The sequence below is a fragment of the Adelges cooleyi genome, unplaced genomic scaffold (assembly GCF_023614345.1).
Source record: "Adelges cooleyi isolate 19-005CV unplaced genomic scaffold, UGA_ACOO_1.1 ACOO_flye_CR_arks_rails_tigmint_CR_PRNA_121, whole genome shotgun sequence".
Taxonomy (NCBI): domain Eukaryota; kingdom Metazoa; phylum Arthropoda; class Insecta; order Hemiptera; family Adelgidae; genus Adelges; species Adelges cooleyi.
Genome location: NW_026095775.1, coordinates 19,297 through 91,385, shown reverse-complemented (window position 1 = coordinate 91,385; position 72,089 = coordinate 19,297). Strand labels below are relative to the sequence as shown.

Genomic DNA, 72,089 nt, shown 5'->3' with positions numbered 1-72,089 from the left:
AAGTTAAAAAATATGATACTTACAAACCATTTTGTTTTAGAATTTGAAATTTTTTCCACTATTAATATATATTGGTATAACGTTAGCTTAATTATTAGCAAAAACTGTGTGAAATTTTTACCCTTTTTATTTTCAACAGACAAGTTTTTAGTGAAATGATAGAACGGTTACTAAGCTTTTAAGTAATTTTTCTGGAGACGGTAGGCGTTAAATATAGTTAAAGGTTTATTTAAGCCTTTAAACAATCATTGGTTGTTAACATAAAAAAAAAAATTATTTAACAACGGTTCATGTCAATTGCAGTGCAATTGAATAATTATTCTTAGCGACAACCTGTGTATAATATTCCAGTGAAAATATAAAATATATTATATGGACTGACTTTCAACACACTTTTTATTTACAGTTTAAGACCTAAATATTTGTTTTAATTCAGCTGTTAGAAACGGATCATGTATGCCTCAATATTTTATAAATATTAATATTAAGTCAATCACTTATTTAGTTATTTAAGTATAATTAAATTTTATGTATCCTAAAACAGACAAAAGAAACCGTTTTATTTCATTTAGAATAAATACAATTTTTTTTTTTACAGAAGGTTGATGTTAATATTATATGTATTAAATTGTGTCTTAGCAATCTAGCCAGAGAGCAGGTAGAATTATTTGTTAAACATTATTAGGATAAGTGCAATAGCGAAGTACTTTTTTAAGCATTCAATCAAACGGCTATTTTCATTTATAAAATCTTTTAGTCTTATTATGCAGTCCATTCATTGAATTATTATTACAATTTGCGCAACGAGTATACGAAATTAATTTTTATAAAGCTAAGAGGCGTGTCAGGTAAAATAACATATTATAATTTGTTGTCCCAGTACCATCCATATTTTAGTCCAATCGAACCAAATTATTTTAAGTGTTGTTATAGTATTATAAGGGTATTATTACAAATTGATGACTCAAAACGGCAACTACACCAGTCACGTTGGTTAAGGACGCTGTCCAACGCTTTTACTTCATTTCCATAGTTGTATCCAAAAAGATACAATGCTTTGCCAGTAAAACTACTTAACATTTTATAAAAATAATAAAAAATTAGATATAAATTTTAATTGTTTAGTTTCAATAGGCGTTTATTATTTTATCGAGGTGCTTTTTAAACTTATTGTCTTTTTAAGAAAATATGTGCTAAAAATACTTTTTCTTAATTAATACAAATACACATAGTTTAAAATTTATTATTAAATCTTAACTTATTAAATCATCAATATAACTTTCGAAAATAATATGATGTTTATTCATTTTCCACAATTTATAGATCCAGCAAATGAAGTTCTTGGTCTAATTTGACTTTAGGTCTGCTGCCCACGAGTGCGTTATACCCTAAAATAAAAATTAAGTAATGTTTTATACTTTGTTGTTGTTCGATTTTGGGAAGAAAAAGGTAAACAAATTGAAGAATTCAAGAATTTAACGTAACAGACATCGAAGAAATCGAAGATGTTGTGAGTATATTAAGTGCGGTCTGGTGAGTTGTGTTCAAAATAAAAAAATATTTCCAAAATTAGTGGCTATTAGAGAGGAATATAAGTATGAAGCGAAGGAATTAATAGAACAGGCACATTAAAACTCCTAGAACTTATAACGCAATCATATAAATCCCAATTTTTAAATTTTCTAGGACCATCAAAAGAAAATGTTTTATCAAATCACTACAATTGGTGAAAAAACGCGGTTATCGTAGTGTCTTTTTAATTAAGAGATACAAAGATGTTACAACTGTTTGTAACAGCAAATTAGAAGTAACATTTCAAAGAACATTTTTTAATCAAAAAAACAAATTTGAATAAATATGGATTTATCTGGTTAATGTAGCAAGCCCTTTAATTTAACTCGAGACGGAAATAATTGTTAGAAAGGTAATTCCTTACCAAATTTGTTATGTTTTATAACATCGCAATTAGGTTTGTCCAAAAACATGTTTTTATGAGAAAAAAACAGTTTCTCAATCTATAGTTATAACGTAGAGTGCTGGCTAAGCACAGCATATTTTAAAATAATATATTTTCAAAACCGTCTAATAAATTTTTACTTTTGATTTGCATAAACATATATTTTTAAAACTTATATAATATATTTAATAACTATACTACGTTATAATACCTCACAGTAAAAATACTGTTCATGAAATACATAAATTTTCTAGTGTAATCATTATTATTTAAAAAAATTTTAGCCAACAACCACCTCAAGTGCGTAAAAAAAAATGAATTATAATGTCATAATTGCATATCTATGTTTGTATGATGTATTAATTAATATTAACTTATTTTTTTTTTTATTATTAACTTTTCAAAATAATATATTGTTTATTTATTTTATATCATTTACTTATCTAGTAAATGAAGTTCTTGGTCTTTGACTTTAGGTCTGCTGCCCACGAGCCTGTTATACCCTAAAAAAAAGTAAAAATGATGTAATGTTTTATATTATTCTGTTCAATTTCATTTAGTGAAGTATAAAAGAATTTAATTTTTTGAATTTATGTATTAGGCAACGCAAAAAAAATTATTTGTCGATTTACTACAAAGGGAGGGAAAATCGTGGCTTTTGTAATGTCTTTGTAAGTAATAGTTACATAGATGTTACAACTGCAACTGTAACACCAACTAATGAATAACATTTCAATGAGCAATTTCAAATAAATTTAAAAAAAATGGATTTATCTGGTTGATGTATTGGGCCGAGACGGAAATAATTGTTTGAAAGATAATTCCTTACCAAATCTGGTTTGTTTTATAATATCGCATTCCGGTGGGACCAAAAACATGTCTTCATGAGAAAAGAACGGATTCTCAAAAACTATCTCGTGATAGATGTTTTTGTATTTTACTAAATCATTCACGTATCTCCCGATCTTATCGGCGACCATTTTTAAAGCGTTTATGGCATTGTTGCAATCTTCTTCGGAGACTACGCTAATGAATTCATTTTCATTCGATACTCTCAGGTTGTTAAGCAGCATAGGATTGGAGTAACGCCTAAAGATTTGACCCATCCATTCCGGTGCGACCAACTGTATTTTTGCTTTGTCATTATATTTGACCAATTTATCCAGTTCTAGTGCGGTTAATTTTAAATGATCCAAAACCTTTTCCGGATAAAGACCTAAACGTATGAAACCGACGAATGTGTTCAATATGGAATCTCCCAAATCGATTATACTCTTTTCAAACAACTCGACCCTAGTGGTGATGTCTTTGAATTTTTCGTCACCCGTGTAAAACATAAGTTTGAATAAAGACACGTACGAACCGATGGCTGACAACACAGGATGTGCCGTGGCTGCCAACACTTGCTGTTGGAACGACTTAAGACAATCCACGTCGAAAGTCCGCTGTGCCATCGAAAACAATATTGTTATGTCGGGATACGTGTCGTCTTCTAATTTCGTCAGTAATGCGACGTTCCGCAGTAATTCCAAATTGTCGGGTTCGCTTTCTTTTAGCCAGTCCACTTGGGCGAAATCATTTTCGGCTTGAAACAACAGGTCGTAGAATAACATTTGTTTCGGATGGTACCGCATGTACGTTTGTCTGTTCAAAATCGGCTTTATCAAATACTGCATCTCCAAAACGCTATCGTGATAATCGTTCATGTGTTTTTCGATTACCTTGGGTGTATTTTGGTAGCTATCGTTCAAATAAAACCATTTCGGTAACAATTTGTTGAGTTGATCGGAACCCTGGCTTGTTTTACTCGAATCGCGCGTAATAATGGTCGGATAGTAGTATGGGAAAGGCAACCAAAGGCAATTGACGCGAATGCTGTCAAGTAAATATCCGAATATTTTTTATTGGCTTTCTTAAATTCTCCTTTATAAATATTCACCTTCTTCGTTGGTAGGTCCGATATTATTTCTCGCTCCGGCCCGTCGTACGTTCGTACCAATAATGTATTTGAAACGTTGTTCAAGTATAAATTGAATGCCATCATGTCCTTCGGTCGTCTGAGCGATTGGTGGTTTTCCGTCATCAGGTCATCGAGAATAGCCAAAACGGTTTGGCCTTGAGCTCGTAACGCTTCACCACACTTTTTAAGCTCTTCTAAGTTCAACAAATCCTCTTTGTAATTTACGAATTTCGTGTCCAAATTAATTGCATGTAATTTGAAAGTGAAAAACATGTATCTGGAATAAAAGCAGTGTTTCGTGCTTTCCGTTTTAACAAATGAGTCCAGAATAACAAGCAGTATCAAGCTCTTGTATAATATCATCGTGTACTATATTATTATTAAGCACTGAAAAATACACGTTATAGCTCGGAACACCTACAATTGTGAAATGTGTAGCTATACTGTCCGTAAGCAGACTGTCAAGAAACTGTTTTTTAGAAATATTATTTGTTTTGCACGGACAATTTTAGATGTCATCGAAAACACATATTAAAGCTAGAGAAACAATTTTAGACAGACAATATTTTATGCATTTTTTTTTTAGTGTTTAAAAACATGCATGGATCTTTTGCATTTTCATTATATCAGAACTTCGGTATTTAAATTTAAAGCTAGATTAAAATGCTTTTATTTTAGAATCTATTGTAATGGTTTACACGGGACTTTCAGTTAGGAAAAAGTCCCATAACCGTTTTGTCTCCTGATTTTTTATCAAAGTTTTATCATTATATTTTTTAAGAGTACACAAGCGTGTGTAGTCCATTAAGACCTACAAGATTCGATCAAATAAAAATAAAAATATGGGCTATATGATAATATTCCTATTCGTTATCATGGCTCATAGTATAATATATTTCATTTGCTTGCTCGGTACAGCACTCATAAAAAACCTTCTACTATTGCAAAATAAATGGGATATTTAAACAGATTTACAGTAGAAGTATTATAACATTTCAACAAATTATATTAAACAACGCTGGACTCAAGGTCTAACATAACTTGGTAGATTTTTTACAAACTCTAAAAGTCAATACACTTTTGAAAAATTACGAATTACTTATACAAATAAAGTAGTCCCTCATAATGTGACCTTTACCAGAGAGTACCTAAAATTAAAAAAATGGTAATTAGTCTTTCATTCATCTACATTGTGATACATATACATATGCATTGCACAACTAACAAATTTCTGCAGTGTTTTTACAATAATAAACCATTCAACACAGTTAGGGATTAATAAATAATTATATATTTGTTTATAGTGTGACACAAAATAAAGAATATAATTTAAAGACAGTTTTGTTGTGTGAACCGTTTTATTAAAGCTTTGTGTTTAGAACTAAAAAACTAAACTAAGGGTTGGAATTACAGTGTGGTTGTGACCTTGTTCATTCTTTACAACGATTTCTATTTCATGAAAGAAAGAAATGTATCGAGTATGCAAATTTAGGAAAAATTATACTCGATAATTATGAAGACTTCGGTAAAAGGAAAAAAACGTCACGAAACTAAAACTATAATTTAAGTGAGAGTAAAACGTTTGAAGTTGATACTTTCTTTGTTTTATTTTAGACAAATTGAGTAACGAACTTGACAGAAGACTTATTGCTTATAATATTTATTTTTCTCAGTTTAAATTCTTGGTAACTTCAATACTGACATTGATTCATCATATAGTTGTAACCGTTTTACAATAATTTTTGTCATTAAAGATATTGTTTTTACTATTAAATATACAAATATTATTTTGTTAGCTTATGACGCAAAAATAGTTAAATGTATTAATATTACTGTAAACGCTGAACTTTTACAAAACGATTTAAATAGTTTCTACTACTGGTGTATATCAAATGATGTTTCCCTACAAGTAGTACAAATAGAATAGTACTACAAATAGAACAATAAGTTTATCAGGTAACACAACAGAGTTATCAACAAACTTTTTCCATCACTAACTGTAGCTGAGGACTCAGAATAAGCGTTATTAAATCTTCAGACACACAATTATTTTCCTAATATTAATGACAGCAATATTAAACGAAGAATAATTATAAAGAACAATACGAAAAATAATAAACGTGATGTTTCTGTAAACAGTAGTTCTTCACTAGAATCAGATAATAGTTCTAACACCGATAATAAACAATCTGATTACCAACCAGTAGGTAGTAGTATAATAAGATATGCAAACGCTATTGATCATAATCCACAACATTAATTATCTAAATATTTCGTGGAACCATGTACAAGTAATCTTAATAAATCTTCTGATTTTTTCTCAAAAAGTAATAAACTCATTCCGAGTAAACAAACGGATAAAGAAATCTTAAAACTTAAAATAGAACCAGGGTGTTATAAACTAAGTCGAATAAATGAGTATATAAAAATCATGATTAAAAAACCCCATCCAAATATTGTATTTAGCATATTTCCAAAAATTAATACATTTAAATCGTGTGTTTACCGTTCTAAAACAATCGATTCCACTATTAATAATAGTTTAAGATATGTTTTAGGATCTGATAAAGTACAATAAGAACCTAATAAATTACACGAATCTCAAAAAACTGTTAATATTAATATGATTAATTCAATAAAAGTATTATGTAGTATTGCTCAAGGAACATTTGATGGTAAGAAAACCCTCACACTCAGTCTATGAGTTTTACTCTACAGAAGTACATGGATTAAAAATTGTTGAAGCACCTAGCAACATAATATATTATTCATTAATAACAAATGAAATAAATAATATAATGGTAAAGTTGGTTGATTAGGATCAAAGACCGCTAAAGAATTTAGGTAAACAAATTACACCAGTTTTACATATCAGGCGGTACGGTTCATTATATGGGGTTGAAATTTTTTAATTTACAAAACACAATATTAGGTATAAAGCAACCGTCACATAAAAAATCTATCATTCCCAAAACGAAATCTGACCGAGCATTAAAGAGAAAAATAGAAATAAATCTTACGTCAAAGTATAAAAATATTTTAAGACAACTTGAATTTAAATTAAAAAGTAATCGAAATGCCTGAAAATGATATTTTAGATGTTGATATATTGTGTCATATTACAGCATGTATACCACTAAAATATTTGTTAAGGCTTTTTTGAACATCATAGAAAAATTGTATTAAATTCACGAATAGAAGTCATATTAAGTAGATCAAATAGTGGTTTAAATGCACTATTAAAAAAAAAAGTCGGGCAGTACTGATTTGAACTTACTATCTACAGATTAGCATCGAAGCGTTTATTTGAAAGTGATTTTATTACTTTTAGTTTTAATAATTCCAGTCGAGCTGTGACTTCCTTGGTCCAACTATGGTTTGATCCCACTTTACATCAACACCATTGTACTGAGTTGTTTATATACATAAATATGTAGTTACTCAGAAATAGGCCTCCTCAAACTTGAACCAAATAATTCTAACAGGAAAACATCTTTAAGTTTACAAAATGTGTATACTGCTGGGCAAAGATGTACAACTAAATTGTCTATGTGTAAATTCTACCTAAAGTTTTAGTGGTAATTAAATATCAAACGTGTTTATCATAAGTATTTTATAAAACCCTAGAGCGTAAAACTCATGTTTAAACTGTAATAATATAAAAATTGTTTGAAATAAAACTAAAGAATACATATACTAAGATTTCCGTACTCATGACTTGTCCCATATTATATTCATTCCCATAAATGTGGTAAGATAAAACAAATAAATAAATACAAATGCATTTATTTTAGCATAACGGTATATTTTCAATTTATTAAACTGTAAATATTATTTTTATAAAGAATGACAAAGGAAAATAAATGGAAAATCTGTTGTTAGCATATCAATACTTAAATGATTATCCAAATATACAATAATCTAATACTAAAATTCCCGTATACATTTTACCTTTAAATGTTAATCAGAATGCCGGAAATCTGAGACAAAATTGTTTATTTTTTTGTCAAAATCTTTCAATTCATGCAATTGTATTTTTTTTCTTTATTCATCGGTTGGCATTAACATATGTGTTCCAAAATCATTGAAAGCCCATCGTAACCGATCTAAACCGAGTTTTTCATAATCGTCTTGGATGACCGATTCGTAATACGAACCAATTTCGGTACTGATGTAAACGTACAAGTCGTCGGAGTATTTTGTCTTATCTTTCAATTTATCATATTTAACGGACAGTGATTGAAATGTCATGAGCGGTTTTTCTATTATACACGCCTCATGCCTAGTAAAAATGTTTAATTCACCGATAACATCATGAATAATTGTATACGCATTTTTGCATTCCTCGCTATTAATAGTTTCATTTTCATTTACTAACTCTGAAGGGATATTTATGTCTCTTAATTTATTTACGTTACATCTAAAAGTTTTTAGAATTCCAATATTTTTATTAGTGTATTCCAATATGATTGGCTTTGGAAGTCTAGCCATTAGGACTAAACCGTTTATCATATAGTTTAACATTTTGATGATACCCGACGATTCATTAATCGAATTGTAAAGCGTTCTAAGGCATGAAGCAAATTTTACCTTCTCCAATTTCACACTATGTTGATGACAGCTATTCAGGAACTCGTTTATAGTTGACTGCAGATATTTCAACCGTTGGAGGTATCTGCATACTAACATACGACTGTAATGATCTATTTTCATTTCGTAGTTATTTTCGTTGACCTCCTCCTCTATTATCTGGTTGACAGTGAGTAGATCTTTTTTCTTGTATTTTATTTGTATTCCTTCCATGGCCTTCCAGCTGTCTTGCACACGGATTTCGTTTAAACGGGTGATAGCTCTTCTCGTTCGTTTCTCTTTTGATTTGACGCACTCTGAGGGTATTGGCGAAAATATCAAAACCCCATAAAATACTGTTATCATGAATTTACAAACCATTTTCCCTACCAAATTGCAGATATTATCTTTTAGAACAAAAATTTTATTATTTTCGCTATGAAAATGCTATCGAATTGAAATTCATATACGTTTGATTTATAAAACACAAATGCAATGTATGTGGTTTGAACCACAAACCGAAAAATAAGTCAATAAAAAAACATGTTCTGGCAAACTATTTTGCCATAACAATGATTATACAGTCAAATCTTTATGGGACACCCATAAAAATTTGACGAATAAAATAAATTTTGTTCTAGTAATAAACAAACAATGACATTATTTAACGTACCAAAAAAAAAAAATAGAAAACAAGTAGCAAATGTTTATTACCAAAAGATCAAAATTTGTACACTGATTCGCGTTGACGCACAAAAGAACATTTAACGTAACGGTGAACGGACACGTGGGTTCCAATAGTATAATCGCTGCCACCAAAATGAGGTATTTGGGTGATGTTGTAAAAAAAAAAACCAGCATGAAAAGATATTATAAAAAAAATAAAATTTTACTTGCTAATGTTCAAATAGCATCGAAATAAACGGAACATAAAGAACAGTTACCGTATAGCCTATGTCTTAACAAGACAATGGTAGGCGATTATTAAAAAAATCTTAAAATCTTAAGGGTACACCAATGAACTAAACACTTGGAACGCGCATTGTGTATGATTTAAGTATTAAAAAATGGAGGCTACCATTTTGAGTCTGGTAATGTTATAATCTTGATAATTAAATTGAGAATTAACTCATTTGGTGCATTCATTTTTTAATCTGTAAAAATTATTATGCATACATATGAAGGAAGTAGTAATCTACTTGAATAAACTTTAGCCTCAAAAATATTTCTATTCAAAACAGGGTACACAGAGGGAAAACAAATTAACAAAAATGTCGAATTTTTACATGACTGTATAATCTTATTAAGACAAACGGTTAGATACAAATAAAAAATTAGCCACAATATGTTATTGCGACATAACATAATCAAGACACACCTTATATTTTTTAGATTTCTTAAAATAATTGAAAAAATTGGCAAGAACAACCAATAAAAGCTCTATACAATAAACATAAGTCTAGTCGATCCGATATGACTCACGATTGCCATTTGGATATCCTTTGAGAAAAATCATACCGAACTTAAAAGCTATAAATGTCAATCAGTTCAAACAGTAAATAACAATATGGTATAATTTTAACACCCTTTATTGATTTTATGTAGTCACATTATTTAGTAGCCATACACACATTTTAAATTAATATTAAATTTTACAGTTTAAATATATGAAGCAAAAGTCAAACAGAAAAAATAAATAAACAACAGTTGGTAATAATAAACAGAAAAAAAAATTATCACTATTTTATAATGATATGCGAATTAATAGATACTTATTTTCCGGAAACCCGATCAAATGAAGCGATAACATCAAAGTCATATTGACTAAAATCACTTTCTCCATACTTACTGAATAACAAGAAACTTAATTGACTCACAAGTGTTACAGACGGTGAATAGCCAATATTCTGTAACTTGTTTACTAACGTTATAAACCTTTTCTTATAATATTCATTGTCAAATTTAGCCGGTGAAAAGTGACTTTCAGGAAAATAAAACTAAAATTCAAATTGTTGAAATCTTTCAGTTGGGCCAAAATATTTTCTTCAACTTCTTTGACTTTTTCTAAATCAGTTAACGTGTGAGCAGATGATGACGATTGGAACATTTCAGCAATAAATTTTAACTGTTTATCTTCCTTTAAGTTTAAAATCCGTACAATTTTATTAAAATAGTTAAATATCAGTCTGTGGTACTCCTCTATCTCACTGCCGACAGACATTTCCGTCCTCGATTTTTCGTCGAAAACCCGGTTCATAAAAGCTTTGTATAACGGTGGTTTATGTGAGTTTTTAGATGATAAGCGAGCAGTAATTTCATTTACGTAGATCCACAAGTTGTACAACAAAGCATATTTCATAATGTTCATATACATACGGTGACATTCAACTACTTCATTGATCTGTGCCTCAAAAGATTCGAGGTCATGATTTCTGTCGCAGGTACGATTCATTAAATCATATGTACGGTCTATTTCCACTTCATCAACTTCTGCAATGTTTTTCAATAGTTCTTTTAAAACACTTAGATCATTAAATGCATTCCGTAACAATAAATGACCAAGTTTCATATAAGATCTACAATCGTCGATTATCATACTCGTAGTTATTTTATCGATTCTCTCTTGAATTGTGACCTTGAATTTGTCCACACAGTTTACAATAAACTTTCGCGTTATTCTAGGTACAGCACGAATTTCTACCAGAGATCTAAAATATATAGAATGAACGTTTCGGTATTAACCTTCTTGAATTTAGATTGAGAACACTCTAGCCTACGATTAACAAAATATATTTTATTAAACAAATTTATGATGGTCGTTATAAGACTAGGAACTTATAAACATAGATTAGAACTTCATGTTTTCTTATAACAAAATAAGTATACTAGTTCACTAATTATTGTGTGCAACGCGAGTATGAAATGTTCACAAAAATAAAATGAATCTAGTTTTACAACATTGACTAGTCAAAGCTATTCCACAAAAAGACAATAACAAAATATAATAGCCTATAGGGAAATAGCTGAATGTTTGTAAAATGTTAAAATATGTTAAATAAAGACATTTTAAATAGAAGTCACGTTGTATGTATTAAAATACTAATAAAAAAAAAGATGAAGGGTTTTTTGATCCTTTTATTTTTAAAAAATAAAATAATAAACCCAGATGCCGTTTAACTTCCGAAGTAATACTTAAATTTTACTAATGCTATATACAATTTTATTATTTGCATGGTATATCATAAAATTTGGATCAGAGGCGCCCAACTAAAACATAATAGGAAGGGCGAAAAAATATTATGGACACCCACTTCGAGGTAAAAAAATAATCGTCGAGTCTATTTTCAGGACCCACCGGCCACCCACCCTCCCACCGCCACTCTATAACAGAAAGGCAGTCACCCCTCCCCACCCTGAAGAGCAGGTTTGGCAGCACTAACCTAGATTATTTTTATTGAAGTTCGAAATGTAACTAAAACTCGGTTTTACCGGATTAAAGAAAAGCCTAAGTTATTTCCTATTAGTTGTTCATAGTCTCGAACTGAGCTTCTAGGCCTCATAAAAGACAAATAAGAAAAATCAACTAATTAGAACATATATGAAAATATGGTATTTAAGCCATTAAAATATACTGATATTATAATATTATAATATACAGAATACCCTGTATCGATTTTAGCGTCGAAAAATATGTTTTTGTGCATTTGTTATTCGAACAATCGATAGGTGTTGTTTTATACAGTAAAAAAACAACTCAGCAACACCGATAAAAGCCTAAGTTTTTTAGCACTAGTTCAAATAGTAATTTACGGTTTGTGCGAAGAAACCAATGTACAACAACATGTTTTTCTAAGCTCATGTCGCTATTATCGATACAGGGTGTCCCGGCATGATTTAACATGATTGAGAACAATCTAGCCTGAAATGCACAAAATATTTTTTATCAAGCAAATTTATGATGGTCATTGTAAGACAAGGAACAAATTAACTTAAAATAGACTTTAATGTATTTCGATAACAAAATAATTATACTAGTTATTAATTGTATACTATGTACAACGCGAGTATGAAGTGTTCACAAAAACTAAACGCATCTAATTCTACAACATTGATTAGTCAAAGCTGCTCCATACAAAGACAATAACAAAATATAATAGTCGGTATAATAGGGAAATAACTGGATAATAACTCAACAGTTTAGAGGTTTTTAAAAAATAATAAATCCAGTTGCCGTTTAACATCCAAGTAATTCTTAAAAGTTAAAACGATTTTATTATTTTCGCCGTATATCATAAAATCTTGATAAGTGGCGCCAAACTAATATTTAATTGGAGGGGAAAAATAATATTATGGGCAACCACCTCAAGGTTGAGTTCTTAATCATCGTTGAGTCTGTTTTCATGACCCAATGGCCACCCACCCTCCCCGAGAAGAAGGTTCGGCACCACTGATTCGGATTATTTTCATTGAAGTTCAAAATCCAAAAACTGGCTTTTACAGTTTTAAAGAAAAGCCAATTTATTTTCCTATCAACTGTTCATTGTCTTAAATTGAGCTTCTAGGCCTACAAGAGACGAATAAAAGAAACCAACTAATTAGAATCTATATGATAGCATGATATTTGAGTTATTAAAATATACTGACGGGATACCCTGTATCGATAAAATCGTCGAAAAATATGTTTTTGTGCATTTGTTTATTCGTACAACCGATAAGGTATTGTTTAAAGTATTCCAAATGGGCATGCCGTAGATTTTTATACAGTAAAAAAAAAACTTAAAAACTCCTATAAAAAAATATAAAAGTTAGGTCGAATTTCAAGTTCTTGAAAATCCATAATAGTATTCAAAGTCCACAATTTTTCGTATTAAAGTCTAATTTTAGGTTATTTCATTATAAAAATGTATTACGATATGTAATATAGTATGTAAGATAATATCCTCGAATTGAATTTCAAATTGAATCAGTCATTTCAAAAACAACATAAGTCACTGATTTTTCAAAAATGACTTTATGTCAAATTTGATAATTTTTCATATTTGTGACATTTGTCAGAAATATTTTATTTTATTTTAAAAAATTATACTAGTTTGTGTAATAATTTAATTACATTTCTATGTTTATTTATTTTATTTTATTTCTTCAATATACACATTTATTAGCGTTAAAGGCACTTTTGGGGTTATTTCATTATAAAAAGACTTCGGTCCATATACCTTGATTTCTTGCTTACTTTCTATTTCTATTACCCCTCTTCTTTGTAACTTTATTTGCTCTTTGTTTTTTCACCGCAGTGTGTCCTGTCAGGATTTAACAACACCTTCTTGAATTTAGATTGAGAACACTCTAGCCTATGAAGCACAAAATATATGTTATTAAACAAATTTATGATGGTCATTGTAAGACTAGGAACAAATAAACTTAGATTAGAACTTAACGATTTCTTATAACAAAATAAGTATACTAGTTCACTAATTATTGTATACAACGCGAGTTTGAAGTGTTCACAAACATAAAATTAATCTAATTTTACAACATTGATTAGTCAAAGCTATTCCACAAAAAGACAATATCGAAATATAATAGCCTATAGGGAAATAACTGAATGTTTATAAAATGTGAAAATATGTTAAATTTGAACATAAAAAATAGAAATCAACGCGAAAAAAAAATGAGAGATTTTTTGGTCGTTTGATGTTTTTTTAAATAAAATAAAACATCCAATTGCCATTTAACTTTTAAAGTAATTCTTAAAAATCAAATCTATTTTCTTATTTTGACGATAAATCATAAAATTCGGATCAGTGGCACAAAACTAAAATTTGTTAGGAGGGGTAAAAAATATTATAGACACCAACCTCGAGATTAGGTTAGGTAAAAAAGAGTCATCGAGTCTATTTTCATGTTTTTGCGCATTTGTTTATTCGTACAACCGATTACAACCTAACCGATATGGTGTTCTTTAAAGTATTCCAAATGTAGGCATACCGCAGATTTTTTCACAGTAAAAAAACAACTCAACAACACCAGAAAATCAGGTTAAATTTCAACAGTAGCCTTCAAAATTCACATTAAACTCTAAAAATGTGCATTAATTATTTAAAAAAAAAAAGCACTTGTTGGTTATCGACATTTGGGTTTGAGGGCATGTGAGGCAAGCCTAAACGCTGTTCTTTAAAAATGTCGATTTGAATCGGCTAAGTTATAGCAAATCAAAGTTGTCGGTTAAAAACCGGTCAACTTGGTTTTCGGGTTTTCCCGGTTTTAAGAATGAAGGAGTTGACTTTTCCTATTTGTGTAAAAGTTCACTGTTAAGTGTAATTATTGCATTCTTAACAATGAACAAATGCATACAAAATAAATAATTAAAACCTGACATTAATATATTATAATGTTTTATAAAAAGAACTGTTAAGAAGAAAGTGTCATTCCCAGAAATAAATAAGATGAAATAAATACGATAAATTATTGTTTTCCTATCGTTGATACAAGTTAGCTATAATAATGTAATAATTATTATAGAAATTGTCAATTAATAAACAATTTTAATTATTATACTTAACCGGCAATCTATGACCTGTACAATACTAAACTAATGTATTTTATTCGACTTGTGTGTATTATATCAATATCTATACAAATATTAATGTATATTTTGCTCTTTACTTGGAATAAAAATGAAGTAATATTGTTTGGTTTTTACCTATGAAAAGTAATTATATTTGAGTTAAATATTTCAGATTAAGTCTAAATATCATATTTTATCTTCAGTTAGGTAGGTAAAGTTATACTTTACTGCCGTATAACTAAAGAGAAGATTTTTTTTTTTTTGTTAATTGATATTTTATAATCAACTTATAACATGTAGGTTGTATATAACGACATAGGTCCTATTTTTTTTTTTGTATCTGTTAAAATTTTAACTAGTAGAACGAATATTTTTTTAACGTGTACAGAACTCTTTAACCAGAGGCCCAAATTTGGGTTTCCGTTTGTTAATGTATTAGGTTTTATTTTTTACTCTGAATTTAGGCCACATGAAATGCGTCAGTATATTAAAGTAAACGGTAAAGTATGTAAACAACACTCGGTAGTTTTACTTTTGCGTCTTATTTACCTTAAATTCGTATCGATATAAGAGATATGACTAATAATAATACACATTAAAACACTTAATTATGAGCTATCTAAGTCAATCCAATACACCAATGTGGTTGGCCAGCTAGGATATTTTTTTTCATAACTCTTGCTATACATATAATACAATATTTTCTGTCCATGATACACATCTACATTGATTTTTTGATGAAACGATGGTTTATTTACAATGGGTCCAAATAATACATTAAATGTTTGCCTAATGTGGTCATACCATCGAAGGGCTGTCAGCCAAACCAGTCGAATGAAAAGAATTTCTCTCTCTCTCTTGGAATGATCTACACACCCAAATATGAGAATTTTGGGTTTTTTTAAACTTTCGGGTAATATATACAATAGACACGGTTAACTTGATACTACGGTTGTACCCTTAACGGTTTCGCTTAGCTATGGTCGAGTTGGCTTTTTCCAGCCGTTAAAAAAAAATCTAATGACCATTGCAGCTGTTTAATGTTATGTTAATGTATGTATTTATTCGGGCATGTTTGACTAAATTACTTTTGTCAACGACTGAAAACGCATAAAAAAAAAACTGCGTAGATTATAAATTATATTATTGTTATTTCTGTACAGATGTCGTTTAAAACAAACCGACCTATAGTCGGTATCGTGCAAAGGAAATCCAAAACTGCATATTTTTGAAGTTTACAAATAATACAGTAAGATGTACTAAACTGTCTTGCAAACGGTTTCAAACTCAATTAGGTCTAAAACAGAGAGCTCAATTTGCAACATTCCACTTAATTAGGTACCAAGTATAGTATATATAATCATAAGGACAGCAAAACGACAGAACATTTTTGTCATGCTAATAACTGGTTGAGAACAAACGGAATGTAATTAAAAGTAGACGGTCTTGTAATTGCGCCAAAGGCAACACAAGAAATGACGGAAAACTACAATGCTCATTAAAATGTCTCGTTTGTCTTTTTTTACGTTCGCCAACGAAAACGATCTTTGATTAAAATATGCGTTTTTGGCGATTAAAAGTTCGTTCAAGGAACAATCTGCATACTATTCGTGTCTACTATTGACCTAAATGTGTCCAGTTTAAAAATGCAATCAAAAATATTACTCTTCACCCGATATTGTTGATGAAATAATTTTAAAAAAAAGTAATATACCAGCAAATTAACATATCGTTTAAAAATGACATTTACTCGTTAAATATTTAAATCAATTTAATAATCTTTAGACGTTGCTTGAGATCTACAAGTGTTTCCCGGAAGTCCAAACCTATTAAATCTTTTTAATCCCCCTCAACCCCTTGAGACAAAAAGCAGCATCGACAAAACCATCATGACCTATTTAAATTAGAGATAGAAAGCAGTTATTTTCGACTAGTCTTAAGGTAATCACACACGTGGTAACCATTTCAATAACCCCTAACTAAGTTTTTTTTTTTTTTTGGAAATCTACTTTCGTTTTTTTAGTGGGTAAACCAATAACGTTTTATTAGTATCGAAACGATTTGCAAACTTGTTTTGGCAATATTGTACAAACGAAAATAACTTATTGAATTACAAAATTGTACTACTTATAATATTTTTTACAATAATAAAAAACGTATAAAAGTTGTCTGCAACATGATATTTTTTTATAAGTATAGTACCTTAAAATTAGTAAACAATTGTTGTAGTTTACTATGGATTATAAGCACCTGTATGCTATATACAATATACCATGTATGCTATGTACCGGTTTATTTATATCCTAGGTGTGAATCATAAAAACACATTTTGTTTTTTTATATAAGCTTATCGCTTAGTTTACAAGTAAAATATTCAGTCGTTTTTTATACGTTATTATTATTTTATTAAAAATATACATCTAGGCCACAGCTGTTCAACAAGTTTCTTAACTGAACTTGTTATTGTCGAAAACAAGTGTATTTTTTTTTTAAGGTATTTGGTTTTGCCGTTTGTCTAGGAGCCTATTCTAATGTTTGAACTATTTTATTATGCTAACTAAAATACAAATATGTGTTGGTAAAAATGTTTTCATACAAAATTTGTATTTACTATAATATTTGTAACAATATGGTACTATTGTGCAAGCAAATCGGAACGTTCATTTAAAACAAGCAACTTGGTCTGCATAAAAAAAATAAAAAAAATAGTAAAACTATAGAAAATGTTCTTATACTGACTAAACAACAAATAATCACTCTTTGAACTTAACGGTATGGTTGGTGGAAATAATGGTCGACTTTGAATTTAATGCAAACATGTGTTATGCTGTACCACATATCTATTGATTCTAAACAACCTTTGTGTAAGTATCAAAGTTTATATTATGACATAAAATCATCAATTTTCCAATACATCTTTTTGCGCATTTTAAATGTTTGCCATTTGTTATTTTGTCGATTTTCGGTTTTTTTTTTATTATGAGTCATAAATTGTTATAAAAAAAAACATATTTGTAAAACCAGACTGTGCGCTGTACATTACAGTATATCTAACATTTTCAAACTGCCTATGTTTTTAGATTATTTCTCCTCAATAATTAATTTTCTTTTTATTATTAGCAGCTGATAGTGAAAACATATATATGTATGTTAAAAAAATGTGATTGTCGCCGTTCTTTTGCGGAAATGTTCTGTTTGTTGAAATTTTTACAATACAACGAATCGAAAACAGCCATAATATCCTTATGAGGGATTTTAACTTAGATATATGTGTACATATATATCTACGAATTCTATATTTTTCAACGTGAATAAACGTTTAAGTACAATGCTATTCGGTATTAACCTTCATCATACCTATATTGTAAAAGTTCCATTCCCGCAAACTAGCCCAGAAGCGAAAAGATGTTTGCTCGTGTGTGCATGTATAGTTGTGAACAGCGTATAGTTCAATAAGTTCAAAAGTAAATCTTTTGCAGAAACGAACAATGCCTTTCCAATAAGCGAAATATCCTTTTCAAATATCCGACGCACACAATGCCACATCGACGGTTTCTTCAAAACTATCCTAAGGCTATTGGACAGAACGCTCGAGGAATCAATCATTGGGGTTTAACAGCCATTAAAACTTCCTCTGTCGGACGTTTTAATCAAATGAGAAATACTGTGATGTGGAAATTATTAAAAACATTTCTCGGGTTCGGGTCAACAAACCGAGTCGTTTTATTTTTCTGTGCACCCATTGCCAACAGTGTGTCCTCCCACACTTAGAAAAAATGCTTGCACAGATGTATATGGCACAAACTTAAAACTTGAAACTATATAAATCACAAGACGAGTGATGATAGAGCGTCCGCAAAAGCTGTGGAAGCCAGTGTTATGAGAAGGTTTTTGTTAGGGTTTTTTATTTATTTTGTTAACGCACATAATAAAAAGTCAAAAACTACCGTGAAAACAATATTATGGACATTTGTCAAGACAAATGTCACAAATGTCTATCACAGCCACTCGTGTAGAAGAAATTATAATGTCTTATCCCTCGACCATATCCCTTTGGTGGCGGTCTTAATCGGTGAAACGATTAACTAAGACTGAAAACGTGTTTGCTCGTGTTTACTAATCTTTAATTATGCACTACATTTTGTACCAAACACGGGTACCCTTTAAACTCGTGTTTACAGTAGTACTTCAACGTGAACGCTCAACCCCTTTGTTTTGGTCATTAAGCGGTATTAAAGATTTTACTTTAATAGCCATTATTCTATGCCAAATCGTGTCCAACTCCTTTGAAGTTTCTGCATCTCAGGTTTTTATTTGACATTTTTCCAAGTACTTTGTCTACCATCAAACGTTATTCGAACGACAACACAAAGCGTGTAAACATGTGTTTACCCGTCACATACCTGGTGGGTTGTGCACGTCAAAAGCAAATGAATTTCCCTCCGGCTTCTGGGTTGCATATTCTACATATTACGGCCGAGATTATACACTGTAGTACGGATAAAGAGCTTACCTTGGGCGGTACAGCATGATGTATTGGAACCGCAAAAAAAAAAAAATCGTTTACCCGAAAACAACCGGCAAACAAATTTCCCTTCTCCGAATCGTTTTCACTTCCGACACATACCCTCGTCCGCGGTCCCGGAGCAGCTTTTGTGAAACTATAGGCGTTTACAGCACAGGGAAAAGTCGAACACGGATAACCTAACCAACCGTTTGGGAGTTTCTTATTGTGAACCCTATAAGCAAAGACACTGGCGGCAACAACGAGCCAAATAATAAACCAATATTAGCCAATATATTCGTTGATATTCGTTTGAAGCGCAAATGGAAATTGAAAAAAAACGATATGGCGTTTCAGAGCAATAATATAGCTTGCTGTATAAAATACACTTGTAATCATCTTAAAGATTCACTTAGTATGTCAGTGTTCTGCCGGTTTCTTACTATCCACACACACACAGGTTTAATCGTCGCTATTCAATTTTTGCATACTTAATAAACAACAATTTCCAGATAATTCGATGCAAAGCGGCGGAGAAGAAGGTGGCAATGGCTTAGTACGTTACATCGTATTAGAATAATTTGATAACACTCTGTTATTGTATTTCTACACATTTACATAAAACCCCCCCCATTGACGGTAATGTTACTTAAAAGAGAGAAGATATACGATACAATTATTTACATTTTCGGGTGTAAAAGTTATTTGTCTTGATCGAGACAATGTAATAATTAGAAATGTAATATGTTTTTCGCGCTAAAAGAAAAATCACAATATTATGTACCCATGCTAAAATAATATAAATATATTTTTTAAAATTTTTTTTTTTATTTTACAAAAACAATCTATACAAATATGTATGTACAATAAGTTTTTTTTTAATCTAAATTATAACAGGGCATGTATATCTTGAAAAGGAAGCTACCCATTGGTAACACCTCTATAGTAAGTTGGGTTAGGTTATAAGTTGTCTATTTTATGTTAGTAAGTCTCTACTCCAGTTACGTTTTAGTCTGCGTGGAGGGTCGTCAGGGATATTGGCCGTGTGCATGCGTTTTATTAGGGGGTTTTAGTTTGAATTTAGTTTTGAGTGGAATCGAAAGTAATGTATTTTGGCTAGTTCGTTAACAGTGACTATTTTTAGGCCTTAATGTAAGTTATTGTTTGTTATATACCAAGGAGCATTTGTAATCATTCGCAGTGTAATATTTTGGAACGCCTGTATTGGTCTTATAGTTGACGTTTTAGCTGGTCCCCATATTTGTATTCCATAAGACCATATTGGACGAATTATTGACTTGTATATAAGCAGTTTAGTCTTGAGTGACAGATTAGACTTTAGCAGGGGGCGCAAAAAATGTAGTCTGATATTTGATTTTTTCCTTTTTTCTTTGAGGTGTGGTCCCCAGGTTAGACGTTTGTCAAGAGTTAGACCAAGATATTTTGTTTCATTTTGAGTAGCGATAATTGTATTGTTAAGTATTATAGCGGGATTTATTTCCGGACGGAGGGCGAAGGTGACTTGACTGGACTTGTTTACATTGATTTTGATTTTCCAATTCCTAAACCATTTCTCACAAGCGTTAGTGTGTGATTGGAGATGGTGAGCCGCATCGTTTATATTTTTGTGACGACTTAGAATAGCTGTATCGTCAGCAAAAGTAGCTAGTAATGTGTTACAACTTTGCGGCATATCAGCAGTAAATATGTTATAAAGGTCGGGAGAAAGATCACTACCTTGAGGGACCCCGGCCTCAATTGTGCAGTAAGATGAATAAGCACAACCTTGTCTGACAATGAATGTTCTATCTTGTAAATACGATTTTATAATGAGATATAAGAGCTTGCATGCGGGGTACCAATTGCTGCACACCAATTCTTGGAGTCCTTTCGTGAAGGGACTAACGCTAATTTCGGCTAACGTGCCCACTTTTATACGGTTCTTGGTGAACCGTACTGCTTTATCACCCATCACCCATGTTCCGTCTGGTTGTAGATGAATGCCGTACGACGGATTGCTTTCGGTAATACGGAATTCTTCTGCTTTTTCTTCTTCTTCTTCTTCTTCTTCTCCTTTAGACTCATCTCTCCGGGCGCCACGCGCTTGCGTCCGCTGCGCCGACAACTCGGCTGATAATTTTGTCAACGGTTCAACGATCGGCGCCGCGTGGGTTCGCACGTATTCGGTCGCCACAGCCAATCCGCGCCGCAGCTCGTCTAGTTTGCGTTTTATACTTTTCTTAGCACGTATAATTGCTTCCGTCGTAGCCGGCGATTCCATGGTTATATTTTACTGAACGGGTACGATGCCGTCGCGCCTTTTTATATACACGTCGAAACCCATTCGATAACGTCCGTCGTTTAGATCGAAGTCCTTGACAATTGTTAAAAACGAGTACCGATCGGTGTTCCAACACTGCGAGCACATGGCTTTAAAGTCAGCGAACGTCATATCGGATTGACAGTGTTCCTGGTAAACGTGCCGAACGTTAGTCTCGTCCTGTTTGTACAAAACTATCATCGACGCGTTGTCCCGGATCCCGTACTTCGGCGCTTTGACATACGTTTGCGTCAGGTAAAAGCTATCGATCCCGTTGTGCCGTCCGCGGCAAAAGTATTCGGCGATGTTTCTTTGTTTTTCAAATGCGACATCGTCAAAAACAAACACCGAATTAGTCTGTACTTGTTCGGGTGGAGGCACATGATCCCCATCGGTGTACACGTGCATTTGCGCGCCGTCAACGCCCTCCATCACCTTCTTTAACATTATATATTTTGGCTGATCAGGTGTCTTCGTGTACAGGTACATGTGTTCGAAGCGCAGCCCGTTTTCGTCTGTCAAAAGGTTTACCATCACCGTCGTCTTGCCGACGTTACTGGGCCCCGCGATAATACATCTGATTGAGGAGGGTAGGAGGGGACCGTGACGGCGGTGGTGGCCGTCAGCAGCGGCTGGGTCGTCGTCGAGCCGCAGAACGGTTAATTTGTGTTCTTGCGGTTCGAAAAACATTATAAAGGCGGTGTCGCAGACCAATGCCGTGTCCAAACGTAAACGGTGCGTCGTCGTCGAAGGTTGTCAGCGAACAAGATCGGTCGGGTTATCGTCACTGCGGTTATAAGCTCACTACTGTAATGCCTCGTGTCAACCGACGTAAACGGAAGGGACGGCGGTCTGCACCGAAAACCGGAGGCGGGCTGCACTTCGGCAGTCTCGTAGCTGCCACTCGGGCTGCGATGCGCAAAGCGAAACCGTTAACGGTCGCTGCGGCAGCGCGGAAGGCGTTATCCGCCGTCAACCAGGTACGTCGGAAAGCCAGAGGAAAACCGGTACTCCGACCGCGCACGTTGGCCGTACCAAAAATCGGCGGCGCGTTCACGCTTGTGCCTTTTCTCTCAGCCCTGTCAGCGATCGGCTCACTGCTCGGCGGTGCTTCGGGAATCGTGCGTGCGGTTAACGACATCCGCAATAACAAAAACGCGAAAGCCCCGGTGAAAATCGGAAGTAGCTATTTGTTGCACCGCAAGCGAAACGGATCCGGATTCTACCTCAAATCGTACCAGCCAAAAAACTGATAACCACGCTGCCCAGATCGCGGGCGTTGAGCGACGTGGATATTATAAATTACGCGACAAAGTTGGGCATATCTCATTTCCGCGGTGTGTTTATGCGCGACACGTTACCGGCTGCGCCCTTGCGGTTTGAGTGCGGCGTCGTTAATCTTGACGTCTCTACCGGAAGTGGTACACACTGGTGCTGTTACCACAAGCGCAACGATAACGTCTTGTTTTTCGATCCGTTCGGTAACCTCCCGCCGCCGCTAGAACTTCAGCGTTATTTCAGCGGTTGTCTCGTCCAATATAACTACGACCGTGTGCAACGATTCGCAACATCCGTTTGCGGTCAGCTATGTCTCAAGTTTCTGTACACTCAATGTCGTCCGCGCACCGCTCATTCACGTTAACCTTTCAAGGTACCGCAAGCGAGCTGGTCAGCACGTTTTTTCCCCCTATCCCGTTGCGGACCGGCACGGAGATCGCGTTGCTCGACGTCATAGTGTGCAATTCCCGGCCCAACGTCGACGCGTCTAACAACACTTTGCGCGTGCGGCGGTTGCCAGGTGTTCAAAAACGCGGTGCCAACATCGATATGTACGATGACACTGTCGCCGCCGGTACCGGTTCAATGCAGATCAAACCGGACGCGCCGTCGCCGTTACCAGTCGATGCCTATGACGACGTCGTGGTACCCATCGGGTCGTACGAGGTGTCCGCCTTGGCTCGCGTGCTCAAGTCACTAGTCGAAAACCTAAATCCCGAATACCGGTTCGCGCTTCATCCCAACGTCAACACGTTTGAATCGGAACTCCTGTGTAATCGCGACATCAGCTTCGCGGCCGCCAACAGCGTCGGCCCTCTATTGGGGTTTGAGCGGGTCGAGCTGCCGGCGAACACTTTGCACCGATCCGGTCGTCTGATCACCATCGATCCGCTTACGTGTATAAGAATCACATGCAACGTCACGGCAGGCGCATTCGTCAACGGCGTTCGTAGTCGCGCGATCTATGACTTTTTCCCATCCGTCCCGCCCGGGTTTCAGATCGCAGAATCACCGCGTAATCTGATTTATTATCCAATAGCGACGGATCGTCTCGACCACGTGCGGGTCACGATTACCGATCAGAACTCGAAGCTGGTCGACTTCCGCGGTGAACCAATCCCAGTACGTTTACACGTGCGCGATGGGGTTGGTGTTTAAAAGCGTCCGCACGCGTCCGGTTCGGTACATTCAGCCGTCGGCACGATCCCGGTTAACACGGCAGAGCTTGCAAACGTTATCGGCGCTCGGCTACAAACTCGCGAATCAAACCACCGTCAATGGACGTCGACGTTTTGGACATCACTCGGCGAGTCGAATTCGACGATCGCATCACTAAATACGAGTTTCACACTTATCAACCGTTCTCCAGCAACAGAGATCCGCATCGCGATTCAACACCAGGACCTCTACACACTCCCTAGCGAATCACTGCTATGTCTGCAGGGATCCGTTGTCGTCACCCCGGCCACTGACACATCCGACGTGACCATCGTCACCAACGGATTGATGTTTTTGTTCGACGAGATTCGCTATGAGCTGAATTCAGTCGAAATCGATCGGGTGAGACAACCCGGCGTTGCTAGCACGCTCAAGGGGTACGTAACGATGCAGAAGACGGTACACGGTCAGTACGCGAACGCTGGTTGGTCGGCGAACACAACAAAAAAGTTTGATGTCGTTATACCGCTCAGGTTGATATTGGGATTTTGTGAAGATCACAGAAAACTCATAATTAACGCGCGACAAGAACTCGTTTTGCACCGTGCGAGCACCGACAGTGATGCTCTTCAAACGAGCGCCGCCGCAAGCGTTGTGTTGGATCACGTTACGTGGAGAGTGCCGCACGTCAATGTAAACGATTCTGTTAGATTGCATTTGCTCAAAGCGTTGGACGCGAAAAAACCGTTATCCATCGCTTTCCGTAGCTGGGAGCTATTCTCTTATCCGTCGCTCCCCCGGTCGAACAAACATTCCTGGGCGGTTAAGACGAGCACGCACACGGAAAAGCCGCGATACGTGATAGTAGCCTTGTAGACCGATCGGAAAAATAAACTCGCGACGAACACCAGTCAGTTCGACGGATGCTGGTTGACCACGTTGAAAGTATATCTCAACTCTGAATCGTACCCGTACGATACGTTAAAAATCGATTATGCCGGTGATAAATTTTCGTTTTTGTACAACATGTATGCGAGTTTTCAAGAATCGTATTACGGCGTTCCGGTCGGAGAACCGTTGTTCACCGCAGCAGAGTTTAAGTCGACATCCCCCATCGTCGTTGTAGATTGTTCGAAACAGAATGATTTTGTTAAGAACACGCCGATTGACTTACGTATAGATTTTGAAATGGCTAGCAACGTGGCTGACAACACCGCTGCTTATTGTTTAATCGTACACGATAAAATTTTTGAATATAACGCTTTGACTAGCGAAGTGCACAAAATTTTGTAATACCAATTGATATAACAATACCTGTTTTTTTATGTATATATGTTTTTAAATTTAATATTCCTTTATGATTGTAAATGTTTTTAAAAATAAATAATCATTGCGCTAAAAAAAATTTTTTTTCCCCTTTCCTTTCCTTTCCTTTCTTCGCTCTCAGTTATCAACCTTTTTCTTTTAACCATTGATTGGACGGGTAACATACAAAATGAATACACAGTTTTTTTAGGTACATTACACATATTCATTTATTTTTATCGTTCGTCAAGATGATATATAGTATAACAAACATACACATATTATTAATCATATAAAAAAACAGAATTCGTTGTTACATTTTTTTATTTTTTTTATTTATGTGCCCTCGAAGCACAGGGCCGTCCGCCCGCCGTTTAGTGCTGCTGCTGCTAGCGTCGTCATTTTCTTCTTCTTCTTCTTCTCCCTCATGATCGTCATCGTCGTCGTCGTCGTAGTCAGTGTCGTCGTCGTCGTCGTCGGCACTACTACTACTTTCAGTCTCTTCGTCTGTGCTCTCCGCGTCGCTGACGGGTAGTTCCATCACACTCGACGTGAATGACGAACTGCACTCCTTCTCCTCCGAAGACATCGTTAGATCTGATGATAATGTAATTGGTCAAATTAGTTTTATACACTCACACACACACACACACCAAGGTTGATGCACTTACCCACTACGTCGGTTAACGAGAACCCCCTCTCTATTCGCAGCTGTATTCGCCTCACCGCTTCCGCTGCTGCAGCGTCTACCTCCTGTTACACATTTTTTTTTTACTATACGCTTCTTATATATATATAATTATTCCCTTAATATAAAATCGGCTTACGCTCATCGGTAGTATCACTGGCGACCCGTTGTCGTCATCATCATAGTCGACGTTATGCACCCAATTGGTACTAAACGGTGGCGGCGAATTTGGTGGCGATGGTGGTGAATATCTGTAGTGCATTTTAATTTGGTTGTATGTGAGAATGTGATTAAATGGTTTAGCGTGTTCGTTTATATATGGTGTGTGTGGTTATTTCGTCCCTTCATTTTCTTTGTGTTATCATTGTACGCGGTCTAACGGGAAATAACCTTATCAGGTTTCGACCGTCAGGTCATCCACACTATCACACGGTGGTGGTGGTGGTCGTGGTGGTGAAGCAATGCTCACACCGTCTGACTTGATTACTGGTGTAGTACTCGTCTTCTCCTCCTCCTCCACCACGTCGTTCCTGTTATAATTACTATGTACTAAAATATAATCAATAGGTTTTTTTTTTTTTATTTTACTTACTTATCTGTGTAACCGTCAAGTAACTCTGCTAAATTCCATTGTGAGTTAGGCATCATCATCGTATTAACATTTTCTCCCCATATTTCGTCGCACAGCCGTTTGTACTCTATGACCGCGATTTCTTTGTAATAACTTGGTTCTCGCGGCGGTAATCCGTGTACAGGATGATTCATCATTGCGGTGTACACCTCATCGACCGACATTGTTGCGTATCGATTTATCACCTCCACCGTCATCGCATTCTTCATCGTGCCGTATTGCTCCGTCAGGGCTGTACATATTTTCGCGTTATCATCAAGTGCCCGTACGATTGATTCGCGATTCCACTCCAACGTTAACAAATTTTCTTCGGTCAGCGTAAGGCGGGTGTGCGCGTCGTTGATGATCAGGTATGACTTTGAAAAACATCTGGTTTTTTTAATGATAATGCCACAGGTTCATGATAACAGGATCGTGATAACAAGATCGTGATAACAGGATCGTGATAACAGGATTGTGATAACAGGATTGTGATAACAGGATCGTGATAACAGGATTCGATACGGCCAAAACATACTACTGTAATAATTGTAATCATGATTACATCAATCACTCAATTTTAATCACGAAATGATTAATGGTTATATTTGTTTAACCACCTTAGACTCAGTGGCGTAATTAGGGGGAGGGGCTGGGGGGCTTAGCCCCTTGACTAAAATGTAGCCCCCCCCAAAAAAAATATTCCTTGTTGAGTTGAGTATCAGTTAAACTTTTTTTTGTCGTTTAATGAACGTTATTAAAACTTAAAATGTTTTTTCAAGTAAAACAATTTATTATATAAATTCAAAAATTAACAGTAATGGTTTTAGATTTTTTATATTCCAAAAAAAAACTACTTGTTGGCTAACGAAATATTTAGAAAAAGCAGAGTTAAAAAATATTGTTTTTCTAGAGATATTACAAAAGTCAAATCATCATATATATATATATAATCTATTTTCGAGAAATCCCAAGGAGGTTAGGTTAAACCATGATTTCAGGGTTTTCATGATTACAATTGTAATCATGATTACTGATTAATTTTACAAAATGACTAATGATCATTTTAATAATCAAACTATGTAATCATGATTACATAGTTGTAATCGACTTCGTTTTTTAATCATAAAGTAATTGATTATGCCCGACACAGTTGTGTTAGCATTGGTTATGCTCACAATGTTAACAGTCCTTCTTTTAAGGGGATTCCAAAGGGTTTGGTTTTAAAGAGTAGGGCATAAAATATTCGTATAAGCAATATATTTAAGAAAAAAAAAAGGTTTTAATACATTTTGACCATGTCGATAAATGTATCAGCTAATTTGTTATTTGTAATATACAATTTCTATCCTGTAAAGACATAAGAATTCTTTGACTATTTTACTATGTTTTATAGGATAAACCGATTTTTATTTAAACATTACAGTTTCTTGTAATTAAATAAATTTGCAATTTTTTTTCAGTATTTAACCCAATTTTTTTTACACAAAAAAAACTAACAATTAAAAACCTGTTTCCTGCATAACCCAGTAAGTTCCAAAAAACTCTTATATCTTTACAGAATTAAAATCAAACTATTCTAAATAGTCGAAATTTTGTCGGGCTTTTTGGTCTAAAACGTCAAAAAAAACAGACATCACCTAAATATTGAAAACCTGTTTTACCATTTTTTTTTTTAAAAAAGGTAACTTTTATAACTTTTATAGTAAGTTTGAAATAACTGAATCTTGAAACAGTTATTGACATTAATTGTATGTCTTTGCTTTGGCACATAATCGACACCAGTTATTATAACAAAAAAATCAGCTGATTTATCAAATGAAATTGTAAAAAAAAATACGTTAAATTATTTCATTTTCTCATAAAAAAAAAACGATTTTAGATTTTATTATAATCAATTATCAAACTCTAAGATATTACACACCTATTAAATTAACACTTAATAGCTGAGTTTTTTAAAATAAAAAATAAAGCGTCGTCACAAAATTAGGTCTCTAATAAGGAGCTGTTCACATTTTAATGATATTTATTTCTTAACTTATCCCTTTTTCCAATAGAAGTGAAAACAGGATTGGAATAATCGATGGTTTCAAAATTCGTTTATTGCAACAAGAGGCGCAAATCTGGGATATCCATTTGATAATATATTGAGTGTTATTATTTAGTACTCTGGATTTTCGTTTTATGAAAATCGTTAGTATTAAATTAAACGCAACTGCGTGTAAGCACAATTGGTAATAAATATATTTTTTTTTTTTGGTGTCTTATTTACCATATAACTTTGTATCGATATGAAATAACATAATATTCGTAATATTCGTACACACATTAAAAAAACATAACAATGCGGTCTATGTACCTAGATTTTTACTAAAGACCTTGAAGTATTATAATATATAAAACACACACAATATTATTTATCATTGTTTAAGAGCACAAAAACACCACATACTACAGCAACCATATAAACGGTTTACACATTTTAAACAAAGCAAGCAATAATATAACGAAAAAAAACATTTTCAAATCAACATACTTTTCAATTTAAAATCCATAGGGTGAATTTTCGTACCCAGAATATTGTTCATATCATGTAAATCTTATTCAAGTCAATCCAATACCAATGGAGTTGGCCTGACAGGATATTTTTCTTGATGAACAAAGATTTATATTTATTAAAAAAATAAAACAATTTATCCGTCACCCACATTTAAAATATTTTGATTATATCATATGGATTTATCATTGTTATTATATTTCTGCACAACAATTGTATATTTGCAACATCTTAGACCAGTATTACACGTTTTTTATCTGGAAGTTTTCTGGGTCTAATTTTTTACACAATTTTTTTAGCGATAAACGTTGACAAAATAAAAGAATATCGTAAAGAAATTATTGATTTAAAACCCTTAACCATAAACTAAATAAGCTGGGAGAGAGTAAACTTGAATAATTCATGTTTTTTAATAAATCAGATGGACCAATCACAGACTACTAAACTAAGGTTGAAGAACTACAAAATATATTATATTGAATCGATAAAAGGTCTTATTAATCAACCATAATGCAACTTAAATTGGGGTTTATACCATAAAAGCTGTTGAGCTTATAAGCCATCGGAATGTATACATATCCGGTTTCTTAATTAAAACCGAATTAAATAATTAAAATATCCGTAGATTCGCGTCAGAACGATTTTTTTAATTTTTAAAAAATTACTTAAATTTATAAATATATATACCTGTAGACGTTTTACCCCCTTAACTGAGTTTTTACTTGTAAAAAGTCAATTAAAAAACAAGTTAAGAGTATCCACACTTTATGCAGATACATGGATATGTCCTGCAATCTAGTATCTCTAATATCTTACCGCTTATCTATTATCTCTAATCCACTATCTCCATTAGTTCACCTCCATAATCCTCCTCCATACTCCTTTATACTTCTCCATAGTCCGTGTGTTACAATTCACAAGAAAATGTATTGTATTTAGAAGAAAGCTTGATAAATCAAAATAAAAAACTGTTTAACAAATCATTGTAATAGCATATGAGCCACTATTGTTTTTCTTTTAAATGTTGACTTGAATGGTATGCAATTTTACAAGTATTGAACTTTAAATCAAATTATTTAGTATGACTTTATAAAATGTGTAAGCAATTTTATAATTTCTGTTGTTTTTTTCAAACCGATATATTTACATACATTAGTATGTAACTTTAATATTTTTTGCCTATAAAAACATAACTTTTTTTTTAAAACCATGAACATGTATTATAAAAACAAAACTATTATTTATTATAATAAATAATTTAGTATAATTAATTTCAAAATGATTTTATCGTAAAACTATTGGTTTGAATAAAAAAGTATATTAAAGCATTATTTTAGGAAATTATGTCATAAATATTTTTTGTTTCAATGTTTTTTTAAATATTTGTAATGTTTTTTAAGTTATTGTCAAAACCCAAAATTTGTAACTTTCTGCTTGTAAAAAAAAGCTCCAGTCCGATCGACGGGGACTTTTAGAATATTAATAAAGTTATATTGATAAGGCTTTTGAACAATTTAAGGCTTTTGGTTGGGAATTTTTCCGCTGTATTCTTTTATTAAAATTCCAATAATTCCCAAAATTGTTAAATAATTGTATCACACCGATATGTAATCAAATTTTAACTAATGAACAACACGGATTTCGAGGGGGCCGTTCAACTATAACTAATTTATGCATTTTCAAACATAAAAAATAGTGTATTCGTTCAGCAATGGAGCAATTTATAAATGATCTATCAACAGTTATGATTCATTCTAATATATTATTATTCGCAGACGGTGCAAAAATATTCAAGGTACTAAAGAATCTAAAGGATACAGAATGTTGACAAATTGATTTGAATAATATCCATGAGTGGTGCATTAAAAACAATTTATCTATGAACATAAATAAATGTATCAATTTATCCTTTTCCCTAGGAAAAAATCCCATCATAGTAAAATATTATTTAAATGATCAGGAAATACAAAGGTCAGATACTGTAAATGACCTTGGTATGCATTTTGATGGAAAATTATCTTTTGGTAGCCATCTAGAAATTAAAAAAAACAAAGCATTAAAAAAACTAGGCTTATTAAAGCGTACATGTAGTGACTTTCAGGATGAAACCTCTTTAAAATTATTATATTGCTATTTGGTTCGTTCACAATTGGAATATGGTTCCCTTTTGTGGCTCTCTAACTCTAACTCTTCAGGTCAACTTCAAAAGTTATCTAGAGTTCAAAATAACTTTGTTGGGTTTCTTTAATTTAAATGTTGTGTCGAAAGAATACCGCATTCGGCATATGCGGGTCTTGAGGGATTTTTTAACTTACCGAATCTGAAAACAGTGTTTGAAAAAAATGTACTAAATTTCCTATCAAAATTATTAAACAACTTAATCGATTGCCCTGAATGGCTGAATTACCAGAATGTATTTACTTTAAAATAAACATGGTGGATCACGCGACAAGTCTCTATTTTATTTAAAAAATACTGCAAGAAATTACCAAATAAATTCTCCATGTAACGTCATAATGACTCTAGGTAACACTAGAAAGGATGTCGATTTTTTCTCTTTCAACTCTAAATGAATTTTCATTGCTATTATAATTAGTTTTTTGATAAATTTTCAAATTATATTTTGTTTTTCGTGTTTTATTCATACATTATAGTATTAGTGTAATATTTTAAGTACTTACAATTTATGTATAAATACTTAACTGCTCTGGTATATATTATACTATTGTAAATTGGAATACATTCCCGTTAATAAAGATTGTTATTACTATTACTAATGACTGGCCGTTACAATTATCTAATAACCAAATGAATATTTCTAAAATTGATATAATTTACCAGTGTACTGTTTAATTTATAATTGTATAATTTGGACCTAGCCAAGAAATATTATTTTTTTTATGTATACAATTATTAAGTATTTATGTTTGTGAAAAATCTGGACATTTTAAGAGCTTTGTAATAAATATAATTCCAAAGATATTTATTAAGAATATTTGCGAAGAGATACGTAAAAAAACAACAATCGATTTTGATATCTTTGGGTACTTATTCGACAAATGAATCGTGGCAAGGGCTGCGACCATTATCATCAATACAATTTTTGAAAAATGGTGGGTTATCTAAAATAAAATTCTACCGGTTTTTTTTTAGCTCATAATACAAATTGGTAAACTTTTTTCTTTGGTAACAACTTCTTGTTTTTGACCAACCAGAGGTTCGGCCTATCTCTTCACATCAAAATAAACAAAATAACCAAAAATGTGTTTTTACATATTACGAGTCATACAAAAAAACAGCTTTTTTAGCTTCGATGCGGAGCTTATGTATTATTGTCGGTTATTATACATAACAATATGTATTTGCTATAATATGTGTGACAATATGGTACTATCATGCAAGCAAATTCAATCGTTCTAAAACACAAATTATAAAACAAAATATGACTAAGAAACAGCTTGTTTTCCATAAAAAAAAATATAGTAATAATATTAAATTGTTTTTGTAAAAAAACAACAGTTGTCTTATTGTAAAAACTTACTGTAAATGTTTGATGCTAACAGTTGTTTGTCTACCGTCAAAGTTTAACTATCCCCTTTTTGGCTTTTTCCCCTAAAAACCCTAAAACTTCACCTAAAGAGCGAAATAAAGAAAAAGTTTCCACACCTTCCAGGGGAATAGATTTATGATATTTGTTTGGTTTGTCAACGTTTATCAGTTGTCTTATACTACTTACAGAGTTGTGAAATAATCTATTCCTATGATAAGGAGGTATTTATACTTCATAACCAGATGGTCTCTAATGTTGGTCCAATTTTATTATACTAACCTCCTAATATGATGGTTTGTAATGGAGCATCAAGGTTAAAGATTATTCAGTTCTTCTAGACCTGTGATTAAGATGTAGTAATAACATCGCATTCAAGAAAAATGTTGTTTTCTTATAAGCCAATTAGTTATGGGTGAGATAAAAAACTTATATAAATAATGTATTTTTTTCTCACTACTGTTTGCAATATTTATATAATATGTTTTGTTTTACATTATGTTTATAAAATTTGTTTTTATTTATTATTAACAAAACTTCGACTAAATGATTAAGGACATTGAAGGACCATAGACCAAGTTCTATATAATATGTATTGCTATAAATTATATTTGTTGTAATTGATGATACAATTAATTTTAACATTTTAGTAAACCGCACCAGCAGAACACGGTTATTTCACAGGTATTTGTATTTAAACCATACGACATGGTCCATGTAAATAATACCTAGTCAAAACTGAAGAAAACAATATCTGAATGAGATTCGCACCGTTTACTTTGCTAACCATCAAGTCAACAGCTATACGGTTGTAGTAATTCAATTGATACTTTGAAATAATTTGAACAACTACAAAAATCAAATTTCTGTTTGGACTGAAAAATGTGCAGACCAAAGTAATACCTCATAAAAGCCACAATGCTTTTTTTTTCTCGACGCTTAAGCTAAAAAGTTCCTGGGCTGATGACTTATAATAAATAGAACGCTATACGTACAAGTACATATAAATTTATTTGTACTAATTTCAAATAAACCCACAACCGAAATAATAAAAACAAAGGTGCATTATAATTAAATAAGAGTGCCATTGAAATGCGAACAATTATTTTTTTATGATTATAAATAATAAATATGTTATAGGTATTCAGCTTCAAAGCAAGACATTTTAGTAGGATCATTCGTGGGTATTTTGTCTTGGACCATAATCCAAAACCATTCTATCAACCATATTGAATGTGGTATAATATGATTTTCAATTTTATCTACAAACATTTTGCCTACTCTAAGAAAGTCATCAACGGTAGGCTTTGATATTACGTTCTTGCCTTTACAACCGCTTACTATTGATTTGATTTTGGGTAAACGAAATTTCTTCGTAATTTCATCAATTAACCATTGAATGTCATCTTTTAAATATTTCATGCAATTGTCAAATTTAGAGGAACCTTTTTCGTGCGATGAGCAACTTGCGAATTTTTCGTAGACCTCTGTGAATGCCACGTTAACGTGCAACGACATTATGTCCATAAACTTGCCTACGATTTGATATTTGAACGTGTTCGTGTTGTTCCAAAAGTCATCGGATTGGTCGCTTTGGCAAGATTTAAGTGTGTACGACAACATCATATCCAACATAATTGTTTTCAACGTGCCGATAATCTGATGCTGTCTCTTCTTAAGTAATTTGACTCCCTCCAACCCGCTTGTAAATTTCGGAAAAGGTGCTCTGGTAAAGAGTGTTGACCTATCGGAATTGTCGGCCACCAATTCATCAATAATCGATTTGTATGTTTTCTTGTCGTGAAAAAGAAACAAGCCGTCCGTTAACGATTCGGACATCGACAAATGCAATAGTCCTTTCTGCCGGTTTGCTTCGAAGTTGTTATGCAGTAACTTTTTGTTCTGTCTTATTGCATCTATCACGCTGCCATTGTTTGCAGCACTGGCAGATTCGGTACTTAAACTATTTAACAAAGACAGTTGTTTGTCTGCACGCGAAAAATGTTTTTTGTATTTCATATTGAAAGAGTTTTCCAATGGACATTTGTAACGGTGCAAGTATTTATTTAAGTCGAATAGCACGAACTCGTACATCCGTCGGGTTTTGTTTAAAATTTCCAAATTCATTTTATCACCGTCATTAAGAATTTGCTCGAAGAAAACCCTTAATTGACGGGTGTGTATAAAATATAACCATAGATTGATTACCGCGTATTGTTTTGGATCCATTAAAGAATCGAGCATCATGGTCGCTTCTTTATCGAACGAAAAATCATCAATTGTCTCCGGCGTGAGAATTTTTTGGAAGTTGTCGAAAACCGCATCGCCCATTAATTTCAAATGAAACTCAATGCTGTAATAGTATCCGCATTCCAGTTGAAGGTACAAATCCGATATTTTTAAGCGCAAATCAAACACAGACAAATTTTCCAATTTTTCACGAACATATTCGTCTTGGTTATTGTAACCGGTAGCCAATTGCTTTAAGCTTTGTATATTGCCTAAGTAACTCCATACACCGGTTATAAGAAAAACCATTACATACCATAATTTCAACACAGCCATTTTGTCACTTCTTACAATTATTGCTTCACTGGCGAAATATTATAATACTTTTGTATTAATTATTTACAGCTATCGTTGATAAAAGAACTTGGCGTTGATTTTACTTATTCGGACTTGTAGATGCGTTTTTCGATGTACTTGTGCGAAGTATCGATATATTTTTCATAAAAATACCGTCGTATTTTTTTACATAAACCACTTATTTACACAAAAGTCGAGCGAGGCACTTACAAATAGTTTATTTAATGATTTTGAAAATTCGTATTTGCAAGTTGTTTTGTTAGTGATGACCTTATTACGTGTTTATCGTATACATCTCATCTATGCATCAATATACCTATGCATTGCTTAAACAAAGGTCTTATTTAAACAACAAGTTCTGCGATGTGATTATCAAATATTGATTTTATTCTTTATTTTCGCGTTTGTACGATCGAAAATCATATAACAAATGTGTTTTCCACAAGTATAAGATTTCTGTTGATAAAACAATAAAATGTTAGCGAGGAAATATACTAAAATTGTTTGTAAAAAATAACGATCCTTTTATTCTATACACATATTAATAAATAACATACCGCGAAATACATATAAATAAATTAATACATCTAGAAAAGGCCAGTACAGTGGAGTCGGGGCATAGTGGGGACGTGGAGATCATAGATTTACAGGAATTATTACAAGTAATTACAAATAACAAATTATTACAGGATAAATCACTTTCAAATACACCCTTCATAGCGAATCGGTAGTTAGTATTCTTAAACCAGTTCAAACCAAGCACAGTATAAACCAGCATATTAAGTATGAGGTAAAAGTTTACAAATTAGCATGAAATTGTTTATTTAAAACGGATTTTATCACTTTTATTTATAATATTTCCTGTAGACCTGTGACTACTCCATCCCACTATGCTTTGATGTTAGTCCGATCGATGGAGACTTTCAGAATAATAAAGTAAATATATTAATAAGGCTTTTGAAGAAAAAAAAACTACTGGTTGGGAATTTTTCTTTCTTTATTGCTGGCTCTATTGTAATTATTTATAAAAGGAAATTCGGTTATGAGTTTGATTGGCATAATAACCATATAAAAATGTCTAAATATGATATAATTTACGAGTATACTGTAGTTATGTTTGTGAAAAGTTTGGACATAGCCAAAAAATATATTTTTTTTAAATTTATAAAATTAGTAAGTATTTATGATTGTGAAAAATCTGGACATTTTGAGAGCTTTGTATTAATAAATCCAAAGACAATTTTAATAGTTTACGTCTTCATATTTATTAAGACAATTTTCGAAGAGATACGTGAAAAGCAAATATATTACCTTAAAATAGACTTTTTAAATGATTTTAATCGTGATGAACGAAAAATATTGCCTAAAATTTACTGCTCATTTACTATGCACACAACAACAAAAAATGTGTTTTTCCACATTACGAGACATACGTAGGTGGAAAAAGCAGCTTTTTAGCTTCGATGCGAGCAATAGATGATACTTAAGTATTATTGTTAGTTATGATACATCCTTTGTGTTTGCTATAATATTTGTAACAATAGAGTACTATCGTGGAAGCGAATTTAATCGTTCTAAAACACAAATAATCATAAAACAAGATATGGCTAAAAACGACTCATTTTCCATAAGAAAAAAACAGTTCTCCGATTATAAAAACTTAAAAGAATGTTTTATGCTAACAGTTGATTGTCTTTAGCTACATTATCAGACGACACAAAACGTATCGTTTAACGATACACATTTTACGTAACACATAGCAACTTACACATTGACTATAGTCAATAAGTAATTTTTTCTCTTTTTTGGATTTCCTTAGATCTACTCTTGGTCTATTTGCCAGACCTAAAACCCTAGGACTTCACATAAAAAGCGAAATAATGATAAAGTTTTCAAGCCTTTCAGGGGAAAATATATTTATTATTATTTTAATTATTATTACTTCTTATTATGATATTTGTTTGGTTTGTCAAACGTTTACCAGTTGAGTTATATAACTTACAGAGTTGTGAAATAATCTATTCTTATCATACGTAGGTAACGACGGCCAGTTGTCTTATATCCTTTAAATGGTATTAATACTTCCTAACCAGATGGTCTCTAATGGTGGTCCAATTTCTTTATACTAATCTCTTAATATGTTGGTTTATAATAGAACCACAAAATTAGAGACCGGTACCTAATCATAGAACCTACTATCAAATTATGTTAAATTATATAGAACTAGTTTAACAGTATGCAGTTCTACTAGATCTGTTATTTAAATGTAGTAAATATATCACATTCAAAAAAGGATTCGGATATAATCATTTATACATTTATTTGTACTAATTTTAAATAAATCCACAATCGAAAAAATTATAATAAAGGTGCATTATGGTGAAATAAAAGTGCCTTAGTATTGTAGTATGAATAATTATTTTTTATGATTATATAATATAATATGTTTTAGGTCAATTAGCTTCATCACGAGACGTAGTACTAGTATTAGGTAGTATTTTTTCACGGACCATAATCCAAAACGATTCCGCCAACCTGATCGAATGTGGTATAATATGATTTTCAATTTTAACGACAAACTTTTCGCTTTCTCTAAGAATATCATCAACGGTAGGCTTTGATATTACGTTCTCGCCTTCACAATCGCTCACTATTGATTTGATTTTGGGTAAACGAACATTCTTCGTAATTTTATTAATTGAATTGTTAATTAGTAATACGATAACATCCATGCAATCATCAAACATCTCTTCAGCGAAGGAATCTTTGAACTCTCTATTGAGGGATGAGCAAAATGTTAATTGTGCATAGACCTTTTTGAATGCCCCGTTATCGTGCAACGACATTATGTCCATAAACTTGCCTAAGATTTGATTTTTGAACGTGTTCGTGTTGTTCAAAAAGTTTTTGGATTCGCGCCTTTGGCAAGTTTTAAGGGTGTACGACAACATCATTTCCAGCATTATTATTGTTAACGTGCCGATAATCTGACGCTGTCTCTTTTTAAGTTTTTTGACTCCCTCCAACCCACTTGTGATTTCCGGAAAATGTACTGTGGTAAAGAGTGTTGACCTATTGGAATTGTCGGCCATAAATTCGTCAATAATCAATTTGTATGTTTCCTTGTCGTGAAAAAGAAACAAGCCGTCCGTTAATGATTCGGACATCGAGAACTCCAATAGTCCTCTCTGCCGGTTTTTTTCGAAATTGTTATGCAGTAATCTTTTTTTCTGTCGTATTGCATCTATCACGCTGCCATTGTTTGCAGCACTGGCAGATTCAGCTTCTGAATTATTACACAAAGACAGTTGGTGCTTTGCCAACGAATTATGGTTTTCGTAATTTATGTTGAAAGAGTTTTCCAATGGACACATGCAGCGGTCCAAGTCTTTTTCAATTTCGGTTAACACGAATTCGTGCATCCGTCGTGTTTTGTTTAAAACTTTCGAACTAAACTTACCACCGTCATTAACAATTTGCCCAAAGAAAACCCTTATTTGGCGGGTGTATATAAAAACTAACCAAAGATTTTTTACCTCATAGTTGTTTAGAACCAACAACGAATCGAGCATCATAGACGCTTCTTTATCAAACAAGAAATCCTCAAGTGTCTCTGGCGTGAGAATATCTTTGATGTTGTCGAAAACCGCATCGCCCATTAATTTCAAATGAAACAGAGCACTGTTACAGTATCCGCATTCCAGGTAACGGTACAAGTCCAAACTTTTTTGACGCAAATCCACGAGAGACAAAGTTTCCAATTTTTTACGATCATATTCGTCTTGGTTATTGTAACCGGTAGCCAATTGCTTTAAGCTTTGTAATTTGTCTAAATAACTCTCCTTTTCTGCCATGTCGTCGGAAGACCATACACTGGTTATTAGAAAAACTATTACATACCATGATTTCAACACAGCCATTTTGACACCTCTTACAATTTTTCTTTAATCTGCGAAATATTATAATACTTTTGTATTAATTATTAGCTGCTATATCTTCGATAAAAGACAATCGTGTCGATTTTACTTACTCAGACTTCTAGATGCGGCTGTCAATGTACTTGTGCGGCGTATTGAAACAGTTTTCAAACAAACACCGTCGTTGTTTTTTACATAAAGCACTTATTTAAACAAAAAGTCGCGCGAGGCGCTTTTAAATTATTGATATAATGATTTTGAAAATTCGTATTTGCAAGGTGTTTTGTTAGTATGACCTCATTGCGTGTATACACCTCATCTATGCATCAATATACATTTATATTTTATCAAAATATCTACGCGTTGCTTACACAAAGCTCTTGTTTAAACAATATGTGGTTCGGTGTGCTTATAAAATATTGTTGTTATCTTTTTTCTTCGCGTTTGTACCATCGAAAAACATATAACAAATGTGTGTTCCACAAGTATACGATTTCTGTTAATACAACAAAAAAAAACATACCTTATATTTTAGTTAGAAAATATGCTAATATTTTCTGTAAAAACTAACGATCCTATTAGTCTACACACATATTAAATTACATACCGCGAAATACATATCAATAAACAATAGTATCAATATATATCAATAGTAGTTAGTATTTTCATACAAGTTCAGTCCAAACCAATTACAGTAAGAAAGTATGAGGTGCAGTGCTTACAATTAAGTATTAAAGCGTTTATTTGAAAGAGAACTTTTTTTTTTTTTGGAAACGGCTAATCTATATATATATATAAATGAATTTCTGTCTGTTTGTCTGTCCTTTATGCATTAGTAAACCGTTCAACCGATCGCCATGAAACTTTGGGAAGTTATTGAGTACACTGCCGCAAAGATAACTGGCATAGTAGAAAATTCCACCCCTAACGATGACCTCAAACACGAACTTTGTACTATGTACAGGACAGTAAGAAATAATGAGGTGCAGTGCTTACAATTAAGTATTATAGCGTTTATTTGAAAGAGAACTTTTTTTTTTTTTTTGGAAACGGCTTCTTAATTTTTCAACCAATAGCCTATTTCATTTACATCAATACAAACACAATTACAAAAAATGTGTTAACTGGAAGATAGATATACAAAGGCGAAAAGACATTTTTAAAATATTATTATTGGTTTTAATACAAAATTTGTATTTGCTATAGTAGTTGTAACAATATTCAAGCAAATTCAGTCATTCTAGAATACAAATTATAAAACAATATATGTAATTTTCCCCTTTTTGGCTTTGACCCAAAAAACCATAAAACTTCTACGCCTTCCAGGGGAATAGATTCATGATTTTTGTTTGGTTTGTCTTCGTTTAGTGGTAGTCTTAGCATAGTAGAACTACCGATAAACGTTGACAAACTAAACAAATATCATAATACTCCCCTGAAAAGCGTGGAAACAATTTCTCTTTTTTTCAATTTTCAGGTGAAGTTTTAGGGTTTTAGGACTGACAATGAGACCAATAGGAGATGAAAAATGTGTCAATTACATATATATATATATATTTCAATAATCTGTAGTCCCTTTATATTTATTAAGGAAATCTTGAAAAAGGGAAATAATTCAACTGGTAGCATCAATAATTGTTTTAAATTTGAACAATAAGAGAACTGTGGTTTTTTTACAAACCATTGTATTTTTACAATTTTTTTTTGTTTTATGGAAAACAAGTTGTTTTTTAGATATATTTTGCTTTATAATTTGTGTTTTAGTACGATTAAATTCGCTTGCATGACAGTACCCTATTGTTACAAATATTATAGCAAATAAGAATTATGTGTAATAACCGACAATAATACTTAAATATCATCTCTGCTCCGAATCGAAGCTAAAAAGGCTGATTTTTTCACATACGTAATGTGTAAAAACACATTTTTTTGTTATTGTGTTCATTTAAATGTAAATAACATAGGCTGAACTATTGGTTGAACAAAAATAAGAAGCTGTTTCCAAAGTAAAACGATTACCAATTTGTTTTGTAAGCTAAATAAATGGTAGAATTTTATTAATGCCTATTAAATACGATTTACATTTAAAAAAAAATTCTTTAATTTTAAGAGGTTCTGCAACATAATAGTCCATCAATATTTTTCGAACTCTTAGTATTAATTTAATAAACAACTTATCAAAATCATAAACTAATTTCCTCATTTCTCACTAATTACCATAATAATAAATTATATACTATTCTACAAATACCTATATTACGGCTATATCTTATAGTCTCTGTTTTCTATACTAATTGGACTTTCTGCCCGTTAAATAAATAAATAAATAATTTAACGGAATAATCGTCAAAAACGTTAATGATTTTTTATAATTTCAATTCCCCACGGTATTACATAATATTAACATATTTTATTACCAAAAGCCAAGGTAAAAGGTCTTCATAAATAAATAGGATATTAAATTGGAAAGGCTTAATTTAAAAAAAAATGGTTGTTCCTGGAACTATGACATGTTAGGTGTCACAGTGTTGATGTCTTTATTATGAAATATGGAGTATGAAGGTATTATGGAGGAGGATATCGAGGTTAATTAATAAAGATAATAGTACTAACTTTTATTATAGTCCTACGATACAAAATTTGAAAAATTTAAAATCTTACAGCTCCTAGTAAAAAAAAAGTGTCTATTACAAAACGTTTACCAAAGGTTCTACATACATTTAAGTAAGTGCTGTACACAATTTAGAATTTTTAAATTATTCATGACCCTATTGTAGAAATTGGTAGGTGCCCTGCCTGAGACCTATTGTAGCAATAAATGAAAATAAAATTATCTTTTTCATAATAACTATTATTTGTATAGTCTTTTTAGTAAAAAAGAATAATGATACTGAGTACCATATTTTTTTATATTAGTCAGTTTTATTTTATTTTATATTTGTTTAATAGTAGTCGTCAAAAAGTGCTATTTTTAACGGGTTGGTTCTACTTTTGATTCCTACCCTTATTTTTTTACTATTAATCAATGTCTATGCTAACGTGAGTGACAGGTCAAATGTATTTCGCCGTATGTAATCGTCGTGTAGACTAAAATTATCGTTAGTTCTTACAGAAAATATTACTATATTTTCTTACTGAAAATTAAGGTATGTTTTTCTGTTGTATTATCATAAATCGTATACACGTGGAACACACATTCGTTTTATGTTTTCAATGCGCCTCGCGCGACTTTTGGTGTAAATTAGTGCTTTATGTAAAAAACAACGACGGTATTTGTTCGAAAACTGTATCGATACTTTGTACAAGTACACCGAAAGCCGCATCTACAAGTTGGAGTAAGTAAAATCGACGCGAAGTTCTTTTACCGATGATAGCTGTAAATAATTAATACAAAAGTATTATAATATTTCGCAGATTAAGCAATAATTGTAAGAGGTGACAAAGTGACAGTGTTGAAATTATGGTATGTAATGGTTTTTCTCATAACCGGTGTGCGGACTTCCAATGACAAGGAAGAAGTGGTGAATGATTTGGATAAAATACAACAAAGCTCGAAAAAGCAATTGGCTACCGGTTACAATGACGACGGCCAATTGATATAGTACCGTCACCTGGAGTGCGGATACCATTACAGCACTCAGTTTCATTTGAAATTAATGGGCGATGCTGTTTTCTACGACATCAAAAGCGTTCTCAGGCCTGATACAATAGAGGATTTTTTGTTCGATAAAGAAGCGTCCATGATGCTCGATTCGTTATGGAAGCCAAAAAACTATTTGGCAAACAATCCGTGGTTACTTTTTATATACGCCTGTCAAATAAGGGTTTTCTTCGAGCAAATTCTTAACGACGGTGGTACGTTCAATGCAGAAACCTTAAACGACACCCGACGGATGCACGAATTCGTGCTAACGGAAATAGACAAATACATGGAACTCAACAAGTGTCCGTTGAAAAACTCTTTCAATATGAAATACGGAAAACATTTTTCGTTGGCAGAGCAACAACTGTCTTTGTGTAATAGTTTAGAGGCTAAATCTGCCAGTGTTGCAAAAAATGGCAGCGTGATGGATGCAATACGGCAGAAGAAAAGATTACTGCATTACAACTTCGGAGAAAACCGGCAGAAAGGACTATTGGAGTTCTCCATGTCCGAATCGTTAACGGACGGCTTGTTTCTTTTTCACGACAAGCAAACATACAAATCGATTATCGACGAATTTGTGGCCGATAATTCCGACAGGTCAACACTCTTTGACAGAGTACCTTTTCCGACAGGTCACAAGCGGGTTGGAGGGAGTCAAAGCTCTTGGCAGGAGACAGCGTCAGATGATTGACACGTTGAAAACGATAATGTTGGAAATGATGTTGTCGTACACTCTTAAATCTCGCCAAAGCGACCAATCCAATAAGTTTTTGAACTACACGAAGACGTCCAAAAAACAAACCGTAGCCAAGTTTATGGACATAATGTTGTTGCACCGTAACCGGGCATTCAAAGACGTCCATGAAAAATTCACGAGTTGCTCATCGCCCGAGAAAGGTTGCTCTACACTTGACGATTGCATGAACAGTGTTAAACATGACATTCAACGATTGATCGATGACATTACAAAGGATCTTCGGTTACCCAAAATCAAATCAATAGTGAGCGATTGTGAAGGCGAGAACGTAATACCAAAGCCTACCGTTGATGACTTTCTTAGAGTAGGCGAAATGTTTGTCGTTCAAATTGAAAATCACATAATACCACATTCGATCAGGTTGGCGGAATTGTTTTGGAAGTTGGGCAAAGTACTACCGAAAACTACTACTACGCTGTATCGCGTTAAAGCTAATTGACCTATAACATATTATATTATAATCATGAAAAAAAACCATTGTTCGTATTACAATATCAAGGCACTTTTGTTTAATCATAATACACCTTTATTTTTATTTTTCTACTGTGGGTTTATTTGAAATTAGTACAAATAAATATATGTACGTACAAGTACAATATAGTAAAGCGTTCTATTTATTCTACAATATAGTAAAGCGTTCTATTTATTCTACATCATCCAGGAACAAAAAACCTATCCATAAAAGGGAAATTTGCCTTTTGCAGTCGTTCAGATAATGCAAAAGTAGCAATTGAATTACAGCAACCGTGTCAATACAGCTCTTGATTAGATGGTTAGCAAAGTAAAGGGTGCGAATCTCATTCGGGTATTGGTTTGCAAATATCTGTGTAATAACCGTGTTCTACTGGTGCACTATTGTTTACCTAAATGTTGCAATTATTTATACCTTCAATTAAAATAGATAAAATTTATAGCAATACAGAACTTGGTCTATAGACCCTTCGTCGTCCTCGGAGAAAATCGCTGTCAAAAAAATGCTTAAATGGTAATTTAAAAAAAAATAATAAGACATAAAACATGTACTTGAATATTAAAAGGTTACCAAAATGTGTTCACTAGAAAACAAATATGGGTAGGTCAAAAAAAATTATTTTATGTATCATTATTGGTTTTTCTACAAATTTTGTATTTGCTATAATATTTCTAACAATATGCAAGCAAATTCAGTCGTTCTAAAATATAAATTATAAAACATTATATGTAATTTACTCCTAGTTGGCTTTGTCCCTAAATACCCTAAAACTTCACCTCTTAAAAATCGAAATAAAGAAAAAGTTTCCACGCCTTCCAGGGGAATAGATAGATGCTAAATTATGTAGAACCAGTTTAGAAATATTCAATTCTACTAGACCTGTAATTGAGAGTTAGTAATAAATCCACATAGAAGAAACGCTTTGGTTATAATCTGTAGATATTGGACACCAATTTGGTAACTTCTTACTGTGCTGGTTTGAAAATACCAACTACTGATTCGCATCGATGCGTTTATTTGAAAGAGATTTTGTCTTAAAAATGTGTTAATTCTTTGATCCCATTTTGCCTCTACGCCACTGTGCTGACTTACTCAGATAAAATAATTTACAAATAATCGCTTTGATGCTAATTTAAAAAAAAACAAAAATAAAGACATAAAACTTGTACTAAAAACTTACTAGAATTACTTTAAAGAGAACTTTTATCAACCCTCCCCCCCTCCAATTACCAACTGCATATAATTTGTGTTTTATAGCGTTGTTACTTGAAGGAATTGGCCCAGTATTAAAAAAGTTACAGTGTATAAAGACACAAAACAAATATTATTCATAATACGGATTTTGTATTTTAAATTGGTATTTTGTTTTTTTAACTTAAGATAATTGTATTTTGATTTTCAAGGTACACGTATCTTGTGTATTTGTTATTTAGTCGACAAAACACTGTATTTTGCCCAACCTTGGATGTTTAGACCTTGAGACTTGATACTTCCCTTGACCAACAGAAAAATAATAAATGTTTCTATTTTTTTTAGAAGATAGGTGATATTCTTTTAGTTTGTCATAGTTTATCGATAGTACTTGCAAAAATGAAGTGTAAAAATTTCAGTTTAAAACATTTCCAGTTGAAAAATATTGATTTTGGTCTAAAACGTTATAAATTGTCTTAACGATTCGTTTTTTTACCAAAAACAGGGTTTTTCTTTTTGTATGTTATGATATCACACGATCAGTATGATCCTCCTTATTATTGAAACAACAGTAAAATAATTTTGTGATATTTTTTGTATTATATTATATTAAAAATGTGTGAATGGCTTTATTATAATTTAAAACAATTTTTAAGGGGACTGCATGCGGTCAGTTTTTCAGGAATTTTGTATAGGCAATATTTAAGATAGGTTATAATACATTTTGACCGTGTCAATTAATATACCGGTTAGTTTGTACAATCTTCAAAGTATAATTTTTAATATAAATCACTTTTTCTATTGGCAAAAGCCTTTTTTGTTTATTTTAGACAAAATTCCGACTACATAGAATGGTACAATTTCCATTATTCTGTAAAAAGATTCGAGTTCTTTGGTTACTTTACTATGTTATGTAGGAAGCAAATTTTCATTTAAAAACTTCAGTTTGGGTAATTAAATAAATCAAATTTGCAATTTTTTCCATATTAAAACCCAATTGTTATTACATAAGAAAAGCAAAAGATCAAAAATCTGTTTCCTACATACCCTAGTTAAGTTGCAAAGAACTTATCTTTATAGAATTAAAATCGGACCATTTTGAGTAGTCCAAATTGTACCTCGCTTTTTGGTCTAAAACGTAGGGGTTAAAAAAAACAATATAAGTTACAGCTTTTAAAGCAACACGATTTATAGAACAAAATATGGACAATTACAATATATTTAACTAAAGGCACTAGTCATAACAGTTGTGTTGCTACACTTTGAATTTGATGATGTGATTTGATGATCCAAAGGGTCACAATAATGTATCGCATTTAAAAGTTACTAAGTAAGTATTGCATGAATTTGGATACAAACTATCTAAAACGTCCATGACATAATATTTTAGGTTAAATAGGCCATTTTTTCAGTTAAATTCCTTATATACCATCTGTTACTATTACAGAAATAAAATAATTATTTTATCGACAAAAATCTAAATATTTGTTTTACTTTCATTTTCACTTCCTTCGATATTATTCAATAATTAAAAATAATTTTTTCATTAATCGAATTATTAAAAAGCTGTGTCAATATATAACATATTAAGATCTAAGTTTAACGTCAATTACATGACACACAGTTTTTTTTTTTTATAATTTTACAGCAGAGGATACAAGCTCAATATTGCACTCATGACTAGTTTCAACAACGAAGAACAAAAAAAAAAAACACTTACTTCGAGTGGTTGAAAATCATAGAAAATGTAAGAAAAAAAAGTTTTCTTTAAAAAACTAATTAATACGAATGTTTTTAGTTATGATAACTAAATATGTACAATATTACAATTTTTTTTTAGTATTTTGCTATTTCAATATTGCGGTAGAGTGATAAATATGCAAAACAGATTTAATTTATCATATACTATAAATTGAATACAATTTCGGATTATATCCTAAATATGTGATTTTAAAAACAAAATATTCAATCTTTTTTTGCACCGCCCTATACTTATGTACAAAAAAAAAATCCCTATTCTTAGACTTTTTCCTATAAAATCCTCGATTGCTATTAGAGGGTAGAAATTTGATTAAAACAATGCGACTTACCGGAATAGCAAAATTGTAATGATATAATATGAACAATGCACAATCCGAACTAGCCTCGCACTCGCACTACCACGGTGGTTGGACACTTGGATATTACTGATGGTGCAGGAAGTACAATTATCTGATAACACTATTGACCGTGTGCAGACATAAAAAACAATAATATAGCAACGTCTCGTCAACGATTAAAACCGTTGTTTATTGTATAATAACAGTAACAAGGTTTCACTCTGTGTTCTGTTTGCTAACAGCGCAAATAATTGAGTATCACGTGGGTAAAATAATATAATATGTACATATAAGATAAGCGTTTTTAATGTTGCTGTTGTTCAAGAATATTGTAGTATTTTAACGCGCAATAGAAATTAGAAAAAAATGTTAGGTTCTCAAAGTGGTGGAAATTGTTATTTCGCTTCAAGTCGGTCAGGTAAGAACTGAGATCACCGTGTACAGTAATATGTGCTGTTCTATAGTCCGAAGGACAAGGCAGGCTGTGTAAAATAAGGGGTGTTAATATATTGTAAAAGTGGTGTAACTCCAAATTTTTAAAACATACATAGTTTTGCTTAACGGAGTCACGCTTTTAGTTGTCATATCTTTCATTAAAAAAAAAAAAAGAAGAAACTCCAATAAATACAAAAAAAAAAATGAAAAACACTGAATGAATGCTTGTACTTGTTTTCTACTCATTAATTTAAAAACAGCTAGTTATTTCAAAATTCAATTGCAAGGAAATAATTCACTATTACAATGAACGACACATGAATTTAGTAACAAAATAGCAAACGAAGAAAAATAATTGAGGAGGTATTAATTTAATTTATGGCGACTCCAAAACGGTGTAAGAGGAAAATATTTTTGACGTCACTACTTGAAAGTTCATTGAAATATAAAAGTTCTGTTTTTTAAGTTAGTAAATCGTTTAGTTACAAAATAAAACAATAATAACAAATCAAATATTTTTCACGTCATGTACTGTTTCAAAGTTTTATTGACATAATATTTCCAACGAACCCACTCCAAGTATTGTAGCTTCAAAATCGATTAAGACAATATATTATAGTCAAAAGATGTAAATCTTCACACGTTTTATTCAAATGGACAAAATAGCTTAGACTCGCCTCTATATATAATTATTATCTCATCGACTTCATATTTTGACATTTTCTATTTTTTTACTATAAATTAAAAATTTATGTGGTGCACAAAAAAAAAATGTTTGAGTAGGTCTTATATAATATACAAACCAACCGACTTTGCGCCAAGTAAAAAGGTGAACAATTTGTTTTCAATGTGTCAGTGTATTTTTCATGAAAAAAAAACATATTTAAATTTAAGGTCGTTCGTGTTTTTCCTATGAAGATTCCATGTTATCTTTGCACTTTAAACACACTGTACAATATCTATTTATTATTATGTACATTAAAGTATAATGTCTTTGACTACGGTTTAATTATGTATATATATTTGTTCCAGAACCAAAATAACAACAAACATTGGTAATTATCGGTGGACTTTGAAATCGACGATAATACTGAATTAAATGTATCTATTTGTTATATGATTGTATTATCATCTATTATTATATATTTAATATTATTATGAGTGATTGGTCTGGAGTCATAACCTATATAATATCTCACGTGTAATTGGAGGAAGCAGTCAAACATATCACAAGTGGAGAGACCGTTGGTGCTAGAAACTGATCAGTATAGTTGTAAGAAGTGTGGGTATAAATGTGGACCAAGAAGCTGCCCTGCATATGGAAAAAATTATAACAAATCTGGAAGACCTAATCATTTAGGCCTAATTTTTAAAATTGGACGCAGAGCTAATCAACATAAGGCATTGAATATTGTGAAAATAATATTGTAAATAGTGAGTCTGAGCATAACTTAATTGATATTTGTTCAGTAATAATATAGAATGTAAGTGAACAGAATATTATTATGAGTTGTTGTACTGAAGTTAATAAATTAATAAATACAAATGAAACAGTGTATTTAAGTTATTAAATACTATAATAATTAATAACTAACATCAATATTTTTTTAAAGTACCTACTATGGAATTAATAAAAAAAAAAATTTTTTTTGAATTATTATACAACACAGTTTAATTCCATGCAAAATCTGATTATAAAATTTAAATACAATTAGACATAAAAAAACCAGTACAGTGGGGTCGGTGCATAGTGGGGTCGGTGCATAGTGGGGACGGAGCATAGTTGGGTCGAGGCATAGTGGTGACGGGGAGGTCACAGGTTTACAGGAATTTTTAAATCTGAAAGTGATAAAATCACTTTCGAAAAAACGCTTCGATGCAAATCGGTAGTTAGTATTTTCAAGCCAGTACAGTCCAAACGAAGCACAGTATAAACCAGCAAAGTTAAAAAGTTTTAAATGAAGGTTCTGTATTTACAAATGAGCATCAAAGCGTTAATTTAAAAGTGATTTTATCCGAGAGGACTAGTACAGTAGAGTATTGGCATAATGTAATCAAAGCAATGAGGAAACGGAGAGGTCACAGGTCTACAAGAATTATTATAAATAAAAGTGATAAAATTGAATAAAATCGCTTTCAAATTAACGCTTTGATGCTCATTTGTAAATACAGAACCTTCATTTAAAACTTTCTAACTTTGCTGGTTTATACTGTGCTTGGTTTGGACTGTACTGGCTTGAAAATACTAACTACCGATTTGCATCGAAGCGTTTTTTCGAAAGTGATTTTATCACTTTCAGATTTAAAAATTCCTGTAAACCTGTGACCTCCCCGTCACCACTATGCCCCGACCCAACTATGCTCCGTCCCCACTATGCACCGACCCCACTGTACTGGTTTTTTTTTGTTTTTGCAAAAACTTAGTGGACCAAATAACACATATACAATGTCTTGTTATATTTTGTTGGAATGGTCGACGATTCATGTTTCAATCGTTTGTACTCCATAGTTTAAATTATAATCGCTTATTCTCAATAAAATTAATATTTATGTATTATATACTTTCATTAAAGCAATCTCACACAAACTATTTATACTTCACAGATGATATTATTTCAAAGCTATATTATACTTCTATTTTACTAGATTGACAATGTACAAAATAAAATGCAACTAAAAAAACCTTTTCATAGATCCTTAAAATGTAAAGGGTGGGATAGTGAAACGGGTTTTACCATTTAAATACATTAGAAAATCGCCTCATAATACTGCCTCATCCTGTATATTAATTTCTTGTTATTTTCTAAAGAAAAATCGATTTTCTTACATTTAAATTAAAATAAATCGTATACTGGTACTGTGATGGAGAAAATAATAAATTTTACCTACATATATTAGTTATTAGTTAAATATTACTAACGTGTATAGCCACTAGTGGTCGGCTGTTGCCTGTTATTTAACAATAACCTTTTATGGAGATTTTAAAAATTGTGTTTTTTAATAATATCTTAGGAGCAGTATCATGATGTTAAATGTTCACGAGATTTGATCTAGTCATAAAATAAAGTATTATCATTTATGACTTAATTATTATTAAAATTTATCTTAATCTGTACATGGTAATAAAATAATGAAATATTTTATACAAAACTAGAGCTACAAGTTGATAAACTAAAAAACTAAAATTAGCATGAAGCAGATTATCTAATATTAGACAATTTAAACAATCAAGCGTGAATCTCTTTAAATGAATAACAGTATAACAATATGCAAAACATTAGTTTTCCTTTAAGAAAATTGTGATTAATCTGAATCCAAAAAACAACAGTCCTCTTCATTATTTGCAGGTAGTTGGACATTATACACTCATAGTTACACTTCGGTAAGGTTATATAACGCAGGCTATAAAACAACGAGATAACGACAGTGATTTTGTCGTATCAGAACCATTAAGTGTATTAATAAGTACAAGGATAGGTTTTTTTCCCAGTAAATCGAGTGTCTACTATAATCAGTTACACGATTTAGTCGTCTATGATATCATGTAATAAACGCAATATTATGATACCGATCATTGGGCCCTAACCTAATCTAACACGGATAGACGTTACCAACTGATAGTTGTTAGTGTCTGTTCGTTTTTCCCATCTGGTACACCAGGTTTTTTGTTAAAAAAAAAAAAAAAAATTGAATTTGTGTAAACTTTAAGTAAAAAGTGGTACTCGAGCACAAAACCTAATAGTATCATTCTGCATAGATATAAATAAAATTGCTTTAATGATTTGATCAATTTTTTTTAAAGATTTTAGGTGTTTTTGTTAAAATATACGAAATCTGCGAAAACACAATTTCCCGGCAATTAAAAAAAAACTGTAGTGCCGAATTTTTTTCCCGTTTAATATGTTATGGGTACATATGAGTTCCAACTACTGGCAAATTTTCAACCCAAAAGTTTCAAAATTACCGCTAAAAACCCCGAAAAACAAAAAAAATTATACCCCCCCTAGGGGGGTGGAAAATGGGTATAGTTTAAGTTTGACACAACTTGCGTGTGCGGGCATACCAAATAATTATTTCTTATACATTTCAACTCGATCCGACTCTTTTTCTCGAAATTATAGCCAGTAAAAGTTCTAACTTAAAAACTCGTACGGTTTTTTTTTTGTTTTTTCAACTTTCGTCTGTGAAGAATTAAACTTTTTCAACTTTTACCCCCCCAAAGTACCAACTAGATGAAATTTGCGATTTATAGAGTTACTACTCGAAGGAATTGGTCCAGTATTAAAAAAGTTACAGTGTATACAGTTAAAAAAAAAACACACATCAGAGTAAAACCAATACCTTCTCGCTTTGCATCGAAGCTAAAATAAATTAAATTAAAACCCAAAAATTGAACTTGAGAATCAAAACTTAATAGTATCAGTCTGCATAGAACTACATGAAATTGTTGTTGACAAATTTTTAACTTAAAGGTCTTAAAATTACGGCTAAAATACCCACCCAAAAAAAAAATCTTGTACCCCCCTTGGGAGGTGGTAACTAGGTACAAATTAAATTTGATACAACTGACGTGTGCCCGCATACCTAATAAATATTCCTTAACAAATTTCAACTCATACCGACTCTTTTTCTCGAAATTATAGCCAGTAAAAATTAAACTCGTATGGTTTTTTTTTCAAATTTTATCAATGAAGAAGTAAACTTTTTCAAATTTTACCTCCCAAAGTACCAACTAGATGAAATTTGCGATTTGTAGAGTTGCTGAACGAAGTAATTGGTTCAGTATTAAAATAATTCTGGCTCGAGACAGTTATATTGTCTAGCTTTATAACTATAATAAACGGGTTGATAGCCTGAACGCAACGTACTAACACTATCAAAAAAACAAGAGCCGTACTTTGGCTTCCTCGGGAGTTGCGGTCTTTATTTTAATACTCTAATTGTTAAAGAACACTAAGTTTTAATTACCTTTAAAGAGATGGGAGAAAAGATAACACTTTTAAAATTAACCCATTTCCGGATGTATTTATTTTATGGTGCGCGTACGCACTATTGTCCAGAAATGGGTTAGGTAAAAAAACAATTTTGTGTAGTTTTGTTTTGGCTGTTGGGTCTACATTTAATTGCTTATTCGCTAATTTACATTTGTCTTTAAGAACTATACTACAGGTGAGCAAAACATGGTTTAGTCAATGATTTGATCGATATTTCAAAAATCTCCAATCTAGGATAGGCTCTGCCAAATCTCAAAAGAGTAATTTATCTAAAGCATTCTCCCCCTCCCCACAAAAGACCCTTTTAGATTCTCAAATATGGTTAATTGGAAGTGTTTACAAATTGGCCAATTATCACAACAATAACTTTCGACGGAAATAATATGATGAACTCATCTATTTTTGTATACCAGGCAATAAATCGCGTTACAAACACTAACTGTGGCGTTCAACCGGTAAAAATAACTAATAATATTATGTTAATAATATATAAAAAGGATTACCCACGTTAAGTTACATGTATTTGGATGGCTTATTTTATTCAACATTTTCTATAATACAAGTAAAAACCGTAGTTGTACGGTTCATGGAAATCACATTATACCACTCCGGTACTTTTGAACACGGTATAATTAATAGGTACTAAATATAAAGACACTAATGTTATAATGATCATTTGCATTTTTTTTTTATTAGTGGTATACAGGTATTCAGAAAAGGTGTTGATTTCCAATAACTGAGTAATATTTAAAATCATATGCAAAACACCTAACAAATCATGATTACAATTACGATTGTTTTTCTCCGTGGAAATAAAAACAAAAAAATTTTCAGTTCAATGGCGACACGTTTTTCTTTCTCACGTAAGGTGGTATTCAAATTTTGATCAGTCATAAAAAAAACTGTTTCTCTAATTTACAATGTGTCCCGAATTAACCGTCTTCAACCGTGGACCATGACTCTCAAAGTAAATAATTGAAATTGAAACTAAAAAATTCTAAGCCTAACTATAAATTCATAGTTTCGAACACTCAAGGACGATCACAGGATTTTTTAACACCCTTTGTATATATTTTTAACGTTTTACCGTACACAATGGTACATACTTACCATGGTAAGTCTTGAGTTTTTATTTGTATGCAAAGTAAATAAGATAATCAAATAAACTGTTATTTGTGAATACTTGGCAATAACAAGTTTTATATTTTGGAAAAATATCAATACAAGTCAGTTTCAAACAGTTGAAGAAAATATAATTGATCAAGACGAAACCATACTATTTTGTAAAAAACAATACACTTTAACCCATTCCCGTAACGATTATAGAGAGCTCTTGGAACTAATTATTATTTATCTTGGTGATGTACCTTCTAGAGGTATAACGTTTATGCAGCCAGGAGCTTTACATCGTGCGCGATGGATGGCACGTGCGATTTATGTCATAAAAATATGTTTATTTAAAAACCAATTTAAGACAACCAAAAAGGTATTAAGTGGAATGAAAAGGTTCTCATTATTTATTGTCCAAATTTATGTCTTCTATTGGTTTAAAGCTCCCTGTGCCGTATCTGCCCCTGCTAATGATTTGAACTTATTAAAACAGCTGTCTTCATATCCAGATAAAGATGTAGCAACAGCGGGATGTGTGGTTTTTTTGAGACATCAATGGTATTTATCAAACCTACTTGTATGTTTTTCATTTTTTGATCCTAATATATCGAGTAAAATTAAAAGAGAAATGGTGGTAGCTTTGAGTACACTCAGAACATTCATTTCAAAATAGAATTAAAATAAATGTATCTGATTCATCTTTTACTGAGAAGACCGTAGCTGATTTTGTAAACAAAGAGTCAATTGATTTTTTTAAGATATTAAATATACCGGTTGAATTTCTTAAAGTAGATCCGGACAATTGGGAAGAAAGAGAAGATTTTCAGTTGGGAGCAAATATTGTTCGTAATATGAAAGTGGTCAATGATTTTGCTGAAAGAGGAGTGGCCCTTATTTAAAATTACAACAATATACTGACGAAAAATGAAGACCAAAAACAATCCTTATTACAAGTTGTTGAAGATCACAGAAAAAAGTTTTTTGTAATATATTTTTTTTTTTTTTAGCTCAATTAAATAAAACTGGCTATAACAATTGAGTAGTGCATCCAGCTATTTAAGAATATATCCTAACATCATTTTTATGTGCAATTTAATTTTATATAATTGATTTAAATAATATTTGATCGATCTTCAAGTTTTCGGAAAATAAAGTAAAGTAACTATAAAAATATCAATTTGGCTAAATAAATTTAATATTAATAATTTGTTAATTTTCTTTAAATGTAATGGATTTACGAAAAATTATATAAGAACATATTTTATAGACATTTGTATGCTTAATAATTAATATTAAATACATTTTTGTGATAAATGCTTTAGATTTTGAAATAAATTAACAAAACTATAAAACTACCCTTTTGCTAATTTTTCAACTCTCTTGTGCCAAGTGAATGGGGTCAGTTATCGCAGTCAAATTTAACATACATTACTTTCTTGTTTATGGTAACAAAATGAGAGGGTAAGAAATTAAAAATTGTTATTTTTTTTTTCGTCTATGAAAAAGGACCACTATTATTCAACATACGTTACAGTTATAACAGTAGTCGTAATAGAGTGGTAAATCCAACACCTTAATACTATGTCTTACATATGATATAATCTAGGTTACAAATGTAATTGGTCATTGTATAAAACAATTTTTAAATATTACTCAATGATTTCTATAGTGTTCACATATAATACCATATAAGGTTATATTATATTTATTACTTATAACATACTTATATTCTATGACCCAAATAGACAATATTAATTATATTCAATAGGACTTTTCATTCGCTCCAAAATGACATAAACTTTTGCAAACTTGTATTTTATGTTTAAGGTTATGTAAATAAAAATGTCATTGTACATATGAAAAATAATTTTGGTTTGTATTTTATATAAATCATTGAATGACATTATACTGAAGTGCACGGCATTTGTGTTTTGTGAGGGTGGATTTGAGATAATATGACTTTAAGCATACAGTGCATTTATAAGGCTTTTCTCCGGTGTGCACGACGCGTTGGTGATTTATAAGGGAATATTTTGTAGAAAAAGTATTTGAGCATATATTACATACGAAAGGCTTTACACCGGTGTGCACGCGTCGGTGTTGTGTGAGGTTAACATTTTGAGAAAATGATTGTAAACACACTTCACATGTGTAGGGCTTTTCCCCGGTATGCACGCGTTCGTGTCTTGTGAGGGTGGATTTGAGAGAAAATGACCTTGAGCACACAGTGCATTTATAAGGCTTTTCTCCGGTGTGCGAGCGTTGGTGTTGTGTGAGGTTACTATTTTGAGAAAATGATTGTAAACACACTTCACATGTGTAGGGCTTTTCCCCGGTGTGCACGCGTTCGTGAAATTTGAGGGTGGATTTGAGAGAAAATGACCTTGAGCACACAGTGCATTTATAAGGCTTTTCTCCGGTGTGCACGCGTTCGTGTTTTGTGAGGGTGGATTTGAGAGAAAATGACCTTGAGCACACAGTGCATTTATAAGGCTTTTCTCCGGTGTGCACGCGTTCGTGTTTTGTGAGGGTGGATTTGAGAGAAAATGACCTTGAGCACACAGTGCATTTATAAGGCTTTTCTCCTGTGTGCACGCGTTGGTGAAGTGTGACGTCACATTTATAGGGTTGACTAATGTTGTCCGTTGAACTTTGGTGGGATTTTAATATATGTAGAGTTATTTGTTTTTTTGTGTTATATATTTTTTGACATAAATTACATTGGAAGAACCGCCATATTGTTATATATTTACTATTATTCTTGGTTTCTGTCTGTTGATTGTTATCTGTTTCAATCTTCGATTCGAAATAACTACCGTCAGTTTTTTTATCCACTTCATTTCTCGTACCATTGTCACTACAAAAAAACATTGTCGTACAATAAATTATAAATTTTTGAAAAAAAATATTCTTTACACAATTGTTTATTATTATTTTAAAATTTAATTTGACCTTAGCAGATGTATTGAATGTACAAACCATTACTAATGACTAATTGGACATACTTAAAGACATTAAAAGGAACTAAATCGCAGAATATTGGAAGGACAAATTGAAAGCAAGAGAGGCAAAGGACGTCAGAGAACAACGGTATTCAATAAAATTAATAAAGATGCTGGACTGAGAACTTAAAGGGAACTGAAGAGAGACTGGCCAATAATAGAGAAGAGTGGAGAGAGTATGGAAGGTTAGACAGCTATTTTATTGTTAGTTCCAAAAAAAAAATGATTTTATTTTAATAATAAATAACATCTAATCTAATATATAAAATGTCAATTCAAATAGCCGACTCCCGCCAGTCGCCTAATCGTCTCTTCCATGGGATTCATATAATACATCTCGCTCATAGACAAGCATCTGAGGCGGCTTGGGCAGCGCGTGGCGTTTTTATCATGTCACAACGTTATCGTATCAAATAATAACGGTGACGGCGTGTGTTGTTTTTTTTGCCGAGTTTGTACTTTCCTTAAATTAAATTAAACGTAAAATTATTATTATTATTATTAATTACACTGTTGTTCATTGTCATACGTGTTTTTTTATTCAATAGTGTTTCCCGGTGTGTCAAACGTTATCATATATATAATAATAAAAATTAAAAACGGCGAACGGCGTGTTTTGTTTTTTTTTGGTGAATTTTTGTCTTTGTAGTTTGTTATATTATATACATACAATGATATATTAAACGTATAATAGTTATTATTAATTACATATTTGTCCGTAATTCGCTCACGGTTTTCGTTCAAGAGAAATCGACGTGTTTCCCGGTGTGCAAACATTACCTATTAATATGCGTCGTTGGATGTCGGTACGTTTTTTAGATTTAGAATATATATAATAATATATAGTATAGTAGTATATTACATTTTGCTTAAACCAAATTATCAAATTAATTAGATGTACAAAATTCTTATCTTTTTCAAACCGCTGTGCGTGGTGATAACGATACATTTCATATTTTTTGTTGAACAATTTGTTGACATATATATCTACTATTTATTTTCAATTAAATAACTTACTGACTTATTTTATAAATATGTAAATTATTTGTTTTAGGCCAATACTATAGTGAAATCATAACCGACGCGTGTCCGTTTAGAAGATTGATTGCTACTTCTATCTACCCTGTCTTTAATTAATACAATAAGTAGTTATTATTGTTACCATCGGTTACAGACTGTTATCCTATACCGTCACCGATTAATTTGCCTGCGGCCAACAGAGAACTTACACCGTAGAAGTTGATTTTTTGTATCTATCTAATCTCTATACTCAACCCTAATTTAAATTGACAGTTTTTTTTTCATTATACAGTGTCTTAACCGACTTCTCTTAACGCTTTAGTTTCTAAACGTGCACACACATACGATACTGATGTACAAATAATTAAAACATTAATTATTTCACATTTTTTTGTTAAAGCTGTACATTTATGATCACTACATAGAATACAAATAATTTTAGTTTTTTTATATATTTTTTTTTAATGATATATTATTTCACGTTAAATTGGCATTATTTGAATATATTTTAATTATTTCATTTAGTAGGATGATTTACCTATATAAATATGTATGATCACTATCGAGTACTATCACTAACCGTTTGGGGTTTTTAAAATTGTTTTTTGACTTAATTTGTGGTTTTAATATTTTAACTTTGGAAAATTCAGACATTGTAGGTAAGCTATGTGTAAATCAACAATTCAAGCTAAGAAAAATCTAATAATTGTCATTAAAGTTGAAAATATAGTTTGTATTCTTTGAAATTGACAAACATATAACTTTATTTTTTTAAATCATGTATCTGATTTCACTTTCCAGATAATTTTTTTTTAGGAAGTATTATTGTAAATTATTTAGTAGAAAAACATTTATTTACCAATCTAAAAATAACATAATACATGGATTCATTAAAAAAAAGTTTATTGTTGTTAAAATAATAATAATATATATATATATATAATGAAAAATATTTTTTTAAATAATAATAATAGTATATTTGATGCACTGAATAAAAATTGTTCAGATCTAAAAACAATCGATTTTTAGTTTTATACACCTGGGGCTACTTTTGTGTGCTTAAAATGTATATACATTATTGACATAAAATATCTATGTGTTCATTCCGCTCTAATAAGAAATAACTATATTACATGATCTAATTTATTTTAATCACATTATACATAGCAACATCTTTGCTATTGTAATCATACCAGTTTTTACTCCCTGGCTTTATAATACTTATTTAACCAACGAATAAATGCATTTTTACACAGTCTTATTATAAAAAATTTATAGGTATGTTTTTTAAAAGCATCAGCAAAAGTCCCTATATCATCTTTTTAAATTCTTAAAACAGTTGTCTTTAGATTATTTTAGCGTTCAACATTTTGTGTTCTTAGACCGTTTTTATGAGTAGTAATCAAAAATCAAAAAAATTGTCTGAACATTTATTTTTACTAACTATTTAATGTTAATTTTTTATATTATATGTATGTATATATTTTTTTTTTTGAGCTGCTGTTGATATAGCTTGAACTAAATTAGATACTTATTAATATTGACTATTTTGGTTTTTTTTTTGTGGTGTGATTTCAGACATAGGGCGTAATTAAAACATAAAAATAAAATATTAATTTCAAATCATTTTATTGCATTTTAACATTTTGAAGCATGGTGGTATAAGTAATATACCACTTTTTCAAAAAATAGCCTACTCTCGCACAGTGGTATATATTTATTACCACCTTCATAATCATATTCAGAGAAAATTGGAGAAAAAAATGCTGTGCTTCAAAGGGTTAAAATTTATATTGAAAATCAACATTTGTACAACAGCGAAGCTCTAGTACAATATATAAGTTATCTGAATCCAAAATTAGAATAGTTAATACATGGGAAATGATTCTAAATTAAATCGGAAAAATTATTTCCCTGAACTGCTGACAAATAAAATAGAAATAATGCATAACAAACTAACCTAAGAGGCCGCCAAACCATAATTTTATTAAGAAGAAAAATTTTATCAAGTCATTTTTTTTGGTTGAAATACTGTGAAATTTTAAGTGAACAAAAGCCAAAATTCATTTTTCAAATTGAAAAAATGAAAAGTTGAATTATGTATAAAGTAAAATTACTAATAAACTAAAAAACGAAAAAACAACAAATTAAAATAAATAAGTCTCGTCTACTGCCTCAACACTTTAAAACATTAATATTCTTAATCCGGGAGCCTAACTAGTAAAAGACCTGTTTCCCTAACAGACCAAAATCAAACAAAAAAAAAATTAGGTAGTTTTTTCTTTAGATTCAGTCTACATAGTCAGTCCGCTGTGAGTGCTAATGATAGCAAAACTACTCAAAAGTGTATTTCTTCTAAATATTGTATAAAACTGAAATATGTACATCAATAAGTTCTGTTTAAATGTTTACTAGATAAGAAAAATTAATGGACAGCTAGAATTTAATTATGTGAAAGAAGACATATATAATAAATGCCGCCAATGTAAACTGAACCAAACGCTTAGCACCTATCTACCCATGGATAACTCAAGAAATATTGATTTTGAACAAAAAAACATATACAGACAAAAAGAGACTTGTAACAATACCGAAAAACATAAAATATTAAAACACCAAATCAAACGGTTTAAATGGCAAAGCCTATAGTTTTAAAATATATATTTTTACATAGTCGTTACATACTAATGTAATACACTTTTTTAGAAAATATGTTTTGATATTAAAAAGGGCCTTACTTGAATTTGTTTTCCACATCTGTTGCAATTGAACATTCATCATTCTTAGGAATACCATTGTGCGATGTTGTAATATGTTTCAATTGCTTTTTGGATGTAAATGATTCTAAATACAAATCGCATTTTTCGTCAGCCAAGTTGTTTGTAACTTGCACGTTCATAGGTATCATTTCTTCATCTTGTATCGACGATTCAAGGCAATAATCTACCACTTCATCGGATTCATTTTTAACATTAATCCCGTTGATCATATCGTTGTCTCTACAAGAAAAAAATAACAAATGTTATAGTTTTTTTTTTTTTTATATAAAAATGAATTATATTTTACGTAATAACACTTTAATGAAACTATAAATATCAACACAATAGTAAATAATTTTACCAAATCAATTATACAAATTGCAAATCTTACAATAGGCAAATCAACCGCCAAAAACATAAAACCCAAAGTACATTGGTGGAACCAGAGCATAAAATCTGCAATTGAAGACAAATATAAGGCATTAAAACAATTCCAACTTTCTAAAACCCAAGAAGACTTCATAGACCTAAAAAAACTCAGAGCAAAAACCAGATACTTAATAAAAACCAGTAAAAAGAAATCATGGGAAAACTTCACAAACAGTATAAATGAAAAATCAGACACAAAAATCGTATGGAACAAATTTCAATCATTAAAAGGACTTAATAGAACCCGCAAAATAAACCTTATAGACACAAACACCGACTCATTAAGTAACGAAGAACTAGTAGCAAACCAATTGGGGGAATATTTCTATCAAAACAGCAGCAATACTAATTACAAAACCCAATTTCAACTACAAACATAAATGTGAAATGGAAACTATCCCAAACAATCTAGACCAAAATCAAATGGACCAAATTCAATTAAACATACCAATCACTATGCAAGAACTCACATACACTCTATCCAAATGTAAAAGCCGAAGCCCCGGCCCCGACAACATACCGTATATTTTTACAGAACTTTGGACCAAATACTTTAAAATTAATGTTAGCAATTTTCAATAGAATCTTCACTGAAGGCTCTTGGCCAATTACATGGAAAAATGGTACAGTCATACTAATTACAAAGCAAGAAAAAGATAAATTTAAGCCTGAAGGATACAGGCCAATAACCCTTTTGAACACCATGTGCAAGATATTGGAAAAAATTGTTAACTACAGATTAATATGGCTACTAGAAAAACATAACTACTTAGCAACGCAACAATGTGGCTTTAGAAAAAAACAAGAGTACAATTGATAATCTGATCCAAATTAATCAGGAAGTAAATCAGACGTTTAAGAAAAAGCAAATAATGGGATTAGTTAACCTCGACATATCTAAGGCCTATGACTCCACATGGAGACATAATATCCTAGTCGAACTTAACCAAATACTATGCAAAGGTAAGACACTTAATCTAATAACCAACATCCTAAAAGACCGCACTTTTGAAGTCAAAGCGAATAATTTCCTTTCTGAAGAACACCTCAGACAACATCAAGCTGATTAACTTTTTAAAATCAACAGACCTCTACTACTCAATATAAACAAAAATATATACTTAAGAAATTAATAATATTATCTCTCCTTACTGTTATCATTAGTAGTAGCATTAATTTTGTAAATACATGTATAAAATATTGTAAATAATTAAATTGTAACTGATGGCCATAGATGCCGGGTTTTTTTTTAAGATCAATAAAAAAAAAAAAAAATAATAATACTTTAAGTTAAGGCGAATAAAAGATCAATTAAAATCTTGTTTTTATTCAATATTTATATATTATTTATAATGTACACATTATGAAATAATGTTATATAGATGTTAAATTTAAAATCGACTTACTCGAAACAATTATCTACTTCATTTTTAATTGTAATTTCATCGATCTTAGAAATACCATTGTGTGATGTTGTAATATGATGTTTCAGTTGCTTTTTGGATGTAAACAATTCTAAACACAAATCGCATTTTTCGTCAGCCAAGTTGTTTGTAACTTGCACGTTCATAGGTATCGTTTCTTGTATCGACGTTTCAAGGCAATAACCTTCCATTTCATCGGATTCGTGTTTAACATTAATCCCGTTGATCATATCGTTATCTCTATGAGTAAAAGAGAAATTTTTTTTTTATACATTAGTTAAGTTAGTGAAGTTAATTTCTAATTTTACTCACAATATAATTATTCTATCAATTACATTTATACAGTGGCGAGGCATGGGTCTTTAGATCGGGGAGACATTGAAAAAAAAATGGTGTTACGTGACTTGACAGGGGAGCTGCGCCCCCTGGACCCCCTGTATATTTTATTTTATCTATACTGTTAAAGATAAATCTTCAAAAACTAATATTTTGAAAATGGTACAACACGACAATCGATACGACGTATCACGACGATAACGGATAACTGATACCGTCTACCAAAACAATAATAATATGAACGGCGGTCGGTGAGACATGTCTCATAGCGCAACGATAAACCCCTGCCGTTTTCCATTTCCCCCTGCATACCGCGCCCGGCAAAAGAGACAACTTTGAAATTGTCTCATTTATTTTTATACTAAATTTGGATGGACCCGGCGGCCGGCAGCGCGACCGCCCGCTGATCCGCGTCCACAACTACTCTATTCTAAGAATACTATTACAAAAAAAATATACTTTTTCATTAAAATTGGTTAAAACATTTTTATACACATAAAATAAAACCCAATTTTTTGTCTGTATTATAAGTGGGTAGACATTGTCTCTTTGTCTCCTATGACGCTTCGCCACTGCATTTACATAGTACTAGATCAAACTAGATAGTTTTTATTTTATTATTCAAGAATATTTCGACCAGAACTTCAGTCTGGAATGTAGTGATGTGAAATTATGACAATTTAAATGAATACAAATTGTTCTAAAAAATGTGTAGTTATTGAAAATTTTTCTCACCCGAGTCCTTTCCCAGCAGATTCACTTTGAGGACTTTTTGGGGCTGTAGAGATCATATTATTATGCGATGGATAATTCAGTCAGTTTGGAAGTTGACCACTTTTCGACACGAGTTGCAATCGAATGGCTGTATTTTGTTCAAACCTATTACCGACTCGAAATTCCAATTTTTATCCGTTTGACGTTTCCCGTGAACAGTTTGACAATTATAAAATCGTTATTAGATTGATATTATATTATGAGGCAATATGGCAATTATATCATCAAATGTTTATAACGTGTTACTAATTCGTCCGGACGTGTTACACCATGCGCACATAATATATTAACTCCTTATTGTTTTCACTATTCATGAATTATGAAAAGCATAAAAATATTGATCGTTTTTTGATTGAGGTACCGACGCCTTTTTAGTTTTCTGTTTTGTTGACGATAACGCCGTTGTCTATCCGAGACTGATAGTGGAGACCACTGTTAACCGCGTTTCAATATTTACCTTCACCGCGTTCTACCTCCAGCCGACCATCGCAGACCGCGGACGCCGCTGTTATCACATTGTTACACAATATCTTTTATCATATTTTAGAAGTACAGAAAAAGTTCTAAAAATCTAAGCATACTGCAGTCTGCACAGACTATACTATTAAAACATTTTCTTATAGGTAGCTGTGCCCCGTGGATTAATAAATGAACTGACCACACGCTCCGTATAGCGTTAAAGACTCTAGCTGGTACAGATTAGACTATTCTATGTTAGTACTCAGTGCACTCTGTATGTACCATTCATCACGAGTCGCACAGTATTTGTTCATAATAAGGTAGTGATAATTTAGTTTTCTTTAAAAGTTGTTGTTCGTTGTGCGTTTACATAATATTATCAAAAAACATTCCAGATCAGTGCTGGTCTTGATAAATATCTTTACAACACATAATTTTCTTTAAACAGAATAATTTAAATATTTGATTAGTTGGTAATAAATAATTGGTCTCTAAAATAAAGAAATAATAATAAGCTAAGGAACTAGTTGTTTTAATAAATATTGTAATACACAAATAAGTACTTTTTAAGGGGAAAAAAAACATCACAATATCATTTCTTTTTATGCATCTGTGTTTATAATAGCTTGTTTTTTTGCAAACGCTATAAAAACTTGTTCAAGGGTTGCATCGCTATGGTATAGTCTTTGACGATCATATGATTTTCTTTGATTGCTTTTATGTGACCGAATATATCGGACAACGGTACTCTCGGATTGGTTATGTGATAATGCAGTAATCATTAAAATAAATATTATATACTAATATTTATTGACAAGTACAAATTTTTTTTACAGTTTTCAACCTTATGTTCATCTTTTAAATGAATTTCTGAAGCAAACTGCCGTTCGATATCTGATTTGAGTTCACTCAAATCGCTATCACTACTATGGATTAGTTTTATTATAACTGTAAATCCTTGACCACAGCGATTCATCAAATGAAAAAAAACTAAAAGCCAAGTCAAATTAAAATGGTAATTTATGAGTAATAAATTCACATGACTTCTTAAAAACAATCCAAATTAATACAGCGTGCTATAATATATATATAAATTCCCAAACAACATAAAAACTCAAATGTATTTAAATTATATTTATAAAAACAGATTTCCTTATTTAACACTATTATATACAAGTTATCTAAAACACAAATGTATGTTATATTTTGATTGGGTAGTATTATCTAGTATGTTTCCATTCATGAGTATAGAGTACAATAGGATTTCAAAAAATATGTTTTTATTTGGTGCTTAATATTGAAGTTCATCGTGAAGTGCGTCTCATACGGTTATAAAGTTTTTTGGTTAATATGATTAGGTTTAGTATGGCCAAGTTTATACAAACCAACCGCGGCCATTTATCACTGATCTTAAATAATTATAAGTTTTGAGTTGGATCGAAAAATAAATCAGATAGTTCAACTCGTTGACGGTGTATAACAAAAGACAGCAAGACAAAAGTTTATACTAAAACTAACATGACAGATATTCGTAATAATCTAAATCACAGTCATCCGCCTTATTAAAAAAATAATTAGTACTGTGTGTAAACGAAAAGCGTTCGAAGATCCTTATAGCAGGCCAAAAAAAATTGATGATTTTACTGTTTTATTTATTTTTAATGTTGTAATTATTATTATTTTATTATTGACGACGATTAAATAAAAAAAACTCGATTGGAATATGTATTCTATTAGTTTTGACAGAAATGTATTTTCTAAAATGATTATGTACAAGTTTATTCTCATAGAAAAGTTATTATCAGAAGTAATAAACATATAATACCTATTCAATTTTTTTATTTTTTTTATTTAAATATGGCTTTGACAACTAGGTCATTAGCCTTTAGTTTACATTTACATTTTTTTAGTACAATATTGAATTTTACAGTTTATTACATAAGTTAATTAATTTTATGAAATTTAAAATGTTTTCTTCGTAGTTTTCATTTAGTGCGTTTTGAATGTTCTTTGGCTGGTTGAGTATGTGACGTTCGTTGTTGTAGTTGTTGGCTTCTATGATGATGTGTTTCATGGAGATTGGTTTATTGCAGGTAGAACATATTGGCTGAGGTTCGTGGTTGAGTAGGTGTGCGTGGGTGAAGTGGCTGTGTCCAATTCGGGTTCTTGTAAGTATCATGTCCTGTCTTCTTGTCAGTGATACGTTTGAAAGCCATTTTTTGGTTGTTGTTTTAATTTCTCTTAGTTTATTACTGGGTGGAGTATCTTTCCATATATTTTGCCATTTTTGGTGAAATCTTTTGGTGATTTTACGTGTAGCGTCATTTGAAGTGATTTATGTGTTGTTTGATATGACAGCTTCATTTCCTTTAATTCCTGTATGTGAGGGAACCCACATATATTTTATGTCTTTGTTTGAGTGTATTAATATGGACTGGATGTTTTGTATTAGTTCATTTTGGGTGAAAGAATTTTGAAAGAATCGCTTAGAATAAGTATTTTGTTGCTTGTCGTAGATTCTGTGAATTTTGTTGCTTCGAGTATTGCATATGCCTCTGCACTAAAGATGCATTATAGGGATCTTGAATTTTATAGTTGAGTGTTTGGTAGTAAATGCAAAGCCAACTCCGTGTTTAGATTTTGAGGCATCTGTGTACATGTGTATGTAGCTATTGAATTTTGTGTTGCAAATGTCTAGAAAGTGTGCGCGAATTGTATTCAATTTTTGTTGAATCAAAAAATATAGTTTACAAATTGTTAACACAACTGATTTCATATAGGTTATTTTAATATTTAAAATAGAAACAATTGATTTTTAATCGAGAAAAATACTAAACGTTATCGGATCTATAAAAAAATCCGTTTTTTGGTAAGCCTTAGCCAAATTAGCCTCTTGTTTTTATTTTTAGATCTCCGCCTGCTCGCTATAATTAAGATGTAAATGACTGTAATTGCTAATGATCAATGAACATAGTAAGTATCATATTGAGAAAATAAAAATTAACCAAGCTAATATTTGACTTGGTTGGGCTATAGCTATATATGAAAAATGTTTGGATCGCCCGATGCACATTGTTGAGGATGTCTTAGTAGAATATAATATTTTATCGCGTCCCACTAATATTTTATCTTCTACTAACCTGGGAGAACTATAATGCCTTTGAATTTGTGCGGTGTTAATTTAACCCTCCGCTTATGAGCTTTTAAAAAATTAGTTCTAAATTAGTCAATAAAATGTAAAAATATTTATCAAATATTTATTTATATGCATGAACGATGTGTAATAACATCATTTTTTAAATATATTAATTGGAATACATAATGTTACAATGTTATTCAATTATATTGTTACAATACACATAATTTTTTACTTATGTACTATATTAATAATTAAATATCAATGATACAAAAATATATAGTAATTTAATTAATAGTAATAATAGTTTTACACAGGGGTTCGGAACTAATTCCGGAACATGTTCTTTTATGACTCCCTGTTGTAATCGTTCCGGAACTCGTTCCTCGAGATATTCATTCCGGAGCAAATACTCGGAACTCGTTCCTTTGATATTTGTTCCGGAACAAATAAAATGTAGTTGTTCCTCGTCATTATTAACAATTTATTAATGGAGCAAAATGTATTTGTTCTACGTATTATGTTGTTTCGTTCGAGTTTATTAAAGGTGCTCATTCTTTTGTTACATTAGCCTTTGTGTGTGGTATTTTAGAAACAATAGGCACATTTATTTAAGTTAAATGTTAATTAATTCAACAAAAGATTATAATGCGTTTGATATAACAATTAATGTTATTTTCAGTATACATAAATGTATATAGAATATATATGATGAGAGTTAACAGAGTTATTATAATAAATTTATACATACTAAGAAAAATGTATGCAACTAATCCATCAAAACCATCAGTCCTTTAACCATGAATTAAACTTGCAAAGTTAAAAAACACTTAATTTATATTAATTTAATATTTTTTTGGCTAATTGTTTATGATTAATTTTCAGTGTATTTTTTTTACACAGCATATACAGGGTGATTCTTTTATTATGAACCACTCAATATCTCATAGGGTTTAATAGGAAATTAAAATTTTTTTTTTTTCATATTGTTGTTATACAATGTGATCTCAATTTTTCAAAAAAATGTTGTTTTTACCCTCCTTCTATTAATAAATTATTAATAATTACATTTTATTTGTTCCGGAACAAATATCAAAGGAACAAGTTCCGGGTATTTGTTCCGGAACGAATATCTCTAGGAACGAGTTCCGAGTATTTGCTCCGGAACGAATATCTCGAGGAACGAGTTCCGGGTATTTGTTCCGAAACATAAAAGAGAAATGAGTCAATAGGAACGAATTCCGAACCCCTGGTTTTACATAATAATAATAATACTAGAGTAAAATTATTTAGAAACCTATTGATTATAATTAATAGCGTGAGACAACAATAAATCCTGTTGAGTAAATTGAAAAAGTCTACAATTAACATTATGTAACAATGTTTACTATACGATATGGAAATTAGGTACATATTTTTTGTCATATTAGTCCGTTATAATACTTGGTATTGGCCGCACAACGTACACAAATAATAATCGTGCATTTTATATAAATATTGTATAATATTATGTTGGTACCCCTTCGGGTGGCTCCGTGTCGTGTTCCCCATCCACCCGAGTTCCTATGCTATATGCAATGAAGTTTCTATGGATGTTTTGAGGTTATGTATCATTTCTATCAACGGCTACCGAATGCTATGTCGTGACAACATTTCCCGATTTACGGCATTTATTTATTTTGCGTTTTAAATTGTTTCTTTGAATTAACAGTTTTTGCGTATTTTAAAACATTGAAATCTAATAATATTATACTCCAATCGTATTTCTGATTACCTACCGGAACAGAAATGTCAGATCCAGGTAAAATAATACAATATACTTGAATAATGTCTATTATAAATAACAGTTATCATAATAAGTTATTTTTAACTCAAGCTTCGAAGAAAATTTCGGAGAAAAGCGAAACCCCACAGCAATTCAATGGTATTCTAGGCTCGCAATCCGATTACGGATAGGTCTGTCGAACAACTATACGTTGGTGTGTTGAATGGCTCTTCTTCTTCATCTTTATCGATTTTAATTTCCCGCACCGTTCCAGGTTCAATTATACTAAAAATATAAATTAATTCGTTTTATTTAATTTTTGTATTATAATAATGATTTACTTGATAAAATGTTTTATAGTTTATCTTTAAACTATCTTTATACTGTGATATTATTTAACCAATTCAGTCTGTTTCTTCGCTTTATTTTATTATAAATATTGTTTGTACGACAATATAAAATGCGATATTGAAACTGAGTATGCCTAAATGACAAATTAAATTACTTTTATTAGTATAATAATAAATATTCTTTCATTCTAGTTATTTTTATTTTCGTATTACGCGTACATAAAATAACTGAAAAACAATTCAAATGTTTAAAAAATATAAAAAGTACATTTTTATACTAAATGAAAAATGTATTATGCTATAAAATAAATAGAATACTATGTAACAAAGAACATTCTATCGTTTTGTATTTATTTTGTTTAAACAAATTATACTTTTTAGAAATGTATTAACTGTGTCGCCATCCGATACACTAACATAAACAGTATGCCATGTTCGAAGTAATTTTATTGATATGGTTTTACTATAAGTTATTCATAATAATATTTTAACTTTATTCAGTCTTATAAAGTTATGAATTGTACAACCCATGTAATGAACAGTCAGCTAAATATTTATTTTTTAATCAACAAAGTTTTCCTCTTCGTTTTTTTATACTTAATGCCCTGATCTTTTATCATCCAATAACTATTCATAGATTAAGTCCAGGGCCAACGAGAAAAACCACAGTGGACTTTTGTGTAGAAAAACCAAGTCCTCTTGTAAGGCCTCATTGATACACTATTTTGAGATTTTCGTCTATTCTGTCAACAATAAGATGGCAAGTCCTTTCGGCTACCAAAAAAGCTGCGTCATCAGCGTAAGCTTGTATTCTTGCGTGCAAGGGTAGCTCAGAAAGGACTTCTCCTTACGAAGATCTTCCATTGTGATTGACCATAGAACCGGCTCAAAGAGCGAGCCTTGTAAACATACTTTTGCAAGAGTGGCCATTTTTCTCACCCCACCCAGTCACAATAGGTACTAAACAGTATGGGCACGCCAATACCGGCGTATTTTCTTCACCAAATAAATATAACGTGCTTTCGAAAGAAGGTACAGAACATGACACGATTATGTTCGAAACAGCATCGAACGACAATATCAAACAAACTATTAACGCACATCGTCCGCCTGCAATATTCATAAATAATGATACACATTTTTCAACGTTGCACAAAGACTTGGTCTCGATTGGACTAAGTAAGTTTTCATCTTAGGTCTACGAAATCTCACCTGATTGTCAGAAGGGGAAATTATGAATATCATAATTGAAAATATAATTTTCATACATATTTGCACAAAATCAAACAAACCCTTTACCATAATTATAAGACATTTACATCACTCAACTCTCGTAAATGACATATCTACTGCTTTAAAGCAACACGGCCACACAGTCATACGTGTTACCAATATTTCAAGCCCAAAGACAAAACTCCCACTTCCTCTTTGCAGAATTGATTTAGAACTATCTGATTACAACACAAATATATTAAATATTTCATCTTTCCTAAGTACACGTGTTAAGATTGCAAAACCACGAAAGCATAACACTATTCCTCAGTGCATTGTCAAGCTTACTTTCATACCAAACATATTTGTTCTCATCAAAAACGTTGCGTAAAATGTGGGAATAAATATTCTTCAACAGAATGTCAAAAATCTCGAGAATCAACAGCCAAGTTCGTCCCCTCTGGAACGAAGCCCATACGGCGAACTACATGTAAAATCTATAAACAATTCGTAACTATAAGAAAATCGAAAACCATTAAAGACCTATATCGAAAAAGAACCCAAAACTTTTTGAAAATTGGAGCCATATTTGAGTGGTATTTTTGGAATAAAATTCAGTTTTTTGAAAATTTTAGGCTAGTTCGAAATTTTGGTTTTTTCAACATTTTGACCATTTAAATCACTCAGATCGGCAATTTGACCATATATTCTGATTGCTGACAAAATTCTCTTGAGTTTGGTCTAGGTTTGAGCAGATTTAGTGCAGAAATGTAGAATTCATGTAGGTTTTAGTGTGTTTTTGTGTTGGACACACCTTGGGTGAACCTAGAATTTTCTTCCCATATCAAAATATATGTACAATCAACACACGTGTATAGGTTAAAAGGCAAGCTGAGACATTTGTGAGTCTTTTAAGCCACAGTAGAGCCATATTGGAGTGGTATTTTTGGAATAAAATTCAGTTTTTTGAAAATTTTAGGCTAGGTCGAAATTTTGGTTTTTTCAACATTTTGACCATTTAAATCACTCAGATCGGAAATTTGACCATATATTCTGATTGCTGACAAAATTCTCTTGAGTTTGGTCTAGGTTTGAGCGGATTTAGTGCAGAAATGTAGAATTCATGTAGGTTTTAGTGTGTTTTTGTGTTGGACACACCTTGGGTGAACCTAGATTTTCTTCCCATATCAAAATA

At 31.6% G+C, this 72,089-nt stretch overlaps 2 protein-coding genes across 2 annotated transcripts; both read right to left on the bottom strand.

The window, feature by feature from the left end:
• Positions 1 to 13,714: 13,714 nt before the first annotated feature.
• On the bottom strand, positions 13,715 to 64,273 carry LOC126847793 (uncharacterized). The gene is made up of 4 exons (XM_050588192.1): positions 63,934 to 64,273; positions 62,845 to 63,102; positions 60,989 to 61,249; positions 13,715 to 13,837 (listed from the first exon to the last, which is right to left on the bottom strand). The coding sequence occupies exons 1-4, from the start codon at positions 63,987 to 63,989 to the stop codon at positions 13,753 to 13,755; spliced, it is 660 nt and encodes a 219-aa protein (XP_050444149.1). The 5' UTR covers positions 63,990 to 64,273; the 3' UTR covers positions 13,715 to 13,752.
• Positions 37,957 to 39,717, bottom strand: LOC126847792 (uncharacterized). The gene is made up of 2 exons (XM_050588191.1): positions 39,638 to 39,717; positions 37,957 to 39,556 (listed from the first exon to the last, which is right to left on the bottom strand). The coding sequence occupies exon 2, from the start codon at positions 39,525 to 39,527 to the stop codon at positions 38,061 to 38,063; it is 1,467 nt and encodes a 488-aa protein (XP_050444148.1). The 5' UTR covers positions 39,528 to 39,556; positions 39,638 to 39,717; the 3' UTR covers positions 37,957 to 38,060.
• Positions 64,274 to 72,089: the final 7,816 nt, after the last annotated feature.

Bases quoted from the DNA above. Each gene is read 5' to 3' on its own strand.
- LOC126847792 (XM_050588191.1), bottom strand. From the start codon at position 39,527: ATGGCTGTGTTGAAATCATGGTATGTAATAGTTTTTCTAATAACCAGT.
- LOC126847793 (XM_050588192.1), bottom strand. From the start codon at position 63,989: ATGATCTCTACAGCCCCAAAAAGTCCTCAAAGTGAATCTGCTGGGAAA. The intron at 63,103-63,933 runs GTGAGAAAAATT...TTTTACTCATAG, and splicing joins TCTGCTGGGAAAGGACTCGG to AGATAACGATATGATCAACG. The intron at 13,838-60,988 runs GTAAGGCCCTTT...TGTGCTTCATAG, and splicing joins GATGTGGAAAACAAATTCAA to GCTAGAGTGTTCTCAATCTA.